The sequence below is a fragment of the Protopterus annectens genome, chromosome 1.part0, assembly GCF_019279795.1.
Source record: "Protopterus annectens isolate FY-2018-M chromosome 1.part0, PAN1.0, whole genome shotgun sequence".
NCBI classification, from domain to species: Eukaryota; Metazoa; Chordata; order Ceratodontiformes; family Protopteridae; genus Protopterus; species Protopterus annectens.
Window position 1 is genome coordinate 485,395,798 of NC_056725.1, and position 72,089 is coordinate 485,467,886.

A 72,089-nucleotide genomic window follows, 5' to 3' on the forward strand; every position below is an offset into this window, starting at 1 on the left:
ACACTCCACCAGAGCTATAGCCACGTCCACAGCTTTCCTAAGAGGAGTGGCAACAAAGGACATTTTAGAGGCTGCTACATGGAGCTCCGTGCATACATTTACCAAGCACTACCACCTGCCATTATACTCCAGATCCCGAGCAGGCTTTGCTTCGGCAGTCCTGCAGGGGATTATAGCTACACTATCCTTATCATAGTTCCTTCCACCCCCAGCTTGGCTATGGTATTCCACCCATATGTTATGACTACAGTTGCATTCTTGAAGGACATAGTACAGTTTTGTACCTACCATAAATGTATATGTCCGATAGATATGCAACTGCAGTCAGATTTTCCCACCCTCCTACCCCTCTGTATCCTTCTTTTTGGGTCCCTACCCCTCTTCCCTTCAGCTGGGGGTATCTCCTATGGTGTATCTGTTTATTACTGTTGTGCATGCTTGGGATTATTTTTTATCCATTTACAAAATTTAGCCTTCCTAAGTGGGCACCTGACATCTGGGGCAAGAAACACTGAAGAAGATGGCGTCGGCTGATGCCTTTATACTCCAGCCGTTGTGACGTCGGAGAGGAGGCGACACCAGCCGACACCGGACCCAGACTTTGGAATTCGGCCGACCGAGGGCTGCCTGAGGCAGGACAACCCATATGTTATGACTGCAGTTGCATATCTATCGGACATCTACATTTATTGTAGGTACAAAACTGTACTTTCACATGCACTGAGAGGGTGAAGGAAACTGAGAACCTAGAAAGTGTTGAGTCAAAACCACAGTAAAACACTATTACTAAACTTAATAGTGTCAGTTTTGTGTGTGTGTGTGTGTGTGTGTGTGTGTGTGTGTGTGTGTGTGTGTGTGTGTGTGTGAGTGAGTGAGTGAGTGTGTGTGTGTGTGTGTGTGTGTGTGCGTGTGCAATGAAGTGAACCCAAGAAATGTTATGGATGGGTCAAATAACTGCAAAGGCATGGCAGTACCAAAATACTTTGATGTAGTGGGGGCAGGGCAGAAAGTTCTATTTCCCTGCATTACATTTTTGAGTTGACTCATGGACAGAAGCACTTTTATTTTAAGGCTTTTATTGAAATGACTTGAAATAGCAATAACAGACTAACAAAGTTCAAAGCTTATTATCAAAAACAACATTGCACTGATCTTCCTCCTAATAGTGATGTGTGATGACAGCAGCAACAAAAATGATCACTTTTTGTCTATTCTCTAAGTGTCTTAATCTTTACCTATTCACGTCTCTGGAAGCTCTGTCAGTTTCATATCTGTTAGTTTTTTAAAAAAAGTGTGAAGCATGTCATTTGTCACAATATGATATGTGCATGCCCTTCCTGTGTGAATACAAATGCATCCTTTGAATTAACTGGAACAATTTGCCCTTGTAATGGTTCCTGTAGTTATCTCACTATAGTAAAGCAGCTTTTGCACTACATGGGTGACTTTGAACCTCATATCATATCTTGCCATGTAAATAATGCAAACAGAGTTTCATACAATGGCTTGGTATGTAATCTCTTAAAGTCTATACCTTCACATAATTTGTATTTCAACTGATACAAATTATGATGTAAATCATAAAGATCATTACAGCTGCATCCACTTTTTTGATGGCTTACATACCTTTAGTCTAATATTATAGGTCATCATGCACTGCTTCCCACAGAGACTCACATTTGTCTCAGTTTCTCTTTCCATACTGGCAGTGATTCAAAGTCATTTTGGCATTGTAGTTTTCTCCATTGTTGTATGACCGAGGACTAGGTATACATAAGCAACAGGTATGTAAAAATTCTTTTATTGTTTTTTTTGGTTTGTTTGTTTGTTTCAGCTGGGAAAAGCATTCACTACATTTTTAACAACTAGCTGAAATTTTATCTTGTCTTATCTCAATGAAATATGGTGTAACCGTAATTCCTTGGATATGGACAGGAAACAGATATCAGTGCTCAAAAGACTATTTAAGCTGTCAGAAATCCCTAATGTTCATAAACATTTTTCACTGCAGTCAGTGCTGCAGTCTGATTATAAAGGATGACACATTGCCTGCGCCCTTCAGTTACATTTTACTACCTGAGGTATCTCCTCCATAAGTTACTCACTGTTGTCACATTGTTTATGCCTCTGTTTTACTCATTCTTCAGAGGTTTTCTTTAAGTCTGTAAGAACATTTTACAACTTGCTTTAGAATAAGTGCTGATTCCCATTCGAAAGCCACCAAGTGCTGTTGTAGCTGGCAAACTCTCTTGAAGATATCTATCTTCATTGTCTTCTTTGTCTATGTAGGGATCTTAGTTCTAAATGTTGGGAACAATGTGTGTCTTAGCAACTGAAAATTTAGTGACATTGTTTGGGTTAAGAAAAACAAGATTTACAAGTTATCATTTCCAGGACTTCTCACACAAAAATAGGACGTTTTTATAAAACTGAAAAGATAAGAAATTTAAATCAATGGAGTCACCAGATTCAGTCAGGGAGGCAGGCAATGGGTTGGAATTGGGCTAAGGCTAATGTATTGAGTGGTAGCTCTCTTCCACGTTCTCCTCTACTTGATGCCTGGTCAAGATTATGTAATATCCCAGAAATATTTCGTTTAAAATCCGTGAGGAATGCAGTACATGGATTTAAAGACTAAGAGTCGAGCATCGATGTGTCATTGCACAGGGATCTCATTCTTTTGAAAACTTATTTATTCTACAAGGGAATATCTTATTAAATTTAGGTGCTGACATTTTCACAGTGGTTCAGTCATGGAATTTATATATTTAAGTAAAGATTTGTGGAAGGCAGCTGGACCAAGATGAGGGGTGGAGGGTGGCATAGCTCTGTATATAAAATGGTTGTCATCCCTGCTGTAAGATAATGAACTTCAAGCAGACAGGAAAAGTTGAGTTCTTGATCATTTTGGAAAAAAATCCTAATTAATGATATTGCACATGTTTCTGTTAGAGAATTTTTTTTCAAAACTAACAGAAAGGGCAAACAAAGTTTGTTTTCATGTTGTTAAGAATGCCTTCATAATTCTGTCAGCGACCATTGATGAGGTTCTCTTTCTGCATCTGTCATTTACAGGTGTTTATTGTGAAGGAGGTAGACCTTTTTCTGATAATGTTAAACCTAAGATTCAGAATGGTAGCCTTCACTAATCTTTTTTTTTGGGAAACCTTTTCTAAAAGTGCTACAAGGGTTGGAGGGAAACAATGAAATGATGATCAACATGAAACAAATGTTGCACTCCCCACTTAATACATTTGATGAAAACTGTGATTCAAAAATATCTATTCATTTTGGACATTTCCATGGCTTACAGGAATGATGCCTGATTATGATCTAAATGATTTCAGTTTGATTAGCATCTCAGCACTGGAAGAACTAACCAGGGAAGGGAGGGATGTGAACAGTCAGCACCAGCTCACCCGTTCTGGGCTGTAGAAGCTAACCTAGACAGCTGCAATGATAACTCCCAGGGTGAAGAGATACTACAGTGTCAAGCATACTGTCAAAGAATGTGTCATTGCCTCGGCCAAACTGACATACCCAGCAGCTTTCCAGGGTGTGTGTGTGTGTGTGTGTGTGTGTGTGTGTGTGTGTGTGTGTGTGTGTGTGTGTGTGTGTGTGTGTGTGCATGCGGGTGTGTGCGTGTGTGCGTGTGCGTGTGTGTGCGTGTGTGTGTGTGTGTGTGTGTGTGTGTGTGTGTGTGTGTGTGTGTGTGTGTGTGTGTGTGTGCAGGAGTGTGAATGATGTTATGGTGGGGAAAGGCATGGGGAGTTATCATTGAAATGAGAATGCGCATCATCCATCAGCATGTATATATTTATTGCAAAGGCCATTAGTCAGAAAACTCTGATGGCTGCCAGGATGAGAACCATTATTAGCTGTAGCTTTATAAGAGAATGAATATGCCAATTGACTATGGCTTTCGGGAAGTTGGCCTAAAAAGCATATTAAAAAAGGCTATTCTACAGAAGGCAAACAAAATAGATGTGGGTATATAATGCAAGAGTTTCAAAAGAAAAAAAACAGGAATTCTTTCTCAGCAGGACAGACCTTTCTTCTCACAACTATAACACCACGCATCATCATCTGTTGTTTCATGCCGTATCTTAAAAACTGCAAATATGAGGCAGATTTGCCCATTCATAGACTAATGTCATTTACTAAGATCAGATCAGTGTGTCAGAGCAGTAGTATCTAAGACTGCATTGTAAATTCCTATTGCAAACCAGTTCCAGTCCCACCTGCCTCTTTCTCTCTCTCTCTCTCTTGGCACCATCACTGCTTCGGCCCTTCGGAATATCAGTGTAATAGACAAATGTCCAGAAGGAGAACAAAGAGAAATATATTACTCTAGGGTTTTCAAACATCAAAAGAAGGAAAAGAACAACGGAATCCTGTTTTACATTAGCCAAAACAGTTCGAGTTCATAAAGGCATAAAATATCAAGATGCCAACTTTTAGACTTGCCTGTGAAGCCTGCAACAAGATGTAGTTTTAATGACTCAAGAGTAAACACAATGCCTTCATTCTCATACCTGTTTTAATGCCCTACAGGAAGTGTGTGTGATTCAGGTCAGACAACTCCAACTCTGAGTTTACCGCCTTGCATTCTGGCCTTTCTGTGATGTCAAAAATAATATCTACAGGCCTGGCTCCTGTACTTGCATAGGGAAGGCTTCACATGTTTCAGATTTATTCTTATCTGGAAACCGTTTGATTCAAGCAGAGTACATTACATAATGGATTTTGATCTGCAAGAATCTACTTATGTAACCCAACATTTACAAATCAGACTTATTTCATTCGCAGGCAAAAATGTTTCTCTTGGGGAAATATTGGATACAAAGAAGTGTATAATTTCTATCCTCAGGGCAGAATTCATATAATGATGGAATTCTTCTGTTTTACTGTAAAATGGATGTATTTAATGTACAGCACTTTCCTGCTAGACTTAATCTATTGTAGTGAGTCATTTTACAAAGCTGCCTTTGAGGAAAATACAGTGGTATATGGGCAATACATGGAGCCAGAAGGGTCAGCTATTGCAGTCAGTCAATCATTGCTGCTACCAATGATTAAACACTGTTGTGGCAGACATAGTAATATGCCTTCAGTGCAGGCCTTTCCTTCTTCCCTTCCCCTTTCCCAAATGACAGATTATCTATAGATTCCTCTAACTATGCTTTGTGAGCCCAGTTTCAGCACCATCAATGTAGGGGATTTGGTCTCCATATTAGAGGGCAAAGCACTTAAATATAAATATATTTTAGCTATATCTCCCTAGTACTGAGTACCGTATATGCAGTCCTTCATGACAACACCTTTTACCTAGAAATGGGCAACACACCATTATTTTATTTTACATTTGCTGACAGGGCTAGTCCAGCTGGATATATGTCCATTTTCAGTGGAGGCCCGGGGAGAAAAGTTCCACATAAATCAAAATGTTTACAAACACAATGGTATTTACAAATACATTGGTACATTACAAAGCTTAGACATGCATTACATTTCATAGGATTTAGCATTTGAATATGAAAATCGTAGTGCAAACAGTTTTGGATATTCCTGATAAAATATGTCAAAGACACTATTAATTATAAAGTCACACATACAAATGTCACACAAAAATGCTAGTGTGTAACAGCAATGGTTATTCATACAAAGTATGTATAAGGACACTCTTATTATGTAAAGTCTCACCAGAAGTCCTAGTGTAAGATGGCTATGGATAATCAATCAAAGTATGTACCGGACATTAGTCCGCTGTATAGTCACATTAACTTTATTATCAATAGAGATCATTCAAAATATGTACAGGACATCAGTCCGCTGTATAGTCACATTAACTTTATTATCAATAGAGATCATTCAAAATATGTACAGGACATCAGTCCGCTGTATAGTCACATTAACCTTATTATCAATAGAGATCATTCAAAATATGTACAGGACATTAGTCCGCTGTATAGTCACATTAACGTTATTATCAATAGAGATCATTCAAAATATGTACAGGACATCAGTCCGCTGTATAGTCACATTAACTTTATTATCAATAGAGATCATTCAAAATATGTACAGGACATTAGTCTGCTGTATAGTCACATTAACCTTATTATCAATAGAGATCATTCAAAATATGTACAGGACATTAGTCCGCTGTATAGTCACATTAACTTTATTATCAATAGAGATCATTCAAAGTATGTACAGGACATTAGTCCGCTGTATAGTCACATTAACGTTATTATCAATAGAGATCATTCAAAGTATGTACAGGACATCAGTCCGCTGTATAGTCACATTAACTTTATTATCAATAGAGATCATTCAACATATGTACAGGACATTAGTCCGCTGTATAGTCACATTAACGTTATTATCAATAGAGATCATTCAAAATATGTACAGGACATTAGTCCGCTGTATAGTCACATTAACCTTATTATCAATAGAGATCATTCAAAATATGTACAGGACATCAGTCCACTGTATAGTCACATTAACCTTATTATCAATAGAGATCATTCAAAATATGTACAGGACATTAGTCCGCTGTATAGTCACATTAACTTTATTATCAATAGAGATCATTCAAAATATGTACAGGACATTAGTCCGCTGTATAGTCACATTAACTTTATTATCAATAGAGATCATTCAAAATATGTACAGGACATTAGTCCGCTGTATAGTCACATTAACGTTATTATCAATAGAGATCATTCAAAATATGTACAGGACATTAGTCTGCTGTATAGTCACATTAACTTTATTATCAATAGAGAAGACACAAGACTATACTCATGAGAAGATAGGTGTCTAGGGAAGGGTTTGGTAGTTAGTCTGGGTTGACACAGGGGCATAACCAGTGTGATTTAAGATAGAGTTTTAGTTTGCTTTTAAATAGGTTAGCTGAGGCTAGAGAGGTTAGGTGATTAGAGAGGCTGTTCCAGGTTTTACCCTCTGTATTAGGGAACAATGCGTCACCAGCTGAATTATTGGATTTAGCTATTTGTACTAGTAATTTGTTAGATGAGCGTAGGGTTTGAGATTATTATAGGGGGTGATTAGGGTATTGAGTATTGGTGTATTTATAGGTTCATACAGGATCTTATGAACTATTGTTAGTTGGTTGAAAAGTATTAGATTTGGCAATTCTAACCAGCCAAGTTGATTCAGATTGATCCAATGATGGGTCCTATAGGAGGACCCAGCTGCAAATCTGGCAATATTGTTGTAGGAGGTAGACAGTTTACTCAGGTTGCTTTTATGTAATTTAGTATAGATAAGCGAGGGATATAGTAGGTTGGAGATAAGGTGGGTATGGGCTATAGTGGTCTTGGCTACTGGAGTCAGAAAGGTTTTGATCCTGTAGAGGGAACCTAATTTTTTTGTTCACTGTTTTTATAGTGTTATTAATATGAGGCTCAAAGGTGAGGTTATTATCAATTAGTACCCCAAGTAGTTTTGTAGTAGGATCAGGAGATATTATAGTTCCATTGCTAGAAGTAACAGTAAAGTTAAGTGGGGAAGCTTTATGGCTGGGGATGAATTAATGTAGTATATAAGCAAACAGGGGCATTCACTTTAAAAGAGTACATGCTAGCTATGAACATTTGGGGAGACACTGTTCAAATGAATAGATCTGCAAGGAACTTACTTTCCAAGTCAGCAGAATAAAATAACAGAGTTTCTAAGCACAATGATGAAGGGCTATCAAAACAGGGCTCTGGACAAGGTCATGTTTCTAGAAAGAAGATGTAAAGGAATGTAGATGGTTAGAGACCAGTCTGTTCACTTTACATTTGAACAATCATCTCTGTTGTTTTGCTTCTGTTTGCCATACCTCTTTGCACTGGCAGAAAATACCTTTACAGCTTCAAGAAAATGTATCCTTCTCAACCCCCTTCTATGATACCAAAAGTACATCTAAAGGTAAAAAGAGAAAAGCCAAGTCTAGTCCTAATCACTTATTTCCTGCCATGGCAACCCTAGTTTAGTGTGCTAACTTAAATGTTAGTAGCACAACCTCTGAAACTAACTTTCACTGTATTTTTTTTTTTCTCACAGCATTGAGGGAAAGGTCAGCACCCAGATCTCAGTTCTTTCAACATGATACCATGTGGGATCCCCAATTAATTTATAATATTATTTGCCATGTACTGATGTTTTACCTACTCTTAAAAAAGCTTCTGTCTTCTTAAGTAGACCATATTCTCCATGTAGGACTCGATTCCAAAATACTTTCTCTAAGTATAAGGGGCCACTTACACTGACAGCAGGATTTTTGGAACCTGGTGTCTGGTGTTAGCCTGTATATAGACAGACCTTACACTTAAGTCACTTAAAACTGAGAGCAAGTTTTTCAGAATGAGGGCAGACATACAGAGAGCAATTATTTTGGAATCTGGTCCTGTGTATTGATTTATACTTGTATGTTTCCTTTTTTGTCCCTTAGCTTTTCAGGCTGCCAGAAGAGAATTTCTTACTCCTGTGTTCTTGCTTTATTTTCATAACAACACAAAAAACAGATGGCAGAGTAAACAGCCTTTTATAGCCTGGTTCAGCTGTTAATGTCCATAAATTCTGATTGGACTTCTACATGCTAAACTGCATCCTGCTGCTGAAAAATCTCACCATGCACTGAGGTCCAGCTCTGGTAGAGATCACAGTAACAGGATCCTTACTGGAGTGATTTTACTATTCATGCATTTATTGCTATGATGAGTTATCAAACAACTGTATGTTTGTTACCTCAACAAGTGCTGCAGGTTTCATATAAACGCATTGCATACACTGGCTAATTTGCCAGTGTATTCCAGAGGACAGTAATGATGGAACCACTCTGGGTAACAATGACAATTACATAACACCTTTGATAGTACGATGCTAATAATGCACTCTTTTTTATCCTGTCACATATTTTTCTTGAAGGCCTGCCTTTGCACAAGCATAATGATTTCAGTGATTTATTTTCTGCTAGATGCATCTTTCAAGATGGCAGTCATAAAAACTACATTAAGAACCAATTATGCATCAGGAATAGAATTTGTGAATCTTACAATGTCATACTGCATTATACTGTATACTGCATAATCCAGTGTAATGCAGCATAAATCTAAGGCTTATGCAGTATTCAGGAATCCTAGATATATAGCCTCTTACACTGTATGTGTTTAAAATGAGTTCTGCACAAGAAGTCTCAACTAAACATGTGAGATAATTCCCTTATCAGCAATGAGCAATTAATCCATTTTAATACCACATATCTTGAAATATGGTATAAGCTGGGCAATTTACAGCTTTACAAAATTATATAGAAGGACAATGCCCCAATACAATTCAGATGGAATGTTGGGAAGGGAAGATAACCTATGTAGAATATGCTGACTCATTTGAACATTCCCCAGAAAGTGGCCACCTTTATTCTTAAAACAACGCATTTGTTTTGTTGGCAGTGTAAGAAATAGGGAGATGATGTACATTCACTATGACTGACTGTTAAAAAGAAAAATGGAAATAAAGTGCTAGAAAGGATTCAGCATAAAATGCAAAGGTAGAAAGATGATGAATCAAGAAGTCAATTAACCTGATGAACGTCCCAGTACTTTTTTACTCTGAAGCATATACCTCAATATTCATTAAAAAAACTAGCCATGATGGCTTTGTCTGGAAATTGTTAGGACTTGCTCAGATGTTGTCAGTCTTGACATAAGTAACATCCTCCCTTGATTCATGATGTTGGTCACTAATCAGTTAATAGCTCTGGTGATATATAGTATTAACATCTCTCTCTTTGACATTCTGCATTTCTATCTCATAAAACTAGTAGAGTCACTTCTGATCTAAAACATGGGAGTCATATCCATTGACAACTTCCACTGAAAACTCATCTACATTTACCATACAAAATGCTCGAAAAAAGTGGAACTAACAAATTTGGAAGCCAAAGCATAAAAATGGCCTTTTGGATAGTACTCAGCTTGGATATAGGGCTCGATGTATGATATAACCTGTAATAGCTTATGAAAGACTCATTGTTTCCAGTACAATAAATGAGGCCTGACTAAGCAGGCAGTCTTATAAACAAGGCCTGACTAAGCAGGCAGTCTTGTGAATAAGGCTTGACTTAGCAGGCAGTCTTGTAAATAAGGCCTGACTAAGCAGGTGGCCTTGTTTTCTTCCTGAAGGACTTTGACTCCATCAGCCACTGCCAGCTAAATGCTACATTGTATGAGTTTCATACTTATTAGGTTACCTCATATAATTTCAGACTTACTTATTTGGAGGTGTCATTTTGCACTTATGCTCACTGTACCATCTATTTCATTTCCTTCATCATCACTCATATGCTGTAGAGCTTTGTTGATGGGCTGCTGGTATTCTCTTTGTTCGTTAATACTTTTCATACAATAAACTTAATTTCAAACTTATTCTTTTCGGAGATGTCTTGGTCATTACTAAGGTCACTGCTAAACTTGTTACTAGAACTTCAAGTCACTCACCACATGTACCAGTATGAATCCATCATAGTCCATGGGAGGGTGAACGACTTAAGACATACCTCACTGTACCTTATGAAGAGAGACATGACTGAGCTTTCAGATTATGTATCACAGGCAGGTAAAAGCCTAGCCCCAAGCAGCATTCTACCTCTTCCAAGGATGATGACAAAATACAAACAAAACATGATTGACTTTAACAATTGGCTTAGCTTCTAGTGTCAGTCCAAGGAGATCCAATATCTGTCAACCTGGAAAGACATGACCGACAGGCCATGCTGCTTTGCCAAGAATGGTCTGCAGCTGTCTCCCCTAGGCTTTTGGATACTGGCAAAGGCATTAGCCACCTCTATTGTGCCTTTTTTTAGGTAGTGTCAAAATAACCAACCTCCCAACATAACACAATCCTCTCTAGATAAACTCAAGGTACTGCTGCTTAATGCTAGGAGTCTAAACATGAAACTGCAATCCCTAGAAGGACTTCTCACTTTGGAAGATGCTGACATCTGTGCAGTCACCAAGACATGGTCCAAAGGTGCGGAAAGCACCCTGGCCATGCATGGCTACAATGCCTTCCATATTTTCAGGCGACAAACTGAGCATGAAAGAACCAAAGGAGGGGATGTATCCATCTTCATTAAGGATAAATACATCTCAGGACTGGTTAAACTATAGGCAACGCCCCCTTCCACATCATAGCTAGCTATAGGTCGCCACCATGAAACAGGAAAAGCATACCGCATACCTGGACTTACTGGAGTCACTTGCCATACTGCTCAACACCACATGGGTGATTTTAATTACTCTACCATCGACTGGGAAAACTACATGACCACAAACATGCTAGCTCAGAGGTTCTTGGGCTTTCTCAATGCAAATGCTCTTGAACAACTTGTAAGCACACTTACAAGAGGCTCAAATGTCCTGGACCTAGTACTCACTAACATGGGAGAACATTGCACCCTCCCCTGTGTGATGTCCTCCCTGGAAAGATTGGATCATAAATCAGTCTTGTTCAATGTAATTATAAAGTCAACTACCCCATGAAGCTCAAAAACGCTTAAGAATTTTTCAAAGACAAACTACCTCCTACAAAGTCATGGTATAAGAAAGTTCAAAGACCCTCAAATCAAATAACACAGACTCCTATGCAGAGGTGTACATGAATGCCCTGTATAACCATTTAGGCAGTTGTATATAATTGGCTGTACCTGGCCAGATTAAAACCAGGTCTTGTTGAAAAAATAAGCCACCCTGGTGGACCCTTAGTATAAACAGGATATGCAACAAGAGGCGGAAACTAATGTCCAAGAACAAGAGGGAAATGGCTCAGCAAAATAAAAAATCCATCTCTAGTTTAAACAAACAAATTAGAGATCTTGTCAAGTTCTTCAAAGCTAATAATTAAGCAAAAATAGGTTCCGTAGTTAAGAATATTCACAAAGCATTCTTTAACTACATCTGAAATCTAAATGGGAATACCCAGCTATGTGCTGAACTGCTTGTGGATGGCACCACCAATACTCAACTGGAGGTAATAGCCAAAGTGCTAGGTGACACAGCTGGATCAAACTTCATCTCCCTATCCCTTCCAGTCATCCCCCAAAGTATTCCTGCCATCATTCCTCAGCCTATTATCTCAAGAGAGAAGGTCATCTCAGTGCTTTCCAAGGCCACAAACACAGCATCAATGGGACCAGACAACATTTTAAATCACCTTTTAAACAACTTAAAACATGACCTAGCAAAACCCTCTTGGATTCCTGTTTAACCACAGCCTGTGAACTGGTTATGTTCTGGCAGAATGGAGAACAGCAACAGTAATCCTTCTGCACAAAGGGGGACCATTAACTGACCCTGAGAATTATAGGCCCATACACTTGACTAGCCTTGTCTGCAAGGCTATGGAAAGAATCTTTATTGACCTTATTATCAAGGATATAGGTAATCTCCAAACTCATGACCCAACCCAGTTCGGATTCATTAAAAGTAGATCATGCATGTTAAACATGGTTGACGTCTTCGAGAAAGATACCAATGCTCTGGCACAAGGAAAGACAGTGCTTAAACTACTATATAACCACCAGTATGCTTGAGGGGAAACAGAAATGCAGAATATCTCCATACCAAATAAAATAACAGTGTGTGTGTGTGTGTGTGTGTGTGTGTGTGTGTGTGTGTGTGTGTGTGTGTGTGTGTGTGTGTGTGTGTGTGTGTGTGTGTGTGTGTGTGTGTGCGCGTGTGTGTGGGTGCGTGCGTGCAGGTGTGTGCGTGCGTGCGTGTGTGCATGTGTGTGTGTGTGTGTGTGTGTGTGTGTGTGTGTGTGTGTGTGTGTGTGTGTGTGTGTGAGAGAGAGAGAGAGAGAGACAGAGAAAGATTTTTTAAATGCTAAAAATATAAACTTATGAAACTAAGATAAATATAAGCAGAAGTAGAAAGAAATACACTTCTATCCATGCATAAATGTTGTTCTTGGAAAAAAATTTTAATCTTAAAATAGTAGCTTCAGATGTGAAGCTTTGTTTGTCATATGTTCTCTGTATAGAAAGGCAAACTGCTCACATGGATCCTAATTTGGAAGTGTTCACTTTCACATGAAATAAAAATAATTCTTACTTCATAACATCAACTGAATATCTAACTGTAGCTGCACGCTCCACAGTGACATTTAATCATCCGTGATATGAGAACAGCTTCTCTTTGGTTTCTGTTTTCAAAAAGAATGAAACAATTAGTTGGCGTTCTTTCACTTTTTCCTTCAGTCTTGACATGTTGTAGTTACATGGACTCTTCTTTTCTTTTCTTTTTAAATTGCTTTTCACCCCATCAGTTGTATCTTTTCTGTGAAATTTTCTGCAAAACAAGGAACCCAGACAGCTTTCATTCTGATATATAGCTTCATTTCTCCTAATTATTTATTGTTTTACTTATTTATTCACTCACTCATTTAGTATTATTTATTTATTTAAGACATGTTGGGCAAGAACTGTATTAGACATCAAGCCTATGTTTTTTGCATGCCTCATTAACGAAATCCTTCACCGTTTATTAAAGATTCTTAATGCACAAAGTAAAAATAATTCAGTTAACTCAGTGCAGCCATTATCATGCCAGAGGTGAGAAACATAGCTAAAGAGGTTCTTACATAAAACATAACCTATATTTGCATTGACAACTTATGACTTGCAATGCGACATCACACAGAGAAACACACATTGCAGTATAGCTTTTAGCCTCTGTGGTAAGATGAGAAACAAATGAGATGCAAAGTGAAGATTGTCTCATCACCAGGAATGGTTATGGCATTGCAAGATATAATCAAAGGTAAGTTATCATCTGCCTTGAAAAGTTCAGTTGGCACCTGAGGACAGTTTTACAGAAACGGCATATGACACTGAAAATGAAAGGCACAGTTTACTAAATTTGTGAGGCTAGAAAACGTTTTGAGGTAAGAAAAATGCATATTAAAGCTGCACTTGAAGCAGATTTTCTTGGCCCTATCTGCTTCGCAAGGATGGACATTGACTGAGTCCACTAGACCTGAGGTTTACCTATAGTTTGGGATTAAGCAACTGATCTCAATATGAGAGAAAGCATACCATCATAAGGATATTAGAGTACAAAGAATTGGTTAATAAATGCCAACAGCAAACAGGCCCAGATATCATCATGTCAGGAGCAAACTACAGTTCAGAGCTACTAGAGTTCATAAAAAAGTCAGACAGAAACAGTTACTAGATTAATTTGTAGCATCAGATCTAATCCACATATCAAAATGGGGTTTACTGTCTCATTTAGTGACAACCATTCTAATTTTACAGTATAGATTCCCACTAAAATTCAAAAAAATTCTCAATTACATCTAAGCAAAATGCCTAAAAAGATCAATACTGTAACAATTAATCAGCAAATAATAAATGACACTTGATTTCATAGGACATCCTCAGCCTACCTGGCATATTACTCACTAATATATATATATATATATATATATATATGTATATAAATGGGCATGCTTTGGTCAACAAATCAACAAGGATGTTGACCACAAAAGGTCGACAATGGAAATGTCAACACTTTACCACACATGGTCTGAGAAAACACTTCAGTGCATACAAATTAGAAAACAAACAAACCAATAAATAAGTTTTGCTGAGAGCAAGTGCCTCCCACACTCCCATTTGGGGGACTGTGCCTCCCACATCCCCCACTCTTTATATATACTAACTCTGAGATCATATAATCCTTGGGTAAAGGGAATATTCCCCTACCTGGGGATTGTCAGTCTAGTGTACTTTGTAACCATCTTCTTTTTTTGACCAAATGTAGTCTTTTAAATAGATGTCATCCACCTAGCATTTGCACAAACATCTAAATCCCATATATATGTATTGTGTTTAGTAAATTATTTAATTCCCTGTAAACTTTAGAGGCACTGAAAGGTGATCATTGCCCAATGTACCACATGGCACATAAATGGGGAAGAGGCAGAGCAACCTTACAGTGTAAGGGCAACTGTCCCCTTGGTTAGAAGTAAGGAAACAATTGTAATGGAAGTGACAGAGAACAGAGTAATTATAGCAGACCTCTGGCCATTATCAGTGAACAAAGATAATTCCTGACTGTACAAGAATAGTATATGTCCCCCAGAAATGTCAGGAGAGGAATACACTCCTGACTCCATGCTGGTGAGCAAAGTACAACTTCCCCATTAGCCAGATACAAAGATGAAGTGGTAACCAACTTGTTCAAGAATTACTTTGAGACAACAATGCTACTTGTTCTCATTTCAGCAGAAATCATCCATCCTGACCAAACTAATTTAAGACTGCTCCCATTTCCGTCTAAAAAGAAAAAAAAGTATTTTGGGCGCCTATACATTTTTATCTATTATAAACATAAAAGGAAACTCTTAAGTAGGTAAAAACAAAAAAGAAAACTCTTAAGTAGGTAAATTACAGAAAGTTGTTGTTGCAGAGAAGGGACACCATTAAGGCTCATAATGAAGGAGTCATTACTTAGCCATTTCCCCAGGCAGTCTTATAAAGAGAAATATCTAAGAAGAGTACTTCCCAAGACATTAATGCCTTTTCCACTGCCCAAAGGTGGCACCTCTTGTGGGTTATCGAATTTTAAACTATTTCTATTTTAAACTCAACTATCAAAAATTCTTTAGAGAAAATTCATTCCAATTTAAAGGAACTTATGAATTTTAATAACATTATCTCCCTAGTTCAGCTTGAATTCTGGAAAGTCCTGGTATCAATATTATATCAATAACCCACGCCTGGGTGTGGGTAATGCTAAATTTACCCTCGGTTGGCGTGGTTTGGTCCCGAGGGCGAAGCCCGAGGGACCAAACAAAGCCAACCGTGGGTAAAATTAGCATTACCCACACCCAGAAGTGGGTTATTGCTATTATACCATGACATTATTTAAGAAAAGAAACTATTACTTTTCTTAAAAAATGGCATAGTATAATGCCTGTTTACTGCCCTTCCGCAGATGTCTGGCATCCGGCAGTTCTGATGTACTGCGCGCCTGCGCAGTACATCAGAGTTGAGCAAAAAGCGGAGAAAGCAAGATCTCCGTTGCTTTTTAGTCTCGCTATGTTAAATGAGTTTAACATAGCGAGACAGTTTTAAAATAAGCAACGGAGATGTCCGTTGCTTATTTTAAAACTGTCTCGCTATGTTAAACTCATTTAACATAGCGAGACATAAAAAGCAACGGAGATCTTGCTTTCTCCGTTGTTTTTAACACTGTCTCGCTATGTTAAATGGGTTTAACATAGCGAGACAGCTTTAAAATAAGCAACAGAGATGTCCCTTGCTTATTTTAAAGCTGTCTCGCTATGTTAAACCCATTTAACATAGCGAGACAGTGTTTTAAAAAAACGAGTTATACTAATGGAAAAAAGTCCGGGCGACCGGACCTTTTTCCATTAGTATAACTCGATTTACAATGGGCACGCTGGCCAATCAGCGTGCACGTTTTGGGGGGGGTCATGGTATAATACTTTAGTTTTACTTGATAAGATTATATGCAACAGCATAAATGTAGGTCTCATTTTGGCAGCTATTTTCATTGACCGATCTGAAGCCTTTGAAACTATATATCATACTGTAGCCCTTAAAGTCTTTGTGCCCATATATGATTACATGTGTATTAAATTTGTTAATGGACTATTTGTCTGCAAAAGGCTACAGAGGCAAGTGAAAGAATAATCATTTCGATCTGTGCTACCTTAAAAGTTATCATCCTAGGAAGTACATTGTTATTTTACCATTTTCCATGTATGCAAATCAGATATTCTCTCACTGCAATGAAATGTACTTTTACTCTTATGCAGTCATTCCACCATTATGTGATTATCTGACATTTTCTATTGAACGGAACAAAATGGTCATCTTGTCTTTTCCAGGCTAGGATTAATGCTATGTGCTTCAGATTTATTTATAAATGTGTCCAAGACAAAAAGCATTTTTTGCTCCCATTACCATAAATTGTCAAAGTCTGTAAAGTCATACATTTCATCTCCATCTTTTGATATCTATCCTATTCAATAAGTCTAGCCTATCAAAATTATGGATCATGCCTGATGAATTCCTTACTATGGTTTAGCACAATGGCTTAAACTTTTAAATAATTTTATCCTCTAGAACTGTATTCTTCCTGTCCTGCTCCACAGGAATCAGATTCACTTCTGAGCTAATGCTATGCCTCTAAAATGTATCTGTGCAATTATACTCACTAAGCAATAAAATCTCTCTCTTCCACCAAGCCTAAATCAGCATATAATGAAGACACCAAATAGCATCTAAGAGCAAATCTGTGGAATGTCTCTGCTTAGCCCTCAATAACTTAAGCATTACTTTGCCTTAACAAATCATCTGTGATGCATCTAATTAAGCTTTGTTTTTGGCTTCCATTATGACAAATCCAAATAACAGCAAAGTATATGTTTAACAAGGCATAACCCCACAAAGGAATTAAGATCGGCTTACTCAAGCAGTACTCCTTCAGGTATCACATCACTTTCAATGGCACATTTTTCTATAATGGTACTTGTAGTTATTGAGCTGTTTTTCATAGGCCTCCATTGAAACTGGGTTTTCTTTTGGTGTTATGTATGATAATTATAATAATAATATCTGGTTATCATGCTACTCACAATACTGATAAGTTAGAAGTTCAATGAATCTCAGGTGACCTATTAAATGAATTAGTTACACACCTTGCAGTTCAAATATGCCATCACTTTAAAGCCTAGTGTGGCATCTGCAAGAATATGAGCACAGTTTAAGGAACTAAGTACCATCACCAGATTTTACAAACCATGAACTGTGTACCTGGTGGTTCATCAGTCCTAGTACTTTTGTGGGAATAAGGATTTCTCCTGCACATCATTATTCAGGTGAAGACTATATCCATTAACCTTCATGCAGACACCCAGGAAATCCATACATTATATGCTGCAGGCCAGTTACATGCCCCAGAAGGTATGGTGCAGAGTACAGTAAGTAGCCTTGGTAAGCAGTGGAATGGGAAAGTCCATTAGTACAGTTAGCATGAGATCTATGTATAACATAAAAATCATGTTATCTACCAAATACCTAGCAAGGAACTCTAACTCTAATGGTGATCTACCACTCGTGTAGTTACCAGAAGGGCCACTATTCAGGATCATAAAAAAATACCCATTCATTAGCCATTTTCTCAACCAGTCTTGTAATCAGAAATATCTAATAGCAGTAATTCCCAAAGAGTTAATGCTTTTTCCACTGCACTAGGATGATACCTCCTGAAAGTTATCTAAATAAAGTATGTGTCCATATTACACTCAACTATCAAAAAATCTTTAGAGGAAAAGTCACTCCAAGTTCCAGAAATTTCCCAACTTTAATAACATTGTCAACATAGTTCACCTTGAATTCGAAATAGTCCTGGTGTCAGAGTGAGCATCGTTTGTGCCCTTTCATTGGTCTCACTCTTCTATAAGGGCTTTGTGAATTCCTCCACATTCATTTTATATTGTGACATAGCATGCTGGTTTTCACCAGAGAAATATATGAAGTTTGTTGCTTCTGCCAACTGTGTGCATAGCAGATACTTCTTTAAGGGGAACATAAGGTATTGCTGGCAATTAAACACAGCATCATTGAAAAGGTGTGTAAAAAGAAGGTCTATGCAGCTCCAGTCAACAGTCAGAGAAGGACAAGAGGTGTCTACAAGTGTTAAGAGTGAACTGATGGCTCAGAAGAATGACTATGGAAAAGAGACATTTTTCAATGACTGTTTGCCAAACAAGAGCCTGGAATCCATTTCCCTAAATGAAAACTAGAATCACAGATTTTTTTGTAGTTTTGTAGTTTTGTTCAACATCCAAGTTTCTTACAGGGTATCATACTTTACATTGGTTGTAGCTCACAGATCTTAATTTTTACTTTAGTAAAGCAACACTTTTACTTAAGTTCTGCAAATAAAACTGCTCTATAAAAAGAACTGAAGTGTCAACTGCATTACTTTAACACAGTGGTGAATGCAGAAAGCAAAAATTTAAACCCATATTATTTTCAGATGTTTCAGTTTAGTCACTGCAAAATAAACAGAATTCTCATATGGTGGATTTGTTTTTCTTCCTGCTGGCTCTTGGATTCATTGTTTTTTTTGCTAGCTTTGTGGTTCTCTAGTGAGAACACTCTGTCAAGGAGACAATACAAGGACTATAGGCAGGTATACGCTCCAGGAAACACAGAGCAAACCTTCAAATTCAACATATTACAAGAACCAGAATCAGGTAAACTCTTTCATGAATGAAGCACAAGTTCTGAAGAGCAAGTTGAAAAAAGATGTGCAATTTTTGAAATTCACACATGAATATAACAAGGAAACGATTAATTGCCTAGATGTGGAATTGGAAATTGATCAGTTAGATGAGACATTTATTACTAGAATTCATAGAAAGATGACTTTTTCCAGTTCCTATTTGGATTATGGTAGCTGGCATCTTCACCATCAAAAGAAGTCTGTTGTCAATGGTCAGCTGGTGCAGGCTGCCAGAATGGTTAGTTTGCATGATGATTTCCTGGTGGAAATAGAATTCATTATACAGATGTTTAGACAAAGGGGGTACACTGAGAGTCTTTTAAATCAGGTCAGTGTTAATGTGTTGAACAAACGTGAGCAAGGTATATACAGGCCCATTATAGGCAATGGATTTTTGGGACCTAACAGAAGGGTAGATAACTTAGTTAACCCTAGTTCACTCCTGATCATAACCTACAATAGGGTGGATAGCACCATCATTGAGGTTATTAAAGCAAACTGGGAGATTTTGCAGTTTGATGGTAATATTGCACACAGGGTTGGGAAGACCCCTAGGTTTGTATTTAGAAAGGACTGATCCCTAAACAACATATTGGAAGGAAGGAAAAAGGATGGAAAAATTAATAGAAAAATTGGGAATTACAGGTGCAATGCTTGTGTATATTGTTCCTTTATACTTGAGACAAAGGAAAAGTTCAGAGTTAATGGGAGGATTATTAACATCCATAGACACTACAATTGCAACAGCTGTAATGTCATTTACATGGCTAAATGTGAAAATTGTCCTGTATTTTATATAGGTAAAACATCTAGGAAATTCAAAGTTAGGATCGATGAGCACCTTGGTAACATTAGGCATTGTAGAATCACCAGTGCCCTGTACAGACATGTACAAGAACATCAGGGCCATCAATTTAAATTTTTGGTAGTTCAACAATTGGTCAAAGATGAGCAGGGATGTACATTGGATGTTCATTTGGATGTACTGGAACTGAAGTGGCAATTGTATTTTAATGCCTCTCAGTATCCAGGCATTAATGAAATGATAAGTGTATCCAGTATTTTGAAAATGGACCGCATTTTAGGCTAACTGAACTAATTTGTTACTGTGCAGAATTTAATGTTTATATATATATATATATATATATATATATATATATATATATATATATTTTTTTTTTTTTTTTTATACAGTTTTAAGATTGCTTTAATGTTATTTTTAACAAGGAATTTTAAGTCTGTACATGAAACATGGTTATGGTAATTAATAAAGGGGGTTTTTATTACCAATGTGGTTTTTTGCTTTTAACTGATTCTCATTAAAGAGGGTATATAAAAGGCTAGGTGTTTTGTGCACATTGTTCTGATGAAGTCTCTTTAGTGGAGAGGAAAGCGCTCAACTCGAATAAAGTGGTTGTCTCATTTGGATTTGTTTTTCTTCCTGCTGGTTCTTGGATTCATTGTTCTCATTAGAGAGGCAAGTGATGTGTCTGTGAAAGTGTATACCTGATTTGGAAGCCAGTTTAACATACCTGAGAGAAACCATCTACTTCTGCATGGCTGAAACAATGACCACTGTTCTAGAGGGTCACTGTTGCTGATGAAGGAATGGTAGCACTTACAAAATTCATCACAGTGGTTTCAGCAATATCACAACTGAAGCTGCTGACCCAGGAGGTCTTTGAGGCTTAGTCACTTTCAAACAGAACAACAGGCAGGATGAATGGGACTGAGTCAACTGAGTTGGGGTGATTTCTGCTCATCTGAAAGGGGATCACCTCTGAGTGTTCATGGACATAAATGGGAGCAAATTACAACAGCTATGATAAAGTAAAATATTTATTTGTTTGTACTAAGGTCAAAATAGAGAACCAAGCTCTAAAATGTCATGAACGATCAGGACAGTAAGATTCTGCTGGAAGTGCCTGAATTCAACAACAGAGTATGTTTATGATTAGATCTAGAGGATCATAATAATAAAGCAGCAACAAAAGAAACATTAGTGACTGGCAAATTCAAGCAGTCAGTGCTGCCTGAATTTAAAAAGTGGGTGCATCAGTGAAATCCAAGAAATTAGGAAAATGTTATTATTTTGGTAAAAATTATCTTATATCATAAGAGTTTATATAAAGGTTAGTTGCCTAAAGGTACACAAATAATTTATTAAATCAAATAGATCAGTTGCATATAAACTTTGTTATAAATTCAAGAAAAGGGACCATGTTGCTAAATTTTGGAATGGTGATATCTTTTCTGATGAGAATGTTAAGCCTACTAAGAAAAATGTAAATGATACAGAGCCTAAAGAATATTAAATGATCTCAGCTAGATTGATTGAAACTGCATTATATTACTATACAACAGCCAAATTCATTAAGTGCGCTATACATGTCGACAGGAAAGAAATGCAGGGGTTGTTAGACGCTGAATGTATGGTCATCCTTATAAGGGAGTCATGATATTTTTAAGCAGAAGATTCGGACAGAAAAGACTGTGAAAGTAGTTTGTATGAATGTGTACAAGAAATGGTACTTCACTGTCTAGGCAAGGATCCAAAATGAGATTGGGAAGCTATTATACCATGTTGTGAAGAACCATGTCTAATGAATGAAATAATAATTGTGAAGGAATTTCTTCATTTTAAAGAGTTGTGGAAATGGTGCAATTTACTCACATGGGCTAACCGTAAAACATACCCTACCCCTGCCTCTAACTCCAGCATTCCATATTACATTCCTAAAATCCATTTTATAACATAAACTCTATTCAAGACATATAGACACATAGGCACAGTATACACTAAACACCACACATGCACATCACAAAACCTGTTCCCTTCTCTAGCCTTTACTTTAACCCTGACTCACAAATATTCATACACTCACCCCCCCACGTACTCATCCCTACACACGTACTCACCCAAGTGTATATATACACACACACACACACACACACACATGCACACACGCACACACATATACATACACACACACACACACACACACATATACATACACACACATACACACACACACACACACACACACACACACACACACACACACACACATGCACACACACACACACACACATATACATACACACACACACACACACACACACACACATACACACACACACACACACACACACACACACACACACACACACACACACACACACACACACACACACACATACACACACACATACACACACACACACACATATACATACACACACATACACACACACACACACACACACACACACACACACACACACACACACACACACATGCACACACACACACACACACACACACATATACATACACACACATACACACACACACACACACACACACATATACATACACACACACACACACACACACACACACACACACACACACACACACACACACACACACACACACACACAAACACACACACACTGGCATGCGCATATACGCATCCACTCTTACTCTCACTTGCTGCTGCCACACATACATTTCCAAATTATGAGCAATACTCAACTGCTCAGTGCACACTATGATCTGTAAAAGGAAAAACAGCTGACAGCATTCTGTGCATTCGATATAAAGAATGCCAACCATCTATCTATCTATCTATCTATCTATCTATCTATCTATCTATCTATCTATCTATCTATCTATCCATCTATAATACATATATATTTTTTCCAGGCACACTAGTTTTCTTCCCATGCTCAAATACATGCTTGATGGTTGTAAACTTGTTCTTTTGAGATGCATCATGGCTGTAAAGGTACAAATATAACCAATTATTTGCTTAAGAAATAAGTAATTAAAAGAAAAAAAAAAACAATGTAATGGGTACATATTTATGGCACTTACATTTGTTACAATTTGATGCACATTGCCATAATGTGTTATATAACACAAAAAATAGATTAAATTTCAAAATAACCATTTGTCACATTTAGGCAAGGCTGCATATTGAATTTAGAAGAAAATCATATTTCATGGTTTGATGCAGTAAAAAGTGACTCATAATTTGAAAGGATCACAGGATGCATTTCTACTTTCTTTAAACATGACAAGTAGCTTAATTATTTTATGGAGTTATGATTAGATAGAATTTAAGGGCACACTAATTTTGTCGTTTTAATGGTGCATTAAAAGGACTGAAAAGATTTGCTAATAATAATTAATAATGTGTATGTATGTGTTTGCATGCATATCTGTTCTGTCGGTTAGGGTAGAGTAGCACACACACACATGCACACACACGCACACACACACACACACACATATATATATTCGTATCACTTCACTGAAAGACCATTTCACTGACACCCACTTCACTGAGATCAAATCACCTAAAGCTCATTTCACTGAAAGTTCATTTCACCTAAAACTCATTTCACTGACAAGTAGTACTCTAAGGCAGTTCAAAGGTATATGTCCTTTTCCCAACAGTACTGCGATCCTGGTCTTAGTATATTTAGTTAGGGGTGTGTGTGTGTGGGGGGGGGTCGTAGCCTCCCACTTAATTCGGTTTTCTGTTGTCTGGTTTTGTTTTGCATTATTTGGTAAAACCCAACTAGGTTGGGGGCTACACCCCCCACACTCCCAAATCTGGGGGGTGTGCCCCCACACCCCCCACTAACTGTATATACTAACACCAGGATTGCACTACAGTGGAGAAAAGGACATATACCTTTGACTTGCCTTAGAGTGCTACTTGTCAGTGAAATGAGTTTTAGGTGAAATGAACTTTAGGTGATTTGGTCTCAGTGAAATGGTCTTTCAGTGAAGTGCTACAAATCTATATATATTTAGATATATATATATATATATATATATATATATATATATATATATATATATGTGTGTGTGTGTGTGTGTAGATATCTAAATAGATATAGATACAGATAGTTGTGCACACAACAGATTAACAGTACTGTGCTGTCATTGTGGAATAAAATAGTGGAATTTCACCTTTTAATTGCTTTAGGTCTCGACAGAATGACTGCATGAGTCTTTCCTTTTGCTTATTTAATATACTTTCCCTTTGTAAACAGTTGGAAATTAAGATCATGAGCATGCCAGATTCCTGCCTGATCTAAACCTGACACCTGATCCTCTGCACACCTCAAGTTTCAAGCATGCCTTTTTGTCACAAGCCTAGGTTACTCAATAAAGGAAAAAGGGAGCAAGGCAGAAATGCACGTACTGACTGCTTCTCTTGGCTGGGTATGTCAGGGTTGCCTAGCAACTGTCAGTTTTGTGGCCTTAACCTGGCCAGTGCAAGCTTCTGTAACACCTGACTTTGAGCAGCTGTGCAGGCAGTCACAGAGTGCCTGTGATGTAAAGGAAACTTCCTCAGCTGACTCCTCTTATTTTCCCTCTAGCCTACTGCATTCTGGGAAAACTGACCTCACTAAGACATTGCTTTCCCAGCCAGGGGAGAATAATACTGGGCCTGAGATGTATACAGGGTGGAGAATAAGATCACTTGCATTATAGTGTGTATCTGATTGCCAAGTTCAAAAAGTCAGAGTCGTATTAAATTGCCACTGACATCATGAGTTCAGATAGTCCTTAGGGCAGGCAGTTTGTTTCTATAAATGGAAAACAAGTAACAGTTACGGCTGGGAGAAGGAAAGCAGGTAGTTCCCTAACATAGTAGCTAATTAACACATCTGATTATCACAATATGACTTTAAAGAAACCGCCCCTTCCTCAAAGACTAAAACCACAATTGCAGTGGAGCTAAGCACGTCTTTTTCCCATGCATTAAGAATACAGTGACCTTTAGAATGTTCTGTGCCTTAGAGGCTCACTGTCCGCTAACTGGAGGTAATTATTATATTATTCATCAAGTTAATCAGTGTGACCTTCACCCAGTTACTTGTGTAGCAAATGCAAACATTGCTTTCACAGGACTATTTTTATGTTATCTTTTAAAAATCATATTTAAGTGCAAGACTTTTTTTTCCTGCCAAAGTGGTTTTGTTTGTTTTTTCATTTATAAATTTTGTTATACTGATGCTGTTTTCAGCTTCAGAAACTTCAAAGGGAAAAGGAGGTTTCTAGTAGTAATTTGTTAGTTTTTACTTGGTTCTAGAAATGTTCCCCAAAATAAATTAATAGCTATAATGAGAATTGCACACTGACAGAGCCAGCAAATCTAATGGTACTTGTTGTCTAGGAGGTCCTCCTAACATTTATAACTAGAACTGCAGACAGGTAGAACCAGTGCATCTAGTGGGACTTGTTGTCTAGGAGATCCTCCTAGTATTTATAATTACAACTGCAGACACAACCAGGGCACATTTATGTTCAGTGATCAAAAAAATATTCAGTCAAATGGCTGTACATTGAATGTTAGTCAATGAAGAGCACTTTTAACAGACAGGGATGTCATCAAAAATAAAGTCATTCAATGGCCATAGGTGGCCAACATAAAGGGATCGCAATCTACTACTAGCTTACTGGTAACTTAGCTTTAACAGAACTCGCCCTTTCTCCAATATACTGCAACCTCAGAGTTGGTATATATAATTAGCGGTGGTTGTGAGGGGTGAAGCTTCCCACAATGTAAGGGTTTGGTAAACATGGAACAATACTTATGTGGGGGGCTTCACACCCACATCCCATGATATGGGGGATAGTGGTCCCCATACCCCCCCCACTAATTATATATACCAACTCCAAGGTTGCACTAAATTTGGGAAAGGGCAGGTTCTGTTAAAGCTAAGTTGCCAGTAAGCTAGTAAAAGGCTGCAATCCCTTTATGTTGGTCAACCATGGCTATTTGATGACTTTATTTTTGATGACATCCCTGTTTGTTAAAAGTGTTGTTTGTTGACTAATGCTTGATGTACAGCCTTTTGATTAAATATTTTTTCGATCCCCAAACATAGACCCAACCAAAGCATCTTATGGGACTTGTTGTTCAGGGTGTCCCCCTAGCATTTATAGTTAGAAATGCAGAGAGATGGAACCAGGGTATCTAACGGGACTTGTTGTCTAGGAAGTCTTCCTAGCATCTATGATTAGAATTGCAGATACACAGAACCAGGGTATTGAATGGGACTTATTGTCAAGGAGGTCCTCGTAGTATTTCAAATTAAAACTGCAGATGGAATCAGTTTATCATTTTGACTTGTTGTCAAGAAGGTCCTCCTAGTATTTATAATTTAATTTGAAATGCAGACCAACAAAACCAGTGCAGGTAAAGGGATTTGTTCTCCAGAAGGTCCTCCTAGCATTTGTAATTAGATCTGCAGACAGATGGAGCCAGTGCATCACATCTATTAAGGTCACTTTTTATCAGTGCTAAAATTAAATACCTTATTTTATTCTCAGCTACACCCTGCTATTATTTCCTTAAACGATACTTTTTTTGCATCTGCATGAGATCATTTTACTTATTTTGTTACATTTGCTCAACATTTCATCATTTTATATAAAATTACATTTTTCTTACAGTACTCCTAATATTCAGTAAGATTACATATTATTTTAGGACATAACAATGACATTGTTTGAAAAAGGGAAGTTTTTATGCATTTGAACTCTGTATTTATTGACACTAAAAAATTATACTTTGCATTACACTTTAATCCTTTTAGACCTAGCCATTTTGAATTGGTCTGTATCCATAATCCTGCTTGCTTTAGGATATTTTTGATATCTGTCTATATTCAACCTGGTCTGACATATAATAAAGCCTTCAAATTATACTACAGCATTGGTAAAACCCCATTAGGTTGTTCTTTTAACTTTAAATGTAGTGTCATGCCTACAATTTGAACTTTAATGACAATATCACTTTTATGTCATCATTATGCAATAAAAAAGTAAGTTTTAAAGCTGCAGTTGCACACAAACCACCAGTAATATCTGGTGTTAAAACACTATAACATTAGATTTGCAATAGTTTGGGAATTTTTTTGGAACAACATTGATTACGTTAGTGTTTATAGATGTTCTGGAAGCATAGTAAAAGTTTGAATGGCTATGTTTAACCTTAACTTGACACTAACCAAAAAGTTATATATTTTTTTTCTGATCTTTTACAACACTTTCATGACAATTGAACAAGCCCAGATGTGTGAATGTTAATCTGCTCTTGCTAAAACTTGTTAGATAAAATGATTATAAAGCTTGTTGTTGATCTACCACCTAAGTGGATTGAGTTTATATTTTGCTTTTTTTTTCATCTGAGTTTAGAACAGACAGTTTGTGAGTGGCATGGGAGTAGCTGTTGGTAAATTGCACGTGGTTATTGTGGTTGCTGCTCCTGGTGAGAAGAGGAAAGGATCCACCCCTGCCTACCTGGATTGGTTGTTTTATATTCATTATCTGATCTATTGCCTGTCTACTGCTGGTTGAAACATTTGTATATCTATTTTAATATTTGCAGTTTTCCCACTTGGACAGTTATTTGACTGTTATATAGGAGCTAGACTACCTCCTGTGAGCCTTATAATGCCGAGCTGCATGGTACTAGAATTATCGCTGTTCTACCACAGTAAGCACATTTTGTTTACCTCTTGCCCTTTTTTCATGTGCATGTTTTGACTGGCTAAGCTTGGTACAGTGTTGCATGGTGAGGTGTACTGATGTTATATTGCTGCAGCATTTTTATGCTTGCCTAAGAATTATAAGTTGGGACTCCATCCTTTTGTGTTTGTTTGCACACATGCGTGCACGGGTGTGTGTGTGTGTGTGTGTGTGTGTGGACATGTAGAGGCAGAATTAACAACAAAAGAAAACCACCGAGATTTATTTGGTGGACAAAGCAGGAGTACTCATTTAGCTTTCAGAAGTATAGATAGGGTAGGTGGGATGGGGCAACCACCCTATGCAATGTGTGTTTGGGGCATGACTGACAAATCTGTTTCTTTTTGTTTTGTTTTTTTTTTTCAGTTTTAGGCTTCTCATATAAACAGCCTTCCACTATTTTACTCGTGGTAAATCTAACCGTAACCCTACCCCTACACATTACATTACCAAAAACTCTTTTCCTGATAGTATCACTATACAAGACAACAGGCTACACAACACACACAACACCTATTATGCACAGCACTGACTCTATCCCCTGAACTAACCCTTACTCTAACCCTAACCATGAACACCTGCATATTCACAACTGCTAGTCACACTATATCCAAGATTCAGTCAGTTTCATGTACTATACAGAGCACAACAAGTGTCTTTGTGTACTAATCAGCACTGTTCAGTTTTATAGAGGCCTTCACTGATTCTTGGTGCAGCTCTGCTCTATGGATGTGAGTTTTGGAGTGGCATATAAATGCAGTAGTCTATTTGCCGGGCTTATGATAATGAATCCCCTACATGACTCATTGCACTGCTCAAATATGAGTCATGCATAAAACAGACAGTATAGCTATTTAAAGTTAGCAAGACTCAAAACAAAACAGCTCAGAAAATGTATAAGTGTATACTGGATGTACACGGTTTGTAAGGTAAGTTGCAGTGTCTGAAATATGCACCTATACATTTCAAGGAGGTTTGTAAGGCAGGTTGCAATGTCTGAGATGTGGATCTATACATTTCAAGAGACGTAAGATAAGTGGTTGTGTCTGAGTTTATGAAGGGTGCATCATTGTCAGCCTGTTGATCAGTGTGTGTGTGTGTGTGTGTGTGTGTGTGTGTGTGTGTGTGTGTGTGTGTGTGTGTGCACCCGTGTGCGCGCGCGTGTGTGTGTGTGTGTGTGTGTGAGTGCATGTGTGTGTCCGTGTGCACGTGTGTGCATGTGTGTGTGTGTGTGTGTGAGTGCGTGTGCATGTGTGTGTCCGTGTGTGTGTGTGTGTGTGTGTGTGTGTGTGTGTGTGTGTGTGTGTGTGTTTGTGTGTGCGTGCTTACATGCATGTGTTTGTATGTGTGTGTGTGTATGTGTGTGTGTGTGTGTGTGTGTGTGTGTGTGTGTGTGTGTGTGTGTTTGTGTCTGTGTGTATAGGAAGGGGGCCTTTTCTAGATCAATGCATGAGCTGCTGGAGAATACCAGTGTGGACAGGTCTGATAGTGCAGTATTCAGTTCAGAGAAATGGTAATAAGCCACTAATGAGGGCTTTCTCATTCTGGATATACCATGTCTCTCAAACGGAATTTCTGTAGTGCTAATTATCCAATTCATGTTAAGCAATTAGTGTGAGAGGAGACAAATTTTCTGAATTCTAGTGATTTTTTTTAATAAAACATGCATAAAGTTGGAAGGCAGCCAACTAGGCACAGATCCAGACTACAGCTACGCCAACTGTCTGACCAGGAAATAACAGACAGATGTAGAGTAGACAGAGAGCTGGTGCATGCTGTGTGTAGGATGTGCACACCCCACATGTATGCTCATAGACTGTGGTATAACCCAATAGTGACAGAAACAAAAGTGTGTCTTGGTGTATATATGCTGGCATCTGGAATATTTCAGCAGCATGTGGAAGATACTGCAGGAGTGTCTCAGACAGCTGCCAGACACAACCTCTTTTATTTCCTGACAGCAATGTAAATTAAAGTGGATCATTACATCCACTTCCAAATAACAATCATGGAGCAAAGAACTGCCATGCAGCAGTAATATGCTATAGCCAACATCTCCCCTGTTATCAGTACAAACAGACTGCACCTATGTCCCAGTTAAAGCCTCAGCTGTAGCTGATGTTGAATGCTACATCAATAGAAAGGGGTGGCCATCACTCAATTGTCAGGCAGTGTGCTCATCAGATGGCCTTATTACCAATATCATGGAAACACACACTAGTAGTGTGTGTGATGCTGCAATATGGAGAGAAAGAGGTCTAAAGGCTGCTTTCCAACATGGGGAAAAACCCGAGGGACTACTACTCAGTAAGTACAGGACCACAGTTATGATGAAAGAAGAATCTAGACCTACCAACATTAATCATGAAGACAGCATATGTGTTATCTCTTTCTCATAAAAAAGGTGACCATAGTTATCCACTTGAGCCTTGGCTAATGGTATCATACAGAGCCCCATCAACCCCTTCCAAAGATGCATACAACAGAGTACACACTATGACATGAAGCAACACTGAGCATATGTTTGACATGCTGAAAGCAAGATTTAGATGTCTGGATACATCTGAGGGTGCACTAAAATACACACAGAAAAGGCATCACAGATGGTCACTGTGTATGTCAAGCTACACAGCATGATAACAGTAAAACATGGTGGCTTTCCAGACCAGGTGTGGGTGACCTACCCCAAGAACCCCAGATGCCTGATGATGACATATCAAAGCTCTCACATGATGATCAGGAGGACTCAGGGGGTAAGAAGAAATAGGCATGGTGGCAGAGGACAAAGCCATATATCCTAGCTCATGCAACATGGCAGCATTTGACACATTTCTTTGAGTTATGACAAGCCACACATACAAATGTGCACAGATAAACAGTGGTGTTCATGTGTTGCCCCACAATAGCAGCACAGATCACAACTAATGGAAATAAACCATTAGTTATCCACAATGAACATCATACATAAGAGAAGCGTAAGGTATACCAGTAAGAACATATACACAACAGTCAGAGGAAACATTAAATTAGTAAAACTCTCTCCAAGTACATCAACAAAGAAGACCACACAGGCAAATGTGTGGGACACAGGAGGAGCGCACAACAGAAGGTGACATTGGACAGATAGGATGTCATCATACAGATAAATAGCATGGAACATTATCCATAAAACAGCCAATATCTCAAGAAATCAATTCCAATGGTTTCTATGGGAATGTATCAGCAACAACATGCACAAAAGCAGGGGTTGTACACAAACATTAATGCATCAAGCATAGCATTGTGTCACATGCAAGAGTGTGTTACTACACAGAAGAACTCTTGGAGTAGTATAAGCAACAAGCATCCCAAGGACCAGCCAAAAAGAAAATAAACACAAACATCACATCCCATGCCTGATGTGGAATGTCACACAGAAGGCAGCGCTAAGATGCAGAGGTTATTACTGCAACATGACTCATTTCTAGGTAATAATATGTGCAGACATGCAGATCATCAATGACAGCGACTGCACAGCATACATGGAATATGCATCAGTGTTGGAGATATAGTAATATAGTTCTGTGTGTGTGTGTGTGTGTGTGTGTGTGTGTGTGTGTGTGTGTGTGTGTGTGTGTGTGTGTGTGTGTGTGTATATATATATATATATATATATATATATATATATATATATATATATATATCTTTATTTACACATAAATGAAGTAAATACACAGAGGTTTGTTCTCCCTGCACTTTTCTTGTAGTTGCCTAACAGAAAAAAACATGTCTACAGTCAGCTCTGAACCCACACCAAGACTTGGGGTAAACTCTGTCTGCAAGAATGTGGAGCCTCTTCAAGACAACATGTACAAACCACTTTCCCACAGTACAGAGAAGGGAAATGCCATGATACTCGTTGCAATCACTTTTGTCATCCTTATTCTTATAGATAGTAACTATGTTAGCATCCCTCATATCTGGCGGTATAATACTTTCTCTGTAGCAATTAGACAAGTATTGCATGTAGCTCTGAGATTAGGGTACCACTAGCTCATTTAAGGATTTCTGAGGGAATGCCATATTCCTGGGGGCTTTTCTTTGAATTCATTCAGAGTTGGCAGAGGTTCAATGGTATTTAGGGCTGTCTCTGTAACTCTGGTCTCTATGGCATATAGCTGTGAGTAGTGTTCCACTCAGCGTTCCATCTGCTTGGTTCTGTCCTTCTTCACCTCATCTGTGGCTGACTTAAGTGGGATGATCTTCCTTTGTCATGGGCCAATGGCTAGCTTAATCCAGTTGTACACTCCTCACATGTTAGCCAATGTCTGCGGCCTACTGAATTTTGAAGCAAAGTTGGAGCCAATAATCATTTGCACACCACCAAGCTGCCTGTTGCAGTTGACTCCAACCACACTGGAGTCCCTTCAAGTTCTCCACTTTGGGCAAGGACCTGTATGCAGCCAGTGCCTGTCTCTTCTTCTCACTCAGGGGTGTCAGCACTTCAGCGTGGGCTTCAAACCAATCAGCACACTTGGCTGTCTTCCCAAAGATAGATATTGCACCACTATTGACAGCATCCCATAGCTTTTCCCATCTCTTGTTGGTGTCAGTGTCATCCAGGCAGGGCAAAGCCTCTTCAACTGCTTGAACAAACTTGCGTACTTTTGAAGAGCCATGTCTTGCCTATGTCAATGTGTGGCCTCCCTTTCTTTTTAGAGCTAAAGAACCTTTGCTTTTGGATGTTCACATTACTACACACCAGCAAGTCATCAGTATCACAGTCTGCGCTGTGGTAACTGCGTGTTATCCTGACACTACCTAAACTGCTGGGTTTGGTGAGGACAAGGTCAAATTGATGCCAATGTTTCGATCTTGGGTGCCAACATGAACCTTTGTGCTGGGGATTGACATTGATGGAAGTGCTGGTTATCCTGACACTACCTAAACTGCTGGGTTTGGTGAGGACAAGGTCAAAGTGATGCCAATGTTTCGATCTTGGGTGCCAACATGAAACTTTGTGCTGGGGCTTGACATTGATGGAAGTGCTGGTTATGCAGAGGTCATATTGGAAACAAAGTTTAAGGAGACACTGTTCATTTTCATTCATCTTTCCTGTTCCAAAATGTCCCAAACAAGATGGAAAGCTGTGATGGTCATTGACAACTCTGGCATTAAAATTGCCAAATTAATGATGGTTCATGGGGACCTATCTGATCACAGCACTATGCTCATCATAGAATTTGTCCTTGACTTCCTGGGTAGAAGTTAAGGTAGAAGCATAGATGCTGAAGATGTTGAATATGGGTACTGGTGTTTGTAGCTGAATTTTCAGTAAAGTCTTTCTTGCTGAGACATACAATGGATGGCAGCCTTGTTTCCTGGAGAAACTTTTACTTTCACATTTTCTGTTTGCAGTTCTGGCAAAGATCGGCTGTCCTCCAATGCCACTTAGAATTATCAAAGCCATTCATGAAGGCATGAAGGGGACCATCATGTATGATGGAGCCACATTTGAAGCTTTCAAGATTGTCAGTAGAGTAAAGCAGGGGTGTGTACTGACTCCAGCATTGTTTGGTATCGTCTTTTCAGTTCTATTGAAATTTGCTTTTGAAACTGCTTCAGAGGGTATCTTTCTCCAAACCAGAATGGATGGCAACCTCTGCAAACTGCCAAGCGGGGTGCTTAGGAAGCATCTAAGAGAGTTCCTGTTAACTGATGATGCAGCTATTGTGGCTCACGCTTGGCAAGAACTTCAGTCACTCATGACTTGCTTTGCAGATGCATGTATGGAATTTGGCTAAAATGTGGGTAGTGAGCTATCAATCATAGTGAGTGACTATGAGCTGTAGGTTGTCCATAAGTTCATCTTCCTAGGCACTACAATCTCTGACAGCTTGTCACATGATAGCAAGATCTACAAGTCCATTGGAAAAGCCACCACAACATTTTCCAGACCATCGAAGAGAGCATGGACTAATAATAAGCTCACTGTGCATACCAAGGTGCAGGATTACACAGCCTGTGTTTTGAGAATATTACTGTATGCCAGTGAAAATGGACTCCATGCTGAAAATGAGCAGTGGCTGAATGTATTCCATATGCACTGCTTTAGGTGCATACTTGCCATCTCATGACAGGACAAGATCTCCAACCACACAGTGCTTGAGAAGACAGGAACCACCTCCATGTTCATCCTCCTGAAACAGAGAAGTATGCATTGGTTGGGTCATGTCTCACATATGACAGGTGGCTGAATACCAAACAAATTCCTTTTTCGAGAGCTGGAGTCTGGAAAAAGGCCAAAATGGTGACCCAAATTGTGCTATAAGGATGTATGCAAGCATGACCTTAATGCTCTCTCAATCAAAGTGAACAACTGGTATTCTCTCACCTCAGACAAGATTGCCTGGAAAAGGAAGCTCTCACTATGTATGAAACCACCTTGGTAAGGAGAGCAGAAAGATCCATGCCCATGATGTCAGACCAACATTTGCCTACCGCTGCCCAGAGCATGGAAAGGACTGTCCCTTGTGGACTGGATTGCCACAGCCACAGAAGATGCTGCTCAAATCAGTCCTATAGAGGTGCAAATCCGTGATCCTTTGGTATTGAATTTTGTGTACTGGGTGTGTGTGTGTGTGTGTGTGTGTGTGTGTGTGTGTGTGTGTGTGTGTGTGTGTGTGTGTGTGTGTGCATGTGTCTGTGTGTGTGTGCATGTGTCTGTGTGTATGTATATCTATATATATATATATATATATATATATATATATATATATATATGTGTGTGTGTGTGTGTGTGTGTGTGTGTGTGTGTCTGTGTGTGTCTGTGTGTGTGTGTGTGTGTGTGTGTGTGTGTGTGTGTGTGTGTGTGTGTGTGTGTGTGTGTGTATATATATATATATATATATATATATATATATGTGTGTGTGTGTGTGTGTGTGTGTGTGTGTGTGTGTGTGTGCATGTGTCTGTGTGTATGTATATATATATATATATATATATATATATATATATATATATATATATATATATATGTGTGTGTGTGTGTGTTTGTGTGTGTGTATGTCTATGCCTATGTGTATTTGCATGTTTATGTCTGTGCAGATTCATTCATATATGGGAAGCACATGTTACCCTCGGGACTGAAAATGGAAGCAGGTACACATAAATGCAATGAGTGCTAAGGGTGACGCCTGTGCAGTAACATATTACAATGCCATAACTGACACAAGTATGCATAAAGAGACATAGTTGTACATGCAGAAATGGTAGACAGGGAAATGTGTAATGTAACAATCAGTCTTGGATAACAAAGATGACATTATGTTAACCATTTAAATATCTGCTATATATCCACTCGCAAGTGATGCAAACATGAAAACATGACATCACATATAGCATTACTGTCATCAATATCTGTGTTAAAAAATAGAAATAACAAAAAAGTACTGCAATTCACAAATTGAAGCTAGTCACCTAGGTCAGATAAGTGATCAGAAAAATCCTGTAGCATTAGACAGTTGAACAACCACCTACAGATTAGTTAGTGGTCAGGACGACGGTCATCAATGAAACAGAATGGAACAACAGGACAAACACTGGAACAATTGTCAGTGTTACTCTAATGCAGTCTAAGTTGCCCACGCTGATGGCTCACACCTCTGTCCTGGCTGCCCTGCAACTACGGAAACACTTGGAACATGGTGCTGTACTGAGGACTGGATGTGGTGACACTAGCATGTTAGGACACAGTGTAGTTAGGAGCATGACTGTGATGTGACAGTGTGTACATAACTGTTGAGCTCACAGCTGAATGACCAACAGCAGATATGCATGCACATTGGAGCACAGACATTGATGTCTGTGGACCATGTATAGGTCTAATAAGAGGGGCTCTACCTCTCTCCACTGGAGGAAATCTGCTTGGTACAGTTAAGGCACATAACACCAGGTTATACTTCCAGCAGAACATTCAACAGATAACACACTGTCATGCTTTGCAACCAATGCTGCCATGACCTCTCCATGTCTGCACTCCTGACCTTTATGTAACACACAAGGCTGATGTACTGTGTGATCAGGTGGACAGGCAAGTACATACAGGTCAGAGCTATGATGCCACTAGGAATTTCATTTGCCTGTTATAGTAGGTGTTTACCCTCTGACACAAGCCCATGCATACCAACTACACTCCCATGTGTAGTCCAGTGGGTAGTATTGGTCTGTCAGAAGGGAAGAGTCACAATCATTACAAGACTCTACAGGAGACAGTGGGTCATGTTCATTATCATATCGGTATTCTGATGTCCCCATGTCATCAAAATATTTGGTCAGAGTATCCTTCATATTGGAAACTAGACCATGATCCACATAGCTGTCCCTTTCCGGGCTGTAAAATAAAAACAATTCAGTGGCCTTTGTGCCATGGGCTATGCTGTCATAATTTCACAGATATCAAATGATGCAGCTTAGTAATAAAATATGGGACAACTATATGACTTTAAAGCTAAGGAAGATATTTACTTAAGAGGGCATTATAGCTGTGGGTGATTTAGAAATCCTATATAACAGAGAGATGACATGTATGTTAAATATAAAAAAATATGACAGATGAGGATAATATAAATAGTAAAACCTACTTGACATGTTCTCTTGTAATGCCACCACTGGAGTTGAATGATGAAGTGCAACTGTCATGTGAAAAGATATACATAAAAACAACATCATTAATCACATATGAGGCATTACTGAGTAAGACTTCAGCATTTTTTCAAGGCATTTTTGTACCAGTTTCAACTGCAATAGAGGATGTTGGTCAAGAGGAGGCTTCAGCGTGTCTGAGTACTGAACAGACCAAGGAGGAGAGCACCCAGATGCTCACTGTCTATGTTGGACATAAGTGGAGGATGCTGGCATGCCCAATGAACTTCATAATGATTGAGATATTGAGCCAAATTGTGAGGCAGCAACACAGATGATCTGGGATCTACCTGACTGGAGTGCAGTTCTGCCATGGCTAAAATGACCTACATCAGAGGGATGCAGGAGATCTTTGACAGATGGCCACAGGGTCCAACACCAGGCAAGCAGATGCCTACAGTAAGTTGCATGATCCAAATAATCCACACCTTAACATCTACATTATTATATATGTATTTGTATGTGTTTCTGAGACTGTTTCAGGTGTATTCTATTGGTATCTGTAATAATGCAAATGTAGGAATTTAAGTTCCACTCATTAAAATTACGCATTCTGAGATTACTCATAACTATACTGGGCTAGTGTACACATTATGAAAGAACATTGATTATGACTGTACACTCATGGACTTCACACATGTAACTGTTAGTGATATTGCATAAACTCAGCTTATATAATCTATAATTCACTGCTATGTCACCTAGCTCAAATGATTAAGCAGTATGACAAAGTGACTACTGATCTCCTATGTGTATATAATATTGGGGGTTATTTATGTAATATTGCACATCACATATAGAAGACCTATGGTTGCTTGACAACTTATCAAGTATAGCTTTTTTCACATCTAGCATGGCAGTGGTTCACAGATGCACAAAGCACATAGACTGTGGATGACTGGCCCCCAGATTTACAAAGCCCTTTATAGCGTGCAGGATTAGACTAAGAGCTATTTTCGGCAATATGGCTGACGTGCAATCCAGAAACGAGCTCCCAGGACATGCACGTGAGCTCTTAGGCTAATCCTGCATGGTCCGAGCTCCTGTATGCAAATTATCCTCATTTACAGGTGAAAACCATGCAAATGAGGGTAATTTGCAATCCAGGAAGCTGGCAGCTATCAGTGCAGGATGAGTGCAGTCTGCAGAAATGTACTCGGTTAGTAACTGAGTACATCTCTGCAAACTGCAAAATGGAGCTATGACAGCTCCAAATAAAGGCTGCATATCATTGAGGAAGCATGACAATGGCCAAGTAAAAGGCCATTGGCATTGCAAACTGTTTCAAAACTAAAAAAATCAACTTTTAATTTTTTTTCGCCAATCTCGGCTGCTTAAGCATAGGGCAATGGCGTGCAAACAGGATCGGAGGGAATATAAAAAAATAAACTTATAATGAGCATTCTAACTAAAAGCAGTATTCTGCCATGCAAGTCAGTGGGGCATACAGTGAGTAATGGTTGCTAAGGGGGGAGGCTCAGTGTGGGACATGTAACTATGCACTAGCAGGCAATCCTATGCAAATGAGGGGAAGGATAGTGAATCCCAGATTTCCCCAGGGTGTGAAACAGTTCCCAAGAGTGTAAGAGTATAAATAGCTGGATGCAGAACTAGGATATAGGTGACATCATGGAGGTGTGTGTCAGGCATACTGTAAGTGGATTGGAGCCCTGTGGCTCGGGACTGTTCCTAGCTTAGCACAGCTAAGCTAGAGGTGTGTCCAAACTGCATAGCAATCTTTACAAAGTGTAAGCGTGTGTGTGTGCTGCGCACTGGGTTTTTCAGGATGAAAAAGGAAGTTAAACCAGGAAATAGCAGCTCTGTGCACATTTGAGCACTCTGTTTGCACAGTGTGCACACAGGCTTAAACAGGGAGGCAATGGGAAGGGAAAACAGCAGTAGGAAGGTAATCAAGGAGAACTAGCTTAGCTGACAGGTGAACTTTATCAGAAACAACCAATTACACAGGCAGCAGCCCAGCCCAGCACACCACTATAAACTATGCAAACACCTTTCCCCCTTTTTTCCCAAAACCTCTGCACCACCAGTGTATACAGATGGGGAAATTTTACAAAATGAAAGCAAGAGAAAAAATGTTAGGGGCTGCTTTTGCTATCATAAACCAGCATGTGCAAGAGGCGGTGAGGATGTGAATGCTGCTGAGCAACCCACAGTGAGGAGACAGAGAAGAGTGTACAGACCCAGAGTAACCTATCAAGGGCTACATGAGCTGGAGATAGTGGAGCGCTATAGGGTGGGCATGGACCTCCTACTGCAAATTGTTGAGCTGTGCCGGCCATGCCTCACACACAGAACTAACAGAGGGGAACCCATCCCAGTGGATGCAGAGGTATGTGTAGGCCTAAGAATACTAGCTACAGGTACCTTCCAAAGGCCAACTGGGGATATGATGGGGATTTCACAGGCATCAGCACCCAGGGAAATCCACCAGTTCCTGGATGCCATTTCAGCACATGTCAGTGAGCACATATATTTCCCCATCACCCGTGAGGCGTTGTCCAGCAATATGCATCTCTTCCACCAAATAGCAGAATACCCTGAAGTAGTGGGTGCAATAGACTGCATGCACATATGCATTAAAGTACCACCAGGTGAGCGGGATAGGGTCTACATCAACTACAAGGGCTTCCCCTCCATCAACTGCTAGGTCAAGTGCGATGCCCAGGGCATAATAATGAATGTGTGTGCTGGATGCCCTGAAAGCTACCATGATTCCAACATCTGGCATCTGATGCAGCTGTACCAGATATTTGCCAATGGGGACATCCCACATGGTCACCTAGTGGAGGATGCTGGATACACACTGGAGCTATGGCTGATGACACCCATCAGAAATGTGCACACACACACAAACAAGAACTCTATAATGAGGCACATGCTCAGACACAAATCATAATAGAGAGTGTGTTTGGGATTCCCAAGTCATGGTTCCTGTGCCTGGATACATCTGGTGGAGCCTTGCAGTACTCACCAACTACATGTACCCAAATTGTCCTTGTATGTGCCATGCTACACAATATGATCCTGCAGAAACAGCTGCAGCAGGAACAGCATGGGGCAGGGCCACACAGCCCCTACCAGTGCCAAGGCCTGCATAGGTGCAGAGTGACTCGGAGGAGGAACAACCTGAGCCTGCCCCAGTAGGAAGAAGGAGACATGTACAGTATGCCCTGGCCTTGGCAAAGAGGCAACGCATAGCACATGCACTGACACAGTAGGGACCGAGGGAATGACACCTCTCCCTGACTCGCACATACAGTAAAAGGGATGCCAAACATGACACTACCTGTGCTCAACCATGTATAGGGAGTGCACTATGTGCATCTGACATAGACAGCCCTGCAGCACCACCCTCAATACTGGGACGCCCACAAGGTAATTGACTCACACATGCCAGTTGGGGGGCACTTACCCAACAACAGTCACAGCCAGCAGGATAGGTGTAGACAAACACAAACAAATGCTGTACTATGGCCTCTGAATGAGCCCTATGGGTAACCCCTCCCCCATGCCTACACAGACAGACTACAGCAGACAAGGCAGTTGGATGTAAGTTGTGAAGGCTAGGAAGTCAGAAACTAATATGTAGGTAGTTAAAGCTAAGATCTGTAGTACACTGGTATGCCTCTAGCTAGGACGATAGGTAAGACTACAGAATGAAATGTTGTACCCGACATACCAGTACAGTCCTAGCAAATGTGTAAAAGTGTAAGGTGTGCCCCACCATCCTACGTACACTTATAGTAACAGTCAGGTGTGCCCCCCACCCCTATGAAGAAATGTAGAAACAGTCAGGTGTCCCCCCCGCTATGCAGAAATGTAGCAACAGTCATTGCCAAATGACCGATGTATACCCTGCAGACACAGCATGCTACCTGTCGGTGTACAACACAAAGGTCAGCACTGCAGTACAAAGTACCTGGACTTGATCCACACATGCAATATAGATGGCCATACTGGGCATGCTCACACACTTAGACGAATGAAGGCAATGTCAGTCAACAACATACTGAAAGGTCATACTGGGCATGCTCACACACTTAAACACATGAAGGCCATGTCAGCAAAGACCAGTGGACCAGACATATCTGGCAGTTGCAGTTCTTAGTGCAGACACATGTCAGTATGCACCACTCCTGCCTTGCACACACATTGGATAGGAATACAGACATATATGTAAGGACAACACACTATAATAAGCCAAAGGTAGATGGGAATAGATGTGTGGAAGAGGGTGACCGTGACAAGGAGCCATCTGTGCTTTTCCCACCCACCACACAGCCAAAAGGCCCCAAACACTTGAGGTGCAGGTGTCACTCACTGCAGATACTAGCCACCAGTATCTGTCAGCATGACAGGGTGTTGCACGTGCCAGCTGTGCAACATGACTGTACAAGGAAGTAGTCACCAAGTAGCTGTATACATGCACCTGTGGCATATGACCCCATGTGTGCCCGCATGTGGCATGACAACCCCTACATGAATGGGTTACGGGCAATGCACACACCACCCTCCCCATAGCAGTATCATGACAAGCCTGCTGAGGTCATCCAATGTGAAATACACCTTTGGGAGAGCTGTAGCTTAGTAATCCCCATGGTGCATCCCATAACTGTGTACTGCTGTAGTGACAAACTAGTTAGGTAGTAGTTCTAACCCCAGACTTGGCAACTGTGTGCTTATGTGTGAATCTGTGTGTGTGTGTCTGACTGAGTAGATAGCAATGCTTTTTAGGCCACTCACACCCCATACAATTCATATACTCAACTTTGGCAAGGCTGCTGATGTCACTCCCCAAGAAATACACCTCTGGGGAAATCATAGCCCAGAAATCTCTGTAGCGCTTCCTATAACTGTGTACTGCTGTAGTGTGATAAAGTAGTTAGGCAGGTGTTGTAACTCCAGACTTGGCATCCATGTGCTTGTGTGTGAATCTGTGTGTGTCTGACTGAGTAGAGAGCAATGCTTTTTAGGCTACTCACACCCCGTACAAGTCATATACTCAACTTTGGCAAGGCTGCTGATGTCACTCACCTAGAAATACACCTCTGGGGAAAGCATAGCCCAGTAATCTCTATAGCATGTCCTGTAACTGCATACTGCTGTAGTGTGATAAAGTAGTTAGTTAGGTGTTCTAACCCCAGTCCTGGCAACTGTGTGTTTGTGTGTGTCTGACTGAATAAACAACAATGCCTTTTTAGGCCACTCACACCCTGTACAATTCATATACCAACTTTGGCAAGGCTGCTGATGTCACTCACCTAGAAATACACCTCTGGGGAAAATCATAGCTTAGTAATCTTCTTAGCACATCCTGTAACTGCATGCTACTGTAGTGTGATAAAGTAATTAGGTAGGTGCTTTATCCCCAGAGTTGGCAAGTGTGTCTCTTTGTGTCTCTGACTGAGTGGCGAACAATGCCTTTTAGGTCACACACACTCCTTAGAATTCATATACTCAACGTTGGCAAGCCTACTGATGTCACTCACCTAGAAATACACCTCTGGGCAAGTCATAGCCCAGTGATGTCTGTAGCATGTGCTGTAACTGTGTAGTGTGATTTAGAACTTGTGGTAGGGTTCCATCACCACCCATGGCAGTTCTGGATGTTTTGCGTGTGTTTCAATGTCTGTGTATGGAGCAATGCATCATAGGCTACTCACTCACAGTACATTTCAAATACCTGACTTTGCCAAGCCTACTGATGTCATTCATTGTGAAATACAACTTTGGGGAAAAAGCTCTTCAGTTATCCCTATGGTGCGATCAATAACTGTTCTATGCTGTAGTGTAATATAGGCCTTGGTCAGGAGTTCTATACCCAGACATGACAGTTGTGGATGTTTTGTGTGTGTCTCACTGTCTGTTTAGGGAGCAATACATTTCATGCTAGTTACTCGCAGTACAGTTGAAATGCCCTACTTTGATAAACCTGTTGCTGTCATTGAGTGTGAAATACACCTTTGGGGAAGGATGTCTCTAGGAATCCCTGAGGTGTGTCCTATAACAGCACTATGCTGTCATGTGATATAGGCCTTGATTAGGGGTTCTGTACCCACACATGACAGTCGTGGATGTTTTGTGTTTATCTCTACAGTTGAAATAACCTACTTTGGTAATCCTGCTGATGTCAGTCACTGTGAAATACACCTTTGGGGAAAACACACTCCAATAATGTCCGTGGCATGTACTATAACTGAGTAGTACTATAGTGTAATAAATTAGTTAGGTTGGGGTTATACTCCCAGCCATGATAAGTATGTGTGTGTGTGTGTGTGTGTGTGTGTGTGTGTGTGTGTGTGTGTGTGTGTGTGTGTGTGTGTGTGTAAAACTCATTTTCTGTGTAGAGGTGAGTGTGTGACACCTGTCGCCAATGTGGAGGGGCTTTTGCTTATTACTTTTATGGTGACCCTACTATATATCACAATGTCAACCATACAGGGATAACAGATGTAAATTAGTTGGGAGGCTGGGGTACAAAGCCATAGCCATACATGTGACATCAAGGCCAGCAAATCCAAATTAACAACCCCACTATTACCCAGAGCACACACTCAACCCATGTATCATACGCACAGACATGCCTAGGCAACAGCCAATATGTGGGTAGTACACTGTATATTGGCCACTGATAGTAACTATGCAGTGATAGCAGTGGGTTACAGAGGGCATGTCACCCTGCCCATCTGTCCAATATCCATGTGCAAGCAGACAGTGCACCTCCATCATGTTCCCCAATGGACATCTGCACCACTTGTGGTGCCTTCACATGTGACTCACAATGGACATACCATGCCTGACAACATGCCCTGTATGAACAGATAACATTGACAGTAGAGAATGCTGTTGGCATGCTTTCAATGTAGGTGAAGGGTAAACCTGCTGCCCATTACCAGTCCCTGCCACAGGTGGGCAAGACTGGCACATCTGATGATAATCTGTATTCACAACATGGGCCAGCCACCCCAGGTACAGTTCCACATGTCACTGTACATGCATGTGGGAGGTGTGCACATCCCAGACATCATCCATGTCATGGACTAAGGAATGCATAAATGGCATGTGGTGTACAGCATTGGCCACACACAATAGTTACTCAGGTGACTGGATGGGGGATGCAATACCCACCTGTGTGAGCAAATGCAGTAACTACAGGCCTGCGACACAATGCAGACCATTGCCATGTGGCCTGATGCCAAGGTATACCCATTACCTACCCTTGTACAGCCTGCTGGCACAGTTGACCACCACACACCTATGTTGACATGCACCCATGCATATCAGAACTGGCACCCTGTGTGTTTGTGTGTGTTGTATGGTGTGTATGTCCACATCCACACTCACTACAACCCCCTAGAGCATACTGAAGCATGCTGTCTGATCTCTGACATCTCCTCATACTCTTTGCCCATATGGCCTCCGTATGACCCATGCGGTGCATGTGATACCTGCACATTGATGTGTTGTGGCAATCCCACTAGTGATGAGTTGCAGTCTTGGCCCTGCCAAGTGTGTCAATGTGTGTGCACCCCTTTGTGAGTGTGCCTGTTCATGCAGACAGGCACATGTACGACACCTACAGTATATCTACCATATCCCTGTTGGAGATGTCACTCACCCTCACATATATGTTCTGAGTGCTCCACATCAGGTAACCCATGTGGTGCATCCAATAACTGCATCGAACTGTGATACTACATAGTTGTTGGGAGTTTGATACCCTGTGCTGGTAGGTGTGTGACACAAACATGCTTCAGTTTTACTCTCCCACCCCTCCCTGACATGAATCTGCCTCTGTGTGCCTCCCCCACTCCCTTTCTGGTGGATGTAGAGACCCACACCTGCCTTGCTTAGGCAGCAGCATGTGTATTTTATGTAATGCTCATGATCAGCTGATGGCCGCTGTATGAATTGCAGCCCTCCCCTAGCTGATTGCATGTGGAACAGCTGTGGTAACAATCCCATAGCCAATGGCATGGAAACACATTCCAATACCTAGGAACATCATGGTGGTGTTGGGCCTTTGCAGTCACTGTGAGCAGGAACTAGATCTGATGTTTGGCAAACAGCATCTCAGATGGATTGGGGATTTATCTCTAACAACATACACGGTGGAAAGAGGGCAACAAACAGGAGGGGGATGTGCCTGACCTGACTACAGACTGTAAGTGCTGCTATACTGCATTTGGAGTAATGTTGGTTTAACAGTATTTGTCTGGATATGCCTGTCATGCATGTTGCAATACCTCCCATGTCAGTTTCATGTATATGAGGAATCCCCATCTGCAGACTGGGCAGTGTTGTGCCTATAGTTTCAATGTGTTAGCCACAGTGCATCAATCTGTGGAATGCAGAAGGTAGTGTGGGGATTGCAGTCTGTAGATGGTGAATGCCATGACAGTCCCTCATGGGACATATGTTGCAACAAACCTCGTTACAATGGAAAATATATGAGGTTATCACAGCAACATGTCTATACTGGCCCTGTGTATGTGCTGTCAGCCACACCTCTGTCAACCTTTGTACATATGGCATGCATGAAGTGGTGCATATGTGCTGTACACCATAAATACTGCCATCATATCTGATAACAAGCCAGTGATATATCAGATTGCTACACATGTCATGTGCAGTAGGGGTTATATTTCATGATATAAGCTAGTCATTCTGTGGATGTTTGTACAGTACTGAGGTCTGTGTAGTGATGGTGAATTTCGGCAGTGTGTTTACTGTTAATAAGTACTTCAGCCTGTGTACAGACTGTGGCAGATGTCATTGCTCTAGCTCCCCTTCTATCAGATTTTACATGCTGCCCCACTGTATAGTACGGTTTTGCCGTACATGTTTATAGAGTCATACACACACATGTCCCATACCACAGACAGCCATCAAACCAAACTGTGTAGCAGCCCAGTATATGTAGGGTCATTCTTTGAGTGGCACATATGAGGATGGTGTAGAACAGATAGTCCAAATACTGTAATACTATGATAGCTTACTATATGTGGCTGTGGCTGTGTTCACATTGGTTGTGGTTATACTCTTTCACACAGGTGTATCTTACCCTGTGCTGTGACATGGCTGTCGAGCCTGCTATATATGTAGGTACATGTGCATTCCCCCATACAAGATGTAGGCCAGTGTTGAGCCAGACTGCCTGTAGCCTGCACAGTGCATTGTTACATGCCTAGCAGCTTAGTGCAGTTAATCAGTGGTATGTTATGTGCAGATACTTGCCAGATGTACTGCTGCTGGGCCTCCCTTAAACATCATTTATGTCAGAGAGAGCAGTGGGATGCTGCACAGATGTATGTCAATATCTAGTGGGTGGTATGTGTCCATGACATCCCTGTACCAGCAGTCATTATGTGTCAGGCCAGACAGGAGTGGGTGAATCCAACACCTATGGTGCCAAATGTATACCAGTCGTTACGTGTTATACCCATCTACATGGCTATCTACATCCATATTGTCAGGCCTGGTTCACATGTGGTACAATAAGGGATTATGTGTATACCTCTGGACTGTACAGGGTGTGTCCGAAGTTCCACATATAGTGGCCAATATCTCTGCTGCACTCCACAGGGGCATTACATGCTAGCAGCGGTACTTTACAATGATTTCCTTAGGATGTCTGTCAGTAGCCAATAGCACACACGTTATAAGCAGCTGTCAGCATCCACACACACCATGTCTGTGAAGACAATCCCAATGACAGTAGCAACAGTCTAGTAATATACCTGCTATACATACCTGTCATCCCCTTGCACTATGACTTTGGGACTGTAGGGGCTGGTGTACGGCTACACTCCATGTCCAGGACATATGGTGGAAATATATGTACATATACTTATCCAGATAGCCATATATATATAATTACACATGTGTACTACATTTAATTACCACTGTCATAGCAACCACCCACTATAAATCCCTACAGCATGTGGGTGTGGTCCCTTTACATTTCCTGTGTGATGGACATCCTTCCTGTGTGTGGGCATCAGTGATACAGACAGCAGGTAGCAATACCTCTTACAGGAGAACCTGCACACTCAGAGCGACCACATATTTGTAGGAGGATCAGGAATTACAGACAGACTGTGGGTAGAGTTGTGTTATGCTTTGCATAGTACTGTTGTTACAGGGTGTGTGTGTGTACATACTAGTGTACCTTGGAATGCAGTCTGTCTGCATAGCTCACTACTGTGGGCCTAACCTCTTGCTGGACAGAGGTATGCCTATCATGTGTTGTCCATCCATCACATAGGTCCTGTGTCAGATATTACACTGGCAGTGTATGTGTCACATGCTATCAGAACATGGCTACATCCATGTCTATTTCTAACCTCAATTCTCTGACTAAGGGTATGTTGCAGACTATCCTGTAACACCAGCACCTTGCATAGTGTATGGCAACAGTGTTCCACATATGTGCCTGTGTTCCTGCCTCTTTCCCCCATCTATATACCAAGCTTTGCACATATATCATGCTGTTGAGGGTTGTTGTGTAGTTGGCTGTGAGTATATCACACTGCCATTGCTGCCATTAGTCCACTGCTGTTGTATCCCCCACACATACAGTGGGGCTGGGGCCATATATGTGTGGGCGTCACCTACACAACACATGTGCACCCTTATACACTGCAGAGGCCAGTGTATGTAACAGTGGTATATGGGCCTGTATTATTGAATCTAGGTGGGGAGCACCATAAATGGCCTAGGCTGTTACAAAATGTGGGGGTATCAGTGGTGAGCTGCCACAAGGTACCTGGATGTACAGTAATGTATACTCCACCTATATTGACATTACTTACATGACTTGGGGTACTGCAAGCCTACTGCCTCCTGCCATACAGACTGTTCTGTGTGTTATGCTTTGTTATGTACTGGGTACAATCCATTTGATCACAAAACATCTTTACCTCCTATGGAGTTTGTACAGAGTGTAGATAGAGGCTGCTGAACTACACACCTGCAGTACATACTGTTGATTATGTGGTACCCTGTGGCACAGTCAGTCTGCACTATTGTACATTCTAAAGGGATTGGCCTGGACAGCAACAGTTGTGAACCTTTTCAGACTACTGTATTAGTGTAACTGTTTCACAGTTGCTGTACTCCATTTATATGGTTGTCAGTATTTGAACAGCTATATGACATGGCATATGGAACTGTTATAGTACACAATTAAAGGATTCCCATTTCTGCAAATATGTATGTGGTGTCTTTCTTATGACCTTTCTATGGGTATATGTTGCAGACAACGATTGACATTAGTATGTGTCACCCATACAGTGTCCAGTTGTTCAGGTGTCAACTGTAGGCATAGTGGCTGTTCCATATTGTGTGCATCTCCTACATATGTATCTTACTGTACATATATCTGCATGTGTATGTGTAGTCACATATGTAAATATATATATATATATATATATATATATATATATATATATATATACACATATATAGATATAGATATATATATATATATATATATGTATATCTGTATCTGCATATATGTGTCTGTGTATCTGTATCCTGGGAATGTTGATGGCTTCCACATATTACATGTCCTATGAGAGGCAGACTGTACTTGGTAGTGTATTGCAGGGCGCATGTGTTTGGCTTTGGGGGGATGCCTATTCGTAAAAGATGTATAGTGTGTGGAGCCTTTCAACCCCATTAATGGTGCATGTGGACATAGGTGTATTTGTTAATCTGCAATTGCTATCTACAGATGTATGGCCATATATACCTATACAAATATTTTTTCTGCTAACAGATATATAACTATATGTGCATAGATAGTGATATATATGTATATAGAGTTAGTAAAACAACATATATATTTATATAGTTCATGGGTTAGTACTAAGCTAACTACCCTTGCGAGCCATTTTAAGCTTAACCAGTTGCCTCTTGTGAGACTCAAGCGCTGCACCTTGTGTTTGTAAAGCAAACACCTTAGCCATTAATCCACCCTCCCGACCCAATATGGATATGTTGTATCTGTTAAGGTCCAAAAGACAGAAAGAAACTACTGACCAAACTGCAGAAGTGTTCGAACCAAATAATAAAACCACTGGTGTATTGATGCTGTAGAAAATGCTGTTAGTCCACAAAGTAAAGCAAAAAAGTTTATTGTAAGACAATAGAAAGCTGGTAAGCGCTTTCATCCTCAACAAAAGAACTTCATCAGACAAATTAAAATCAAACACAGAGCACATTTTAAAGACTCCCTTTGTGCTTCACATGATAGTAGCCACTCCCCCTAAGTAACAAAAATTTAAAAGGGCAATACAAACTGTGATGTCAATGACAAAATGTTACATAAATACATGCTAAATAGATATAAAAAATATAGAAAATATATAAAAAAGATCATCCACTTCACAAATTTTTAAAAGAGCAATGAATAAATATATAAATAAATAATCATCTATTTAAAGCTCTCAATTTTAAGAAGGAATTAATGGAGAGGGATTCATTTAAACCTGGCCAGTTGTTTGCATTTAATAACAACTGCCAGTATAATTCTTTCTTTTCTAGTAAGGTAGACCATGCACCTTCCCTGATATCCATCGTGACACCATCAATAACAAAAAAAAAGTGTGGTCACTGTTCTCTGAGGTATGTTTATACAAAGCATTTGTCTCTTTGCCTGTTCTTATTTCATACAAATATTCATATATTCTATTTTTACATTTTCTATTAGTTTTTCCAATGTAAAAACAATCACATAGGTTACAGAGGGCACAATAAATAATACGTTCAGAGTTAGAGTTATACTTATTTTTTGATATGAATCTTAGTGTTGTTGATCATAAATACTATTCCTTCCTCTATAATGGGACAGTATCGACACATACCACACCAACATATGTCCATTCGAAAAATGATTATCAGCATGTCCTTTCTCGAAATTTTTTTTAAAATGTCTATCTTTTCTAAAAATAACAGTAGGTTGTTCATCAATATGTGTTCTGATACTTCGGTCATGTGTTAGAATTGACCAATTTTTACTCAAAATATGTTTAATATCAGGACTATCAATCGTGTATGTAGAAATGAATGAAGTATTATAATCTTTTCCTGTAAAATCAGAGTTTAGGGGCAAAATTCACTGTGTGTGTTACATCCAATGAAACCTCAGATAAAAGAGGTATATAAAAATTTATTTCTCTCTTATTTACTACCTCTAAAAGGACATCATTAACAAGTCTCAACGAGTATACCCTCTTTAAAAACATATCTTTCAAGGTATCACATTCATCTACAAAATCTTCTGAAAGTGATAATGGGCAGCCCGTACAAACTGTCCCTTAATAATAGCTTTTTTCTGTTTCTGAGGGTGGATGCTACTATAATGAAGTAGTGAATTTTAATATGTGTCCTTTCGATATATTTTAGATATAAACCTACTATTCTGGTAATCCTTAATTAATTTAATTTCAAGGAAGGCTATCTCATGTAAATTGAATGAATATGTAAATCTTAAAAATGAAGTGGTGGAATCTAAATATCTAATAACATCACTAATAAGGGCATAGGGACCATCCCATAAAATAAAAAGTTTGTCCAGGAATCGTGTATAATATCTAACATGCTTGTAGAGGTCAGAAGGAAATAAATATTTCTTCTCCCACTGTAAAACCACTATGTTAGCATAAAGACCACCACACGCAGAACCCATAGCTACCCCTTCCTGTTGTAAAAAAACTCCTTATTAAATAAAATAAAATTGTTCTTAAGGACCGTCTCCATCAACTGGGTATACATTATTACATCAAAATGGTTTATTTTCCTTTCATATAAAAATTCATTAAACCATTCCAACCCCTCCTGGTGGGGAATTACTGAATAAAGATCCTTTATATCAACCATTACTAACATATAGGAGCCTTCAAAGGGTATGTGATTAATATCTTTTAAGAAGCTCCATGAGTCTTTACATATATGTGACTCTTGCTGCACAAATTTCTTTAACTTAAAATCTAAGTATTTTGCCAGGGGTTGCATAATTGACCCCTTAGAGTCAACTATGGGTTGCATGGGTGGTTGTGATATGTTCTTATGTAGTTTCAGGAGACCAAATATTACTGCTAGTTTAGGATACATAACAGTCAAATAATTCAAAACTTCCATATCGATAAAACCATCAATAAATAGGTCCTGTAATTAATTTTTAATTAGGCACCATTTATCTCACTGATGGATGATCTTCTGTATGCTTTTCCTTCCAATATGAACATTTTTCTATTATAGTCATCTAGGTTCATAATAGCAACCCCCCACCCTTATCGGGTTTCATAATTCTGATTGTGTCAAGCAATCCATTAATTTCTTTTATAAGAATACCTTCTTGGATATTGTAACCCTCCCCATTACAATAGGTGGAAAGTGCACTCCTAATATCTAGCTCACATATTTCTCAAAAGGGTGATGATAGGGTGCAAGGGGGGGTTATATGTGCTAGATATAGATAATGAGCTGGTGGGTTGGATAGAGAAGGAATTCTGAAATAAAACCTTAAAATTTATTTTACGGGTATACAATTTCAGGTCCATCAAGGTTTGTGATATGTTACTACGCTGCCATGGGACATAAGTAAACCCTTTAGAAAAAAACATCACATTGTTCTTTATTAAATTCAAGGTTTGAAAAATTATAGACCTTAAAATCACCCATGCTGTTAGTTAAAATACAGCAAGTCGGTAAAAAATGGTCTCCGCTATCAACTACTTGTACATCATCAATGACTGTATTGTTCAGCATAAAACTTATTTCCTGTTCGACCATTTTCTGTTGCGGAAGTTCCCTTCACCCTTGTGGTTGTTCAAATCCCCCTCCCTCTCTTCCATTGATTGTTGTTGTGGGGATGGGCTACATAATTCACCTCCCTCAAGTTGTTCACTTGGGGGGGGGGTCTTGTTTTTCAGACAGTCCACACGTCTTAATGGGGGGTATTCTTCCTCGTCTCAAAAATATTCATCATCATCTTGGTCGTGTGAGAAATGGGTCTGGGGCAACATCCTTAGTATTTACCATCCCATTTTCAGATACATTATATTTGTTACCCCATTCCTGGGATGGTGAAGGTTCAATTTTTTCATTGTTAGATACAATCAATTTCATATAGTCAAAGCCATGTTAACAAATAACGCAGTTAATTCAAGAAAAAAATCAGAATCAGATTTTAAGCCACTAGGATACCTCCACATTCGTAACCCTTTAGGTACAATTTTTTCTTTGAGGCATTCTATAAAATAATCATTGTCCATTTGTAAACGTTTTATCTTAGATAAATAATATTCAAACTCTTCTAAAAGTAAATGTAAGCTCTTATTACCAGTCTCATTTTGGTTTACTTGTCCATTTTGAAGGGAAATAGTGGCAGAAATCCAGTCTTTTAACTGTGATACTGTATTCAAGCCTTGTGTACCAGAAAAAATGTCAGCAGCTCATTGCCCACAAGGAATAGAGCTTGTGGGACTCGTAGCTAAATTAGGCATAAAAGTAGAAGACAAATTAACGTTGCTAAGACCAGATGCTCCAGCAGTACAAGTTTTTAAGCTAGAAAGATGGTTTGAGGAGCTCTGTGAGTTGGAAAACACCATTTCTCCTCCTTCCAACGTAGTTGCAGAGCATTTTACCTCATTTGGGGGCTTGGCAGTCAGGGAATCCACTTTGTGAAAAGAGACAAAACAATGTTAGTTAAATCCGCTACAGCACTTTGTAAAGTACTGAAATCAGTACTTTTAACAGGAGGTTCATTGGAGTTGATGGTATCTTCCACATCTGCCATGACAAACAGTAAGCACCAAAAGACAGAAAGAAACTACTGACCAAACTGCAGAAGTGTGAGAACCAAATACTCCACAATGAAACCACTGGTATATTGATGCTGCATAAAAAGCTGGTAGTCCACAAAGTAAAGCAAAAAAGTTTATTGTAAGATAATTGAAAGCTGGTAAGCGCTTTCATCCTCAACAAAAGAACTTCATCAGACAAATTAAAATCAAACACAGAACACATTTTAAAGACTCCCTTTGTGCTTCATATGACAGTAGCCACTCCCCTAAGTAACAAAAATTTAAAAGGGCAATACAAACTGTGATGTCAATGACAAAATGTTAAATAAATACATGTTAAATAGATATAAAAAATATAGAAAATATATAAAAAACTAACTCACCTACCCTGCCCTAAACCTCACGTCCACACAATCGTACACTTACCTGACCCACGCCCTAACCCTAACTCACCTAACCTGCCCTAACCCTCACGTCCACACAATCACACACTTACCTGAACCTGACCTGTAACTTTCCACCACAGCGCTGAAAATACCAAAGCAACAGAAACGGACAACCAAATTCTTTCTCTAGGAAAAAAATTGGTTTTCTGTTTCTTCGATATTTTCAGAGTTCGCTGAAAATGGGTCGATATTAGAACACTCGAAATTTTGAAAGTTCAGTGTTCTAATATAGACCCGTTGTTTACACTATTCACAGAAGTTGAGCGCCTCAACCCCTCCTAAGGGTAGGGCTATGCCACCAGCATTGGCACACACATGTTACTTAAGTGAGGATCGCAGTAGAGTGGGGAGAGGGACATACACCCTGCTGTTAGCATTTTCAGTGTCATCCACATTGCATACTGCATATATAGCAATGTGTGGTTGTGCCTATCCTGTCTTGGTGGGATTACATGTGCAACAGATGTGTTACCTGCACGGGGACATACCTCCATGTTTACAGTCTTGTACCTGTACTTTATCCAAACCAAAGGCTTTGTGTGTTGTACCCAGCCATGGCATGTGTACAACTCACTACACTTACTAGTGTCCACTGTAAAAGGCCTGCTGACACCACAACACCCATCAGCCATGTGGCACATGGACAAACACAACACAATCAGAATAGATAATGGTAACAACAATACAACATTGTTAATTACAGCTATGATGCATCATGGCTGTACAGCTACACCTTCCAAGATATTAGCATTTCACTTTACTGCTGACAACATGCTACACATCATTCTATTTGCTGCACTGTTGTATAGTCACCCTGTGCATTAGCACCATGTTAGCCTGTCCCTGCATCAATGTTATGGATGTCAGGGAGTGGCACAGGTATCATCATATGCACAGGGTGTGTTGTTGGTTTGCCAGAGGCCTAGGGTGAGCCATACAATTGACAACATGTGCATGTGTGTGTGTGTGTGTGTGTGTGTGTGTGTGTGTGTGTGTGTGTGTGTGTGTGTGTGTATGTGGGGGGCTGAGTACTGTTATGGGCCACTGGTGATGCCGTGTGTGCAGGTATGTGGTTGCCCTAGGTTTGTTGTTTATGTGTGTGTGTCTGCATGCACACACTTCCTCCATGTGGCTGCCCTATACAGGGAACTGTGAGACAGCTGCAGACTGTACCTGGCAGTGTTTGCAGTTCACCGTATCCGGCCACAGACACAGAACATGTGCCAGGCAGGGGTGCTACAGGCAGTACCAGGTACAAAGCCAGATCAAGTACTGTCCTCTGAGGTTGACATTTGTCCACTGGATCCAGGTCCCCCCTGGGACTGGCCAGGGCCACGTGCATGTTTTCTGCTATGACGGTCTGTGGACAGCACCTCCCCATAGTGCTGGGGCTGGTACTGCCACTACAGGAGCGGCTGTGACTGGTGGGACATCCACAGTGACCTTCAGCTGCTGGTGTTGCTGGCATACATCCACGTGGCCGTTGCAACCATCCCATCCTGTCCTGACCCATGCACATGACATTGTGGATGAACTTCAATGTTTCACCCCAATGTCTATCCATGACCTCGGTGTAATTACGGATGGCACCTGCTAGGTCATGGATGCTGTTAGTTACAGAGGTGTGATGAGCCCTCTGTGCCCTTAGACCCTGCCTGGTGTACCATTACATTCATGCCTGTGTCTCCATGACAGTCTGGAACATGTGTGTGGTTGAAATTGATGTGGCACTTCTGCCAGGGGCATGATGACCAACAGTACTCTGACGAGCACCCCTGAACATCTGCCTATGTGATACACCACCAGACATCCGGCTATGGCTGCTGTGTCCTGACACACATGCCATAGATACCACACTGTCCTGGCCAATGCCAGCCATAGACTGTCCCTCAGCTAAGGCCAATGGTGATGAGGTATGTAGAGGCAGTGTGACTGTGTACGTGGATGGGGTGGATACGTGTGGGTTGTCAACTGGTGGCCCAGAGGCAGCCCTTGATGATCCTTCCTGTGCCTCAACACACCTATCCTCATGGTCACTGTCTGTATCAGTGACATCCGATTCCCTGCAGGGTGGGCCCAGCCCCATCTCGCCACCTGTGAGGGAAAAACAGGGAACAAACTGTAAGAACTGTACATCTCCGCTAAACAGTATATACACACACACACACACACACACACACACACACACACACACACACACACACACACACACACACACACACGTGTGCAGACATGGCCACACACACAGACATACACACATGCAGTCAACATACATGGCAACCCATACACTCCACCAGATAGCAACTACAGACAGCTCCCACACCCCCATAACACACATAATAGCAGGCAATGGTGCAGTACAGTATCACACACAAACCTGTAATTACACACATGTCAGCATGCAGGACATGAGGCACTCAACAGCATGCAGTGTAACTGTAGTCAATTCCCATTACCAACATTATACATCGCTGTGATACATGGCTTCTGTTAGTAGGTGATGGCCTTCCCCCTAGAACTCACTGCACCCATGTCCACAGCATTGCTGTGCATCTGTTCAGCACCATGGCATGTACTGTGCACCATACCTCACAGGTGTACATACATTTGCATGATGTGTATCTGTGTGTCAGTTGTTTTTCCGCTGCTACTCACAGCCTCTGTGTGTTTCCGGATCACATGTGGACATGTGTTTAGTGAATGCTTGATGAGTATTCACAGATGTCATCATCAGTGGTGCATGTATGAGTGATAGACTACTATTAGACCAACCACAGACACAATGTATTGTACCTATGGTGAGTGTAGAGACCATTATTGACCATGATTGAGCCCTGGCTGATGTTGCCTGTGGTACACATAGGTTCATAGGTGAGTACTGGTCAATTGGTCCTGGGGCCTACATAAGCCTAGCCACAGGGGTTCCCAGCCATGCACCACCCACTAATATTATTCCCCTGTGCCCCTGTCAGGCTGTGGCACAGACATACTACCCAGAGTGAATTCCCCATTTCCCATCCAGTTGTCAAGTGTTTCTGTAAAGAGGGCCAATGAGTAGCATTGCCTGACATGTATGGGTAGTCCATTCCAGAGTGTGGGGATTCCCCAAGGCAGGGCCCTATCCCTCCATTATGTTCTGTGTAATGTGTTGATGAGGTTTAGGACCCTGGAGCATGTGTTTGCAGAGGGAATGGGATGTTTTTATGTGTAGCATTTTCAACTGCTCTGTGTATGACATAGCTGTGCATGTTGGGCAGATGTCAGCTGTGCCTGAGCAATATGCACTGGAGTGTAGCCACAGTTGTCTGAAATGGACTGTGTATTGCATGTGTTTGAGACTGGTAATCCCATTAGTGAGGGGTGTGCTCTATCAGTGCACATGTACAGCATGCATTATGAGTAGGTGTGTTAGATGTGTACATGGCCTACACCTTAGCTATGACATGCACAGTGAATTGCCAAGCATAAAGTTAAACTATACTCACCAGCATCTGGACGCTGCCTTGCTGGTATCCCAGCGGTACCTACACTGAGATGGGACAGAGTTGATGTCAGTGGCCACAGCTGTGGCATTGCTACAGGGTGGCTGCAATATTACAGTACAACAGCTGAAGCACACAGTACTACAGATTATGCATTACTGCTTATCATTACTACACAGCAACAGACCCCACATCTCACACATGCATGATCTACCTGTACAGATGCATACACTACAGTAGTCTACTGATATGCCCTGGAACCTTACCTGCATGTTCCATGTCTGGTGTGTGTGTAGCACCCACCTCCATGACTGCATAAGTCTGTAGCTCTTGTGGGCAGGCAGGTGTTACCAGGCTCATGAGCAGCTCCTCCACTCTGGTGAGGGGGGAATGGATGTTATGCCTCCCCCTTGTTGCAAGGTGGTCAACCTGCACGGCAGTGGCACGGCGACATACATGGCGGCAGACCTGCTCATATGTATGGTTGTGCATCCCCACCTCATTCACCCTGCATACCACATCATTCCACATGGCGGTTCTCTCCTGCTGGTCTTGGCTTGTCCGTGAGAACATCAGCTGGTAGTTCTGGATGATGCTGGTGATTATAATTTTGTCCTCAGTGGCACTCTAGGCGGGTTTCCTTGGATGCACCATACTCCCTGAAAGACATAATGATGGAAATATGTCTGAGCAACTCATATGTCAAGTTTACCATAATACAATATACATATTAGTCTCCCGCCACCATATCAGCTCCAACATAATGTTCACACAATGCTAGTGGTATGTCTCTGGTATATGTACCATTGGGTCATATATTGTATTGCACAACACTTTCCGCTATGTGTTTATAAACATGCTCACTGTGGGGACACTAGAGCTGCTGGGCTGCTACAAGGTATTTCACCTGCATGCCACTGTCACTGCCACTATGTTTCCACATATGCATGTGGCATGCCTACTATGTGATTGCTACACATCTGCCAATCTGTGATATTGGGGATATCTATGCATGCTGTTGGACATATTCTGGGATTGTGTGGACGATTGCAGCCCACATATGTTTTATGACAGTTACACACCAGTATGTGTAGGGGTTATTTGCCAGCAGGAACACCACTCCCACCTAATGTGCACATGTTACCAGTCCACATCACATCCATGACCCACCTTGGAACCTCATTATCTACTGTTCCATCACTACCTTCATGTGGAACCACCTCAGGAGATGGTGTCCCCCCATGGAGCACACACAGACATATGTCTGTCACCCAGTTAGGTGCAGAGTCTTGTGCATAGTGAGTTCCACAGAGACATGGGGTATGTGCTACATCACCTGGAGGCATGCAGTACACATACACAAGGTACGACATGCATGTCCCTCCTACCCAGCCCACAGCCCAGGCACCTTTATGTCCATGTAGATGCTGTTGTGACTGTCCTTGGGTGGGCACCATGTTCCCTTTGTTCCCATGTGGGGGTTCAATGGCCTCCACATTCCAAATGTAACTACTCGTCCACAGAGTTTAACCACTACATGTCATATACCAGCCTTGTATGCTGTCTTGTTTGTCACCCAACCAGACCTACATACCAATATGTGCCTAATACCCTTCACCAGCATATATATCCCACCTTCTCATATAATTGCGATGTGTTCCCAACATGGGTTACACACCACACTCCACACTCCATCCTGCAGCCATGTACTGGTGTTTAGGTATGTTGTGTATTGATGTGTGATGTTCTCTCACACATGCCATGGCAGGGGACATGTATTGACATATACATACATACATATATATACATATATATATATATATATATATATATATATATATATATATATATATATATATATATATATATATATATATATATATATATATGTAGACATACACACACACATACACACACACACACACACACATATATATATATATATATATATATATATATATATATATATATATGTCTGTATATATATATATATATATATATATATATATATATATATATATATATGCATATGTGCATATATGTGTAGATATCATCATGTGTTGTTTATATACCTATATAAATGTATAACTGTCCGAGGTTCTGTAGACATACACAGCTGTGAATATGTATCACACATATATGTATCTGTAGGTGGGGTGCATACGAATATCTGGACCACACTCATGTAACCCTCTTTACTTCACAGCTGAACTGTTCTGCCTTGCTGCAACACAGACAGGCGTCACATGTGAACACAGACTAACATTGGGGGAGTATATATGGTGACAAACGTTAGATAAGCATATTATACTGCTATGGCAGTTGGGCATGCTATGCTACACTTTATCATGACTGTCCTGCAGGTGGTATGGTCTCTCGCCCATGTGTCTATCATGGCAGTATTAATACCCCCACCAGCCGTTGGCCACAGTAATTTACAGAACACAGATATCATGGGTCACATCTTTGCCATTCACTGCTGGTCTGCACATTTGACAGGTATGTCCCACTGCCCACAGGGACTGACACTACTGTCCAGTGCAATTGTTGAGCAGAATATCATTACAGGAATAAGTACTGATGGCACATATACATCCTTTCACTTTATACATCCTATTATTCTATGCCATATACTACATGCAAGTAAATGCATATCTGTTTCACATACCTGTTGTTTTTCCACTGTAATACAACCCTGAGCTTTGTGACCTTTCTTGAATTAGTTTTTTTTTCCTCTCTCTCTCTTTCTCAGTCTCTCCAGTAGAGTGATTGAGCTGGTTTGAATAGATTGCAGCATGCCTTTGTTGGTATTGCACATGACCAGGTATTGGCCTCTGCACCAGTTAGTGTCCACCAGTTGCTAATTGCATGCAACCTGCTGTGTAGTACTTCAGATAACCACTGTCATGGCAACCCTGTACTATAAATTGCTGCCTTCTGTGGGCATTGTCCCTTCAACTTTCCAGTATGGATGACAGCCTTCCTGTGTGTGGACATCAGTGTTACAGACAGCAGGTAGCAATACCTCTTACAGCAGAACCTGCAGACACAGGCCAAATACACATTTGGGTAAGGTTCCAGACCTACAAACAGCGTGAGTAGTGTTGTTGTGTGCATTGTATCTTCCTGTTCTTACAGGATTTCTGTGTATATGGTACTTTTTCATGGAATGTTATCTGTCTGCATAGCTTTCAACTGTGGGCCTATCTGTATGATACCAGGGGGATTGGCTGTTAGGTTTTGTCTGTGCACCACACAGGTATTGTCCCAGATATATCTGTGTCATTCTGTCTGTTGAGTGCTATCAGTACATGGCTACATCCATTTGTATTTCAATGTCGTATCCCTGCATAAGGGTATGCTGCAACAAATCCTGTAACATCAGCAATTTCCAGGGTGTGCAACAGCAATAATGCAAATATGGCCCTATGTTCCTGCCTCTGTCCTCCACATATATGCCAGTCTTTGTCCTGCTATGGTACAGGAAGGGATGTTAGGTAATGGCCTATCATTATTTACTGCTAGAATTACTGCTATCATCCCAGTCATGTCATGGATTCCCACACCAACTGTTGGGCCAAGTCCATATATATGGGGGCAACAGCTGGAGAACACATATGTGCCCTTGTATATTCCAGAGATAAATGTGTGGTTCACAGTGTTCTTAGCCCTTGTACAGCCTTTTATGGGGGGTTCTATGCCATTAACCTAGGCTATGACACCTTTTCAGGGATATAACTGTTAAGACGAGGGTCATTCAGTGTGATAGTGAGATGTTAGGTTAAGCAATTTTATGTACAAGATATTGTGACATTAACACAAGTGCTACTTTTCCCTCTAGGGCTTGAATACAGGGTGTAATTGGAGGCTGCTGAAGTACATCTGTAATTGTTGACTGTTACGTATCCTGAAGGCAAATCCTGTTTCTACTGTTGTACGAACTGAAGGCCTTGGCCTGGACAGCATAGTATGGTATATATGCACATTGCTTACATCTACTGTTTTGTGTGGGCCTTGCATTCATCACTGATTACATATTTCAAACCTTATGTGGTGTCAGCACTGGCATATATTATTGTATAGTACACGAATAAAGATTATCTGTGTATGCATACCTGTGTGTCGTGTCATGTCCTTTGAATTGTGGGCGGGTATATGTTTAATGTCAGTATTCTCATTTGTGGGAATGGTTGCCACACTACACATTTCACAGGTGTCAGTTGAAGGGCTTGTGGCTGAGGGATATACTTTGCACCCAGTACTTCCACACTACTTCTACATATGTATGGCTACTGATACCTTTTGTGTGTGTATATGTGTATATATATATATATATATATATATATATATATATATATATATATATATATATATATATATACATATGAACATATGTATGTATCTATATACAATTGATGTTATATGATTATTTGTGAATCATACATTAATATATATATATATATATATATATATATATATATATATATATATATATATCTACATATAGCTGTCTGTCTACATTTACAGGTATATATATCTGTCCATATGTCCATGCATATTCAGCACATATTTTGGCTTGTTCCTCATTCACTTGGTAATTGTCATGGATGATCGCAGCATTGACGTCAGTAACTAGTGTCAACACCTTTGTGTTTCAGACTTCATCTCCTTCTACACATGTGTTCTAATACATATAACTGTGTAACTAGCAATGTTTTAAGTGTATCAGAGCATTAGCTGACCTATATCCCTATTTTTCCCCACAGTGTGTCCAGACTTCTTGCATTAGCAGGTTGTGTGGTGTGATAATAATACATTTCCTGCAAAGTTGACTGATTGTGCTGCGTGATATGCATGTGAAAACTTCAGAGTATGTATATCTGCCATGGTTAAGTGGCAAATCACTTTGAGTATGGAGTGCAGGGTCCTGGGTTTGAGCCTTGGAGAGGCAGTTTATTTTGTTGCTGGGCAGAACAAGGGACATTGGCTACAGAGTGATTAAGGCACTTTTAAGCAGTTGTAAGCGGGTTTTCACAGGTTTGTGCGATGGCAAGCACTGTCAACCTCCGCTTATGTTTTCTTCCAGTCAGTTAGCTTCAAATCTATCAACCTGTGTAGGCATAGCTTACCCCCGCGCAAAACTCATGCAAACCCACTTACCACTGCTTACCATTGCTTACTGCTGCTTACCCCCATGCTAATTCCTTTAAAAGAAAAGAAAAAGGGGTTGATAAGGAAGTGGTGAAAAATGGGGCACAAAGAGGGAAAGACAGTAGAGAAAATAGCTAGGCATGTGCAGGAAGGGTATAGGAAAGGTCCATAGCTGCCCATTTCTACTACAGCATCAGCTGTGCATATACACTATATTTACAGGTGGAGAGGGGTGAGGACAACATATATTCATTGTGATGCCATTTAGACCAGATTACATACGTCCAGTGGACACGTGTGCAAAATGGACAGCTATGAATGGGGTGAGATTTTTTTCTGGGAACAGATTGCCCTTTTTTTTTCAGGTGAGAGTGGGATGTTGGGGAAGGGTAGTAGGTAAATTTGGGGAGGTAGGTTGGGTAGGTTAACAGACAAGACACACAAGATGCATACAGGGCTGGTATATGACACATGTGGGGGGTAAACTCCTTGGACGAGGAGGGGTGTTTGGAAGTCGCAAGCCCATGAGCCCCCAACTGGAAACAGTGGGCTGAGGTCCCCATCCATGGGCAGTCACCACTGCACCTTCACAGCCCCAAAGGTGGCTGTGCTGGCAGCTGTGTAGGAGGGGCAGGCTCACCCTGTAATAGCGCCACTCAACCCTCAAGCTGGTGTAGCTGCTCTCGATACTCCAAACCGAGCTCCTTACACACCATGACCTGGACCTGTTGATGGGTGACAGGTTCTCCTCCACACCCACTCCAAGGGGGGGGGTGAACCCCATCCACTGCAGCAGTTCCACCTGAAGGTGGCGCGGGGCCCACGGAGGAGGAGGTCCCAGGCTGGACCCCAGATGTGCTGGTGCCCGGTGCTATGGCCAGCTGAGGTGGGAGAGGTGGGTCCATTGGGACCAGCCTTCCCATATGAGCTGTGTTGTCACAGGTTTATGACAGATATTGGTTAGTAACAGTCAACAGTATTCACGATTTGTTATAACAGCATGAATAGGTATTCCCATTAACCCAGAACACCAGATTTAACACAGTTGCAGAGCAAGCAGAACACATGCATATATGGAACAACAGTGGCCATTACAGGAGCATGCAGGTTTCACTGATGGCAACAGGCCACCAATATGGGTGTAGTTTCACATGTCACATGCATAGAAACAAATGTGTATATTTATGAACCATTAGGACATATGTCCCAACAAAAGTTTGGAGTGTACACATACCATTTGAGGAGTGGCATTGGGTTATTATGCACATATGATAGGGGTGAGAGAGAGAGAGTTCAATTAACAACTAATATACCCTTGTAGTTTTCACAATATTCTTAGTCACTGCAGTGGTCTTTCCCTTACATGTATTATTACACTACACAATGGCCTTATATTGTACACTGGAATGTTTATAAATTACTATATATGTGATCTATGTCTTACATACAGGCATGACAGGCTGCAGGTGTTAATGCAACATATGTTGAGAATTGCTGTCATACACTTTTGGTGAGGTGCTAGAATGGCAGGTTTGTTTCCATATACATTCTCTGACTATGTACATGTTTGACTATCAGTTATATGTCATTGACAGCTGCCTACATTTCTTGAATCATCACACTGGATTTTCAGGGGAACATGGTACCAAGCTGGTGATATGGGCCATTTATCTGGACATGCTGGACAGATTGGAACAGTTGTGGAGTATGAATATGCATACAACTTACAATTTGAACATTCTAGCAAATTCTGTACTGTTGGGTGTAATTATGCATACAGCTTTCTATCTAGACATTGTATCAAAATCTGTACAGTCATGGGGTATGATAATGCATACAACTTAGTAGCACTCCCAGGATTCAAACAACTGCTGTGTATGACAAAATATTATAGCTAACATCATAATAGACTGTGCTATCAGGGAACTGATGTAATGCTTCTGACTGTTTTCTATCTAAGTTTCCCTAACTTGTACAATATAACTGACTTCTTGGCACTTCCAACATTGTTATGCAGGACTTCATGCCCATTTTATCTGCATACCACAGTGTGGGTGGCACTGCTTAAGATATAACAGTACTATTTATAGTATGGAATGGATTGCCAACATACGAGAGAAGAGTAAAGAGAAGCACTCCAGGGGTTATACCTTTATTCACAGACTATTACACATTTATTTCTACTGGTACACTTTCTAAGACTCTTATATTTATTTGTTATGACAGTACATGCAGACTGATTGCTAACCTGCCTCGCAATGCAGCCTTTGCAGCCTAGCATGATGGGCTTGCTGGTTCACAGCCCACTCATCTGCAGCTGTCAGAGAAATGCAGTGATATTTAGCCATACGTATCCATAGCATACACAAGCTAGGCAATTATTTACTACTTGAATGAGTACTTAGTACTAGTGCATTGGGCATCTGCAGAGATTCCTGGATCCACTGTTCCAGTACATCCCCCCTCCACCGCTTCAGGTCAGCATGATGGTGCCTGACCTGCTCACCAGTCCGGGGGATACCTGTGGCACTGGTGAGGTCATGGGCGAGACTGTCCCAGGCCTCCATCTTATACTGTGAGCCCTGGTACTGGCCCTGCAGTAGTCTCTGACCATGGTGTTTTACCAGGAGCCATACCATGATTTTTGACTCCTGGATGCCCCAGCTCTGCACTCTAAATTGAGTGCCTTCACCCACACCAGCCATTCTGCCTGCAGTAGGAAACTACAACCAGTTATGGGTAGTATTCCTGCCTGTGGGGTTTAAATACAGCCATTTTCCCGCACTTCCCCCGTGGTTGGCCAGTTTTGAAAAGGCTAAGCTATGGGCAGACCTGCTTACATGAGGTTGGCACTGCTTAAAGAGGTATACCACTAAGAAGATTGAATTGGCTCCCCTACACATTGCTTACACTTAATAACTTGAGCTGTGCTGCGGTTAGCATTGCTTAATAGTTAATTAGCACTATATTTGCCATATGGCAATGATTTATTCTTCATTACAGGTTATATATGTGTCTGGTATCCGTGATTCATGTGTACATACGCTGTATGGGGACCTGGGGATTTCTACACTTTATTACAATAACACTTCAAATCTATGCTTACTGCAGTACTCCAGTTCACATTTTTATGTTCTGTGGCAGGTTATCCAACATCACACTGTACATAGATTCAATACACATGTCACATGTTTGGTTTGATTTTCCTGTGGTGAGGATTAGCTTGCTGATACCTCATTCATATTTATTGTTATGATGGCTTGGTGGTTAACTACTGTGACTATAGTGTGCAGGATCCTGAGTTTGAGCCTTGCAGATGCAGTTTATTTTTTTTGCTAGGCAAAACAAGGGCCGTTGGATACAGTATGATTAAGGTACTTTTGAGCAGTTGTAAGTGGGTTTGCATGGGAGTAAGCACTGCCTACACAGGTTAAGCAGTTTAGAAGCTTATTGGGTGTAGGACACTGTAACTGGAAATTAGCAGTGTTTACCTTCGCGAAAACCCACACACATGGCCTTAAACCCGCTTACTAATGCTGACATATACTTACTACTGCTTCTTGCTGCTTAACCTAACTACTGCTTTATGCATAAGGATACTGACACCTCATATGTGCATTTCCTGCAGTACTCTAGGTCATATATGTGTATATATATATATATATATATATATATATATGTATATATATATATATATATATATATATATATATATATATATATATATATATATATATATATATATATATATGGATCCCTATCACATGGTCGACAGGCCATATGATCGACTTTCATTTGGTCGACAGTTCATTTGGTCGACAAGCAGTTTTATGTGGGGGGCTTCACCCCCCACCCCCCCCAATGTGGGGGGCTGTGCCCCCCACACACCCCCTAACTATATATATCAACTCCAGGGTCACACAACATTGGGGAGGGGAGCAAATCTGCCTGTCGACCAAATGAATTGTCGACCAAATGAAAGTCGATCAAATGGCTTGTCGACCATCTCAATGAACCCATATATATATATATATATATATATATATATATATATGTATATTTATATATATATATATATATATATATATATATATATATATATATATATATATATGTTCTTTCATGGCAGCACTATCAGGTTTTACCTCATATCATGCGTTCCGGCCCCAAAATCCGGACAATACCAAGAAAGGAGGGGGTGTATCCATATTCATCAAGGACTCCCACACCTCAAGACTGGTTGCACAACGATGCATCGGAGACCATCCAGGTGCAATTAACCATAGGCAAGACTGCTCTGCAAATTGTAGCATGTTACAGGCCACCCTCACAAACTCAGGAACCTCACATGGCCTTCCTGAAAACACTAGAGGGGATAAATGTATCACCAAACACCATCATACTAGGTGACTTCAACTACCCTAATATAGACTGGGAACACTACTCAAGCCCAAACACCCTAGCCCAAAAGTTCCTGGAATTCATAAACTCAAATGCCATGGAACAACTAGTTACCATCCCCACAAGAGGAGATAACATACTTGACCTCATCATCACGAACATGGGAGCACAATGTTCAACACGGAAGTATACCCCTCACTGGTGAGATCAGATCACAAACTAATCTGGCTGGAGGTCCTCATCCCACCCCACCGAAATAAAAAGACCACAGTAAAGAACTTCGAAGCCGACTTCACACTTCTAAAGACTAGTGTGGTCTCCTTTAAGGCCCCGAGCGTGAAAACAGTACACATGCCGCTGAATCACTTACAAATGCCTTCTACCAGCACCTGCAGGACTGCATGGATAAGGCAATCCCAAGCAAAACAAAGACTCTCTGTACCAAAGGCAAGCGTCCAGTCTGGTGGACCCCAGCCATAAACAAACTCTACAACAAAAGGAGGAAGCTACTACAAGATAGAGCAAAATCCTTAAAAGGTAAGACACCCTTGATCACTATAAGTAAAAACTAAGAGCTCTCATAAAATCATCCAAAGCAAATTTGGAGAAAAATAGCTAAAGACTCAAAAGACAATCATAAGGCCTTCTTTAGCTATGTTAGAAACCTGGGAGGAAACTCCCAGATATGCTCAGAACTAGTTCAAAATGATGTGAAGATTACTGATCCTACGGACATTGCCAACATACTGGCTGACAGGTTCAGTGCAAACTTCTCCCCTCCCCAAAGGAGATATCTATACCAAATGATTGCAGCCCCCCAAACATCTCCAACGCCCAAGTGAGAACTGCCCTCTCCAAAGCAAAAAACACAGCATCCATGGGACCTGATGGTGTCCCCGGCTGTGTGTTCCACGAACTCAATGAGGAATTAAACCCACAGCTAGGACAGCTGTTTAATCAGAGCCTTACTTCTGGATACGTACCCAGGGAGTGGCGCACTGCAACTGTGGTCCCACTTCACAAAGGCGGTGCCTCCACCGACCCTGGAAATTACCGGCCCATTAGCTTGACAAGCCTTATCTGCAAAGCCATGGAGAGGATCATAATGGACCTCATAAATAAAGACATAGGGAATTTGCAGACTTTGGATCCAACCCAGTTTGGCTTTGTCAAAGGCAGATCATGCCTTTTAAACTTGGTTGACTTTTGAAACAGTCACCAAAGCCATTGATGAGGAAAGGCAGTCCATACAGCCTACCTCGATCTGGCGAAGGCCTTGATACAATACCCCACTCGGGTATCATTGAAAAACTCATCAGCTTAAATATTAACCCATACATCACAAGATGGGTTGCAAACTGGCTGAGTGACAGAACCCACAGGGTCAGAGTTGCTGGCGCCATGTCAGACTCAAAGCCTGTCACAAGTGGTGTCCCACAGGGCTCAGTCCTAGGCCCACTCTTGTTTGGCATCTACTTCTCCAAGTACAAGCAAACACAGGAGGGTTATGGCTGACAAAGTTTGCAGATGACTGCAAACTGGCCATAGTAGAAAACACATCTGACACAGATATCCTTCAGAAGGGTCTCACAGAAACGGATAACTGGTGCCAGAGCCATGGCCTAAAGTTAAATGCCAAAAATGCATAGTCATACCCTTCGGGAAAAACAAGGTTACCCCTAGCTACCAAATAGGTGGCAATCCACTGAGCACAGAAGAAGTTATCAGGGACCTGGGGACCCAGGTTGATAGTAGTCTGTCATCCGACACCCATGTAGCTAAAGTAGTTAGGAAGACCTTCTACATTGCCCACCTTATCATGAAGGGATTCTCATCTAGATCAAGGGAGGTCATTGTCTCCCTCTACTCATCACTCATCAGACCAATGATTGAGTACAATGCCCCATTCGGAATGTATCTGACCCGACACTTGCAGCAGCTGGAGAGGCCACAAAGTTCCTCACCAAAAGGATAAAGGGTCTCAAAATCTGTCCTATGCTGCCCGACTGAAAGAACTCCAGCTCTATTCAGTAAACACGCTTGCTCAGAGGTGACCTTTGCCTAACATACAAGGCCATGTCAAACCCAGATTTGATGAATATGCTTCACCTCAAAAATCTAGATCCATCAGAGCCACAAGGCGGGAGACTTAAACCTCGACACGGCTATTAATAGGGCGTGCTGGAGGGATAGATTCATCACCCAAAGACTCCTATGCTGTGGAACAAAATCCCGGTATATGTGAGGCAGAGCACCTCGCTGGCCTTGTTCAAGAGAAATCTTGACCAATGGATGGGAGATCGCAGATATACCCCGGGGATTACCTCAGTGTCACTGCTCGACAGAGGCACAGCAAAATAATGGGTATAGTTCCCCATACTAAAGGGGTGGCGTAAGCCACAAAACTATGGGCTAGGCTTGTAAATGCCCTTGGGCAGATAGCCTAGTATGAACCTATGAACCTATGAACCTATATATATATATATATATATATATATATATATATATATATATATATATATAGGGTTATGCAACATAAATATTACTCATAACATGCTTTGCCATGGGAAATGGTATGTCTCAGTTTCCTTCCTGTTTCCCCCCATCCTTTCGCGCTTACATCCATGGGGCGGTCCCATTAGAATGGGTCCGTCCAACCCCAGCATGCCTCGGCCCATAATATCTTACCCATCATTACCTCCACACCCTCCCACCTCCACATCAATCATCCTTCCTACAGGTTTCATCTGAATCTCACCACACCACTACACATTGCCCACTCTCCACTTCTCGGGACCCATCATGTAAATTGTCTCACCCCATGGATCTTCAGGGTTCCCACACATTCAGTCCACAAACGTACATATCCTTCTTTGCTTACCTGTAAGGCATGGTATGTTACCCCAAGGACTCTTTTTAGCAGAATTTTTGGGGTCTTCCCGCTTGGGATGAACATGCATTTGTTTAAGATTAGACTTTGCAGGTTGACACTGATTCTCCCACTGCTAGTATCATGCCAGTAGTCTGGGTAGCAGTGCTGTGCAATGCTTTGCAGTGCTTAATATTCGATTTGCATGATATTTGCCTTTTGGCATTGAGGTCTTCTTCATTACATGTTATATATGTGTCTTGTATCCTTGATTCATGTGTATGTATGCTGTTTGGTGTCTTGGGAACTTCAACACTTTATTGCAATAACACCTCACATCTGGCCTAACTGTAGTACTCCAGTTCACATATTTATGTTATGTAGCAGGTTATACCACTTCACACTGTACATAGATTCAGTTCACATGTTTGGTTTGATTTTCCTATAGTGAGGATTAGTTTGCTTATACCTCATGCATATCTATTGCTATGATGGCTTAGTAGTTAACTACTGTGACTATAGTGTACATGATCCAGAGTTTGAGCCTTGCAAAGGCAGTTTGTTTTGTTGCTGGGCAGAACATGGGCCATTGGATCCAGAGTGATTAAGCACTTTAAAGCAGTTGTAAGAGGGTTTGCGTGACGGTAAGCACTGCTAACCTCCGGTTACAGTTTCTTATACTCAGTTAGCTTCGACTTTGCTTAATCTGTATAGGCAATGCTTACTTCCGCACAAACACACTTAGACATGCTTACTACTGCTTATTTGTGCTTAAACCTGCTTACTAGTGCCTTATTCATTATGACACTGACCCTTCACATGTGTATTTCATGCAGTACTCCAGTTTACGTTTAAATGTTATTATGTAGGTTATACGGCAAAAAGATGTAAGAATATGTTCATATACAGACTTCACATGGAAAATGATATGCGCTGCAGTGGGACTCGAACTGGGAATGCCTGTTCCTTAGGCAGATGCTCTGACCACTACACTATTGCTGTGCTGCTGCATTTGCATATATATTCCTTGTTATCCTCTTCAGCCTTTTCAGCTGCTTTAACCATAGCTAAGCGATGGGCAAACCCGCGCACTTATGGTTAGCTGTACTCGGGGTTTTAAAAAATTAAATACAAGGGTTTCTTCATTTTATTTCAATGTACTGTTGCTGTTGAACACATGGGGCCTGTTGTTGGGGATATGCAGACTCCTATGAGCGGTCTCGCTCATTTATTTACACTTTCTTCTGTTCTACTTTGCAGGGGCATGTTTATTCTGAGAGCTCTGCTCTCAGACTCGCCCCCTGCACTCGTCCACGCTCAGTGAAGGATTTGGAGCTCAGGCAGTGCGTCTTCATTAATATGCATGGCGTGCTTCCATCCTCCTCTTAAACTGCTGCTTACGTGCAGGACTAGATTAGTCCTGCATGGAAGATGAGTAAGTCCGGGGGTACGTATTTCTCCATTATTTACAAAGCTTCTAGAAGCATTGCACAGTATAGTTTTGTATGTGTGAATGCTGAGCAATACATACGCTACATTATAGAAAAAGCAACATTATTGTAATATCCATGTTGGTTCTACTCACTTTCATGAATGTAACAGCAATGCAGGTCAGCATGGCTGAAATATGTTAGAGATTGTAAAACAAAATGCAAGTACAAGAAATATGGATCTGTAATCCTTACTCTGTCTTGTGGCTGTAGGTTTATCACTGTATGTGGGGGCGTGTGTTATTGAATTCCATGGTTGTACACTAATGTCCCCCTTAATGGCTTTTTTTTTCAAAATTTACTATCAATGTTTATTTTTGCAAACTATGACAAACTCAATTTGCTGACATATACTAATGTTATAAGGTGGATAAATGTGTATTACATTGAATGTTAATCAATAGAGTTTGACAACATTAAAGGAAGTGCAATGCCCATTAATTCAAATGCTTGCCAATGTGATTGTTTCATGATTATGTGTGAGGTTGAATCTTTGTATAGACTACTTTGGATGATATTTTGTCAGTTCTGCATTTCATATTTAACAACAGATATGGGAGAGCTATACTTGATTGGTAAGTTATGCACTATAGATTTTACACATCTAACATGGCCAAAGTGTATTGATGCCTGTAGTGCTTAGGCCATGGATGATTATGGACATCTCTGTTCACTACACTAAGTGCAATCTTGGAGTTGATATACTTAAGTAGCAAGGGGTGTGGGGGGCGCAGCCCCCCCACATGGGGGGTGCATGAGGGGCTTGCCCCCCTGCTTACACTTGGTGGAAAGTGCTATGATTTATGTTGTTTAAACTCAGTATATGTATGATATGTGTTTTCAGTGTTTTGAAGTTTCAGTGTTTTGGTCTTCTATATTATAAAGTTTTCTCATTTTCAGTGTTTTGAGTTTTCTGTGTTATGAAGTGAATCCATTATATATACATTTTGCATTACATAATATTATGTTATAATAGATTAGTTTTTTACATTAACTAACTTCTTACCTAAACTTTATGTTTATGTATTAAATGCCACACATGAACTGTAATTCAGTGTGTAGTTATGTCATTCAAGTGCAGTCACGTGTTTCATTGCAAATTATAACACCTGAAACTCTGAAGTGCAATAGCTGCTTATTATTGCTGCGAGCACTCACATTTGTATGGGTCTATATCACCAAATCGAATGGCATTTCACATCGAACTGCCGTTCATCAAGGTGTTTATTGTGAGATCACAGTACAGTGAAGATCGGAAAATTTGCCCTTTCCTCACTATAGTGTGATCTTGGAGTTGGTATATATAATTAGTGGGGGTATGGGGGCATAGCCTTCCACAGGAGTCACTTCGATAAATGGCATTTTCGATATAAATGCCATTTGATTGGATCTATATTACGTTATCAAATCCCAGTAACAGCAAACACCAGAAGACCGACACGTAAAGAGCAAACTATGGTAAAGGTGAATGTACAAAACCGCGAAATGTTGAAATGTGATGGTTAGCCCATCTGCGTCATAGCTCTGTAAGGTAAGTGTGCAATATTTACGGACCTTAGGGTTAGGGTGCGGGTTAAGGTAAGTGCATAGATAGGTAATGTATGTAAGGTTTAGTGTAGGGTTAGCAGTAGGGTTTTGTTAACTGTATGTATGTGGATTATTTGTTTTGTTTGGGTATATGTCTGTAGGGTAAGTGTGCAATAGTTATGGACCTTAGGGTTAGGGTGTGGGTTAAGTTAAGTGCATAGATAGTAATGTATGTAAGGTTTAGTGTAGGGTTAGAAGTAGGGTTTGGTTTGTGTATGTATGTGTTTTATTTATTATGTTTGGGTATGTAG